This window comes from Silene latifolia, chromosome 3, assembly GCF_048544455.1.
Source record: "Silene latifolia isolate original U9 population chromosome 3, ASM4854445v1, whole genome shotgun sequence".
Taxonomy (NCBI): Eukaryota; Viridiplantae; Streptophyta; class Magnoliopsida; order Caryophyllales; family Caryophyllaceae; genus Silene; species Silene latifolia.
The window spans coordinates 49,358,876-49,430,964 of NC_133528.1; the positions used below are offsets into that span (position 1 = coordinate 49,358,876).

Below are 72,089 nucleotides of genomic sequence, written 5' to 3' on the forward strand. Positions count from 1 at the left end.
AATAAACGTAGTTTATTAAGTAAATTTAATGTGATACATGTCCAATACCAAAACTGTTAAAGAAAATACAACTGTTCCAAAAATGCCAAACCAACTAAGTAAATAAATATTTAACGACCCAGCGGAAGACTTCTAGACATCTCGTGATGACTCAACCTAGCTATCCATGCAAGTCCATCTCATACATGTTCAATAACTACTCACCACCCCCGAATGGATCACCATAGTTTTCAAAACATTTAAACGGGGTCAGTTACTGATTATACAAAAACAATACAACAGAAATAATACAACAGTCACCCAATCTCCATCATAACTCCACTCACCTGACTACACACTAAAGTGTATAATCCTGCCAGAATACCCATCCCAACAAGTATTCCACACCGCCAATAGGGGACCGCAGCCGTTCCCACCTAAGCCCCGCTCATCTCATCCGAGCGATAACCCATGTTCCTTAACGTGGACATCCCCTCTGTGGCGGGTTCCATAGAGGGCGAATCAAGGGCATGAAGCCACTCCCGCAAGTGACTCCACTCAGCCGAGAATGCACCTCGCGAACCACAGATAAACAATCACAACCAACCACATTATACAACAACAATTACCAATTACCAATTTCAATACGATACGAATCAACAACAATAATCAATCATCAACAACATTATGTAATCAATAACTGAGTAGAGAAACCCTACATGGAATAATCAATCACAAGATCGTCACAAGCAGCTAATCAATAATGCTCCTCTACGAAGCCTCCTTCTATAACCACATATAATCATACAATCATCCTCTAAACAACATTATACTCCCAAACCCCTAATCTACCCAATTAGAGCTTTCAACAAACTCAACGAAACAATATTAAAATTATACAAGAATCTTACCCTTGACACGACGAACTCAACCGCGTAAAGAACACGATGATCCGACAACCTTAACCTTTGGGATTTGCTAACAACGCGAAGAATGAAACAACGTACTCTTTTCTCTCTTTGAAAGGTTTTTTGAAAAGTGAAAAGTGATTAAGAAAGATGATGGAACCCATAAATATTAATCACGCGTTATTTACAAAACCCGGCTAAAACAGCCCGTAATACCAACTTACTCGATCGAGTAAGTGACTTACTCGATCGAGTAAGTGACTTACTCGATCGAATGCCCCTTACTCGATCGAGTGTCACACGTACTCGATCGAGTACCCATCAGGCAGCCTACTGTTTCGTATAAAAACATACTTACTCGACAGAGTTAGCCCCACTCGATAGAGTACCCATAGACATAGAAAACCGTAGTATTACAGCTATTTAATTTTGGACGAAAAAATACAGGAACTTTTCAGCCGGTTCTGGACTGACGGCCGGTTGAACGGCGCAGACTCCTATTTCCACACTTTCAATTTCTTTTAATTTTTGACCTAAATGGTTGTAAACTATAAATACCCCTCTCCTAATTTCGTTCGACACATTACCCTAGATCTAGAATTCTCTCTAGTTTTAAGCAAGTTTCCTAAGCAAAGTATTAATCTTTCCTTAATAAAACCTTAATTATCTACTTAATTAATATAGATCTACTTAGTTTCATTAGTTTACTCTTGAGTATTTGGGTTGTAGTTGAAGAAGTTTGAAAGATTTCTTCCATTATCAATACAAGACTCAACCTTTCTCCTTTGTTGGTACAATTTCTTCTCTTGTTAAGTTTGTTTATTAATTGTTTCAATTGTTTACATTTCTATTTCTCTCTTTGTTATTGTTATAATTTATACCATGTTTTCCATCATGTTTGCTTTTGTTTTATCATTTGTTTACCTTTGCTTAAGTATGATGTGTAAGTAGTGACCCCCTAGGGTTTAGGGGGACCCTAAGTGGAGTTAATGGTATAACTTGGGTAATTAATAATTGGGTTTTGGGTAGAATTGTTAGCTTACTTATTCATGCACACAAGGTGTTTGTGGAGTTGTGTGAGTGAAAGCTCTCACGTTTCTTCATTGTTTGGTTAAATGCTCTATAAATGAAAGTTGTAGGGTGTTTTGATAGCTTGATTAAATTGAGAATTGATACTTGATACTTGATGAAAGTTATGTGTCTTTCTTTAGGGAGGCCAAGATATTGGACCTCTTACCTAAGTTAACCTCTACCCTTACCCGGTGCTTCACCCTTGTTTACCTTTACCCACTTATAGGAACCCGACTACCCTAGCTTTAATATAAATTGTCCACACCTTATTTTTGTCATTGCTTTAGTTGCTTAATTGGTGTGGGCACTTTGATGTTGAAATCCTGCAGCAATCTCTGAAGCCATACAATCTCCCCTGATGTATAGGACATTGCTCTATATTCTGAATCAGTTGAAGACTTAGATACAGTCTTTTGCTTTTTGGTTTTCCAAGCAACTAATGCATCTCCCAAAAATATATATTGTCATATGACAGATCTACAACTGAAGCTACAGGCACCCCAATCTGCATCTGTGAATGCCCTGAGAGTGAAGTGATTATCTGCAGGGTAGAAAATGGCAGCATCTATAGTGTGTTTCAAATATCTCACCACATGTAGGGCTGCTTTCCAATGAGGTTGTCTTGGACAAGCAAGAAGCTGACTAAGATGTTGAACTACAAAGGAAAGATCAGGTCTGGTAAGGTTTAAATATATTAACCTCCCAATCAACCTACGATATACGTCTGGATCTAGTCGAGTCAATAATACTCCTTATTGACATGTTTATTAAAAAAAACAATGGTTAAGTAATTTCTTTTTTTTTGACAACAATAAACTTTCATATTTAAACTAGCAAGCAAGGTACAAGTAAGTTTAGCCTGTTGCAAGGCTTACAGACCATAACCGATGAAGGGAAAACAAAGTACGGATCTGAAAGAGAGAATTCCTCACAGCAATTGGTACTGGCATTAGTTTTGCCAGAACGGAAGATAGTTTTCGACATGGTACTGGCATTAGCAATTGGTACTGGCATTAGCAATTGGCTACTCCTTTCTATTTGACTTACGGCATGGAAGCCGTACAACCAGTCGAGCTAGAGATACCATCCTTGCGTATCCTACTCGAAAGTCAAATCCCAGAAGCCGATTGGAAGAGGGATAGATATGAAGAACTCATCCTCCTGGATGAACGTAGGCTACGCGCCTTGCATAATGTCCAAACATATCAAGCATGTATCAAACGAGCTTTCAACAAAAGGGTTAGGCCAAGGAACATCAAAGACGGAGACTTAGTACTTAAATCGGTTAGAGCTCTTCTACCTGTCGACCCACGGGGAAAATTCAAACCTAATTGGGCCGGACCATTTCTAGTCAAATCCATACTTCCAGGGGGTGCGGTTAGAATCACAGACCTAGACGGGAATGAGTTTTCAAACCCAACAAATCTTGACCAACTAAAGCGGTATTATGCCTAGAATAGGAACAAAAACGCGCCTCGCGTAACCCCACGTGTCGCTCTTGTGACACTAAATAAACGGCCCCTGGCCAAGCCGAAATAAGCTAATGTCACTATGCTCTTGCATTTTGACAAATTCGTCATCCTCATATCATCAAATAAACTAAATTTGCACCTTCAGAGTAAGCAAAGCTCATGCTTATTTTCTAAGTTCATTACAAGCTCTTGCTTAGAACAATTATTCTTTTACATTTACTTGAACTACGCGCAAGGGTTTGATTTCATTTTTTTAAGTGAATACGTAGGCAATCCTTCACAGGATACAACCCATTATATTTAAAATGTAAATAGAAGGACATTTGCATTGCATTTGGAATTCGACAAGGATAATAAATAGAAAACCACAACGGCTTCATAATCATTTAACCTTTTTATTTCATTTTCTATTAATAATAGTACGCTACATAATAAAAATAGAATAGGCTAGGATTCTAAAAACCCCACCTTTTTATTACAATAATAAAATAATAATAATAACAAATAATAAATAAAGACTCGGGCTATTCCTCCATCTTCCCTTTGCCCTTGTCATTCTTGTCATATTTCTTGTCACGACCTCGAGCCGGACGCTCTTGCGCCACTTCGGACCTAATCACCAAAGGTCTTTCTCGAGGCCTGGACTTTCCATTCTTGTCAACCACCATCTCTACGACAGGAGAGGTCTTCGGTTTCTTCGAAGGATGAACGACTCGAAACCCGGCTTCTTCCTCTCCCTCAGTCAAATGCTTCTCTTTTTCTTTCTCTACCTCGCGCACCTTGTAGTCAACGGGCTCGCGCTTCCTCAATATTTCGCGCTCTTCCGGAGTAGTAGCTTTCCTCCATCGCAGATAAGAATCCGATACCCACAAGGCATTTGCAAGAGAGTTCAAGAACCATACATTTCTTTGAGCCCATTTAATGGCCCACTCTCTTCGGCTTTCTGTAGTAAGCGCCACAGCAGTCTGCGGGACAGTATCAAGCTTCGGGATTGTCTGTTTCAGTCCCACCTGTCTCATCAGCCTCTCCGGGAAGATGCACACCATAAACTCCAAGCCAGGAATGCGCACGGACCGAGTAGGATCCAAAGAAGACACTCCAATGACAGATTTGAGATGCCACCACGGCACAATCCACCTAATTAAGGGACCATCATCGCTCTTCAGTTTGTTCTCCCAATAATTGCAGACTCGGGTGAAGTCCACCATGTAAAGCCTAGTCCTCATTGCAATGGAACGAGCATGATAGGAAGGAACATGAACTGGGGGCTCGATCAATCGGAGCCGTTCCATAAGCAAAACCTACCAAAAGCGGGTATTAGACATCGAAAAAAAAAGACGAAAAAAAAAGAAAAAAAAAAAAAAGAGACGAAAAACAAAAAAAAAGAGAGAAAGAAATGTCTTTTACGGGACTTCCCAAATACGGTAGGTCACGATTGGCTTTCCTATTATCCAAGCCCAACAGGATCTCTCCTAAGCATAAACAAGCTGGGCTTCTGCGCAGCTCCATTTGCTCAACAAGGCCCTGAAGACGGGGATCACCTCTCAAGTCTTCATCAACATGCCCTTGGAAGACATACACATGCAACAAGCAAAAACCAAATGCCCTCCGCCTAGCAACATAAGAAACGGTGGGGTCGGCCCTGTTGATGAATCGATCTATGAACCGCACTCCCTTCGAGGTCACTAGACGGTCCACCTCAAGTCTAGTCAATCCAAGCAAGTCTCTAAATTTGCCCTTGTACTCTTGCGAAATAGAAGGAATGGCAGGCAAGTGTTCAGGGTCCCACCCACCAATAGCGGCAATTTCTTCAGGAAATGGGCAAATATCGCCTCCAGGAAACGCAAAAACATGGTAATTCGGGTCCCAATAGTCAAGACAAGCATCCAAGAACGGTTTGACAACCTTAATGAGTTTTAAACTCAACAACGACCCAAGATTATAGGCACCCATATCATATTTCTCCATGTTCGAAAATTCGTTGGTCCATACCTTCAAGCGAGTCTCCAAAGTATTCATGATGAAGAGTTTATTTTGAGAATTTTATGTAATAAGACGAAGAAGAGACGGAAGAATTGTGTGAATAAAAGCTCCATCGACGTTTCTATTTATTCTAATTTCTGTTTCCAAAAATCTACCAAAACAGAACCACCTGGGAACAGGCGCAGCACATGCTGCGCCTTTTCAAAGGGACGCAGCTCATGTTGCGCCTCTTCCTCAGCTCAACTTCCGTGATTTTCCGCGTTGGATCTTTCCTAATTCCATGACGAATAATTTCCTATTCCTACGGGTTATTTTTTTTGTAAATACGCGAAAATTACCATGTTTCAGGTTTCCTAATCCCGCGGGCACGCATTTCGAGGCGACACCGCCATTTTTGTCATTTTACCACACTTGCACATTTTCATTTTAGGAAATAATTTTCATTTTCTTAATTCATTTTAGGAAATAATTCTCATTTCGATTTACATTTATTTCATTTCTTCTAACTTATAGATTTCTGTTTTTTCTTTTTTTAGGGGGTAACCCTCCCTACCGTCCGGTCATTTCCGGCAATTTTTTGCAAATTTTTGCATTTTTTTGAGTCTTTCGTTTTGCTCTAATTAAAGCCATATGTATATACAAATGTATGTTTTGCGTGATTTCTATGTAAATTTCGGCGGTATGACGGCATAAACCGTAATCTACCAAACCTGTTCAAAGCTAACCTACAGGCACAAGCAACGCAACCCAGCAGCAAAGGCACTCGGGCCATCGTATATACAACCAAAAAGGGAAATGTACAACAAACTGGGGGCTCGAGCCCCGAACAAAGTCCAACATGTTCAAAATAAAGGTCCAAATGTACAAATGTGCAAAATACGGCCAACAAACAAACAAAAACTGCACAAAACTACTGTTGGTCGCCCTCCAGCTCTGCAACCCTTGCCGCAAGAGCAGCAATCTCGGCGTCTCGAACCTGAAGCTCCCTCAACAAGCGAGCTGTCTCTTCCCGAGACTGGGTCAACTCTCGCTCCAGCTCGCGGTCACCCTGTAAACAACAAAATTGGCTCATGTCAATCGTTTCAAGAAAAATCGGAAAATCAAAATTCAAAAATAGAACAGTCACAAGGTTCATACCTGACGACCTCGACCGCCGATAAGTTCCTCGACGGCAGTAGCTCGCAGCCGGTTGGCCACCCTCCATAACGCCACGAACCTAGACGGTGCGACCTGCATTTTCAAAAAGAAGTTCTCAATAATTGAACAAACTCAATCAAATGTGTTCTTACACAAAAATCACAAAAAATTAGAGGCTCACCCTCCGAATCAGATGCTGCCAGTCGTCCAGGCCAGCATCCGTCACAGCCACGTCAAAGTCACGCAACTCGGAGATCGTCGTCCTCCCGGTCGCGTCAGTGTACTCGAGGGTCTCGGGGTACTATGGGGGCTCGATGCCCGCCGCCTCAACCTCCTGCAAAACCAAATGTTTCTCATTAACCGATGATCTTTCATCATAGTTCTCAAAAAAAAAAATCAAGTAAAGAGAAAGGGCAAAAAAGCTCACCACTACCGGCCAGTACGCTAGCCTCCCGTAGAGGAACGCCGAGTAGTCCTCGCCAGCAAGAAGGAGGGCGTCACCACTAGCGCCAGCCAAGTCCGCCTCCCTCTCTGCCTCAGAAAGCTCCCTGAACGTCGTCCTAGGAGGATCGATGGGAACCGTCAACACGTCCCGAGAGCACTGACGAGCTAAGCGCTCGCCCAAGTACCACACAGGACCCATCGACGTTCTCAACAACAGCCGGCTCAAGCTCCTAGGTCGAAGGACCTCAGCCACAAAAGGAGGCACGTCAGGTACTCCGCCCAAGGCCTGGGCACCCACTGGGACAAGATAAACAAAGAAATCATTCTTATGATCAATTTAAAAGTAATATAGAAGCAAATGAATATAAGTGAGATGCTTACGCTGTCTAGCTGAAGAGCGTTCACGTCCCACCGGTAGACACCGTGAGAAGAACGCTTGCTCTTCGTCCTGCACATCACCCAATCCCTCACCACGGGATAGGCCTTCTCCAGCGGCTCCGTCCTCTTGGGCGCGAGGCCCGGGAAGTAGGAGTACACCCACGCCTGCGAGGCAAGATAGTCAATGACGATCTTTCGTAATTGGGTAAGGAAAGGAATTGATTTTGATCTAAATAAAGGTTCATACCTCCAACAGTAGTCCAGGTCCGACAGCGCCAGGAGAAGTCCCCTTCTCCATCAACTCCGGACGAACCATGGCCCTCATGAAGCGGATGAGGACCGCAAAACCAAGAAGTGACCGGTCCCAACGCCCTAGGGAGCTCGGGTCGAAAGGAAGGGAAGAAGCTTCGTCGTGACCTATCGCCCTTGTCTCCGAGGTAAATCGAAGACAGAAACCACAAGAGCCACAAACGAGCCCTCTCGCTCAATCAGACAGGAGGAGGAGCCGTCTCCCTCCCGTCAATCGTCACCAGCGCCCGGATCTTTCCCGCAAAGTAGTCTCGAACGTAGGAGCTGGGCACCAAACCCGGCACTGTGACAGTCCTCGGCGACAAGTTCCAGCCGATCAACACCCTAGCCTCGGCCGAGTCCACCCTCATGGTAGTCTCCGGCCACTCCACAGCCTCAGTCCCACACGGCAGACCATAAATCATGCCGTAGTCCTCCAAAGTGACTCCCACCTCACCAAAAGGCATGTGAAACGTGGAAGTCGTATCCCAGAATCGGTCCAAGAAAGCGGGGACTAGGCTAAGGTTAGCCCGCAGCTTCCTCTTCGCGATACCCCTCCAGGCCTGCACCAAAGAACCGAACGCTCTGCGCTCGATCATGGCGCGCTCCTCCGCCGACAGCCGCTCGTAGTGCTCCATCGCTGTCGTGTAGCCCGAGAACGACCTGATGTTCCCGGCCTCCTATTATGATTTGAAACAAAAGTTATCTTTAGTTTTGAATGAAAATGGGGAGAGATATGAACAAATGAATGAAAGAAGATGGGTGATGAGTAGTGAATTCCCATTTACCAAACTCTTCACCGTCATGTAGGATAGGTGACCCTCTGCAGCCCACAGCAAGTGCCTACTCTCCCAGGTCTCAGCCCACGCAGGAGCTCCTCTCAGCTGACGACCTCCTCGCCCAACGTTGGCCCGTCTCGGGGCCTCCTCCTCCTCGACAGCCTCCTCCTCATGGACCTCGTCCCCAGCAGCCATCACCGCGGCGGTGAAGGCCTGCTCTAAAGCCTCCTCGACAGCAGCAACGTCTATCTCCATGGGAGTCCTCCCAGAAGTAGAAGCCTCATCACCTGCAACATTAAAGCAAATTTAGGCCGCGTCACGTGACGGCAAGCCTTAGTTAAGGGATTTTCGAGCCTTCGGAAGCCCTGAAATCGCTCTTGTCTCGCCATCTTTGGCCGTATTCTCACAAACCCGATCACTCATTTGGTAATTTGGGTCAAGTCAAGCCTAATTTAAAGCCTAGTTTTGGGTTCGAGTCGAAATTTCGGTAGCATTTCGTTATAACGGCGATTATGTCCTAGAAAAGTGTCCTGAAAAAGCTGTCGCAAACCAAAATTCCGAGATGGTAGGAAGTTTACCCATCATCCATGGATCCCAAATATCAAGTTTCATTGCAAATGGGCAATCCTAAGGCTATTTTCGAAGCAATTTACGGTTTAGCTGTGAAACCGTCTCAAATTTCACTCAAAGGCTCAAAACTCAACGAAAATTCGAGACAAATACATGGTTATGTTCCTTATATTACCAATTATCCATTTCTAATGTCAATTTCACAAGGCAAATGCATTTGGGGGAAAAGCACCAAATTTTCGATCAATTGGGTCATAAACCCTAATTTTTTCGATCCAAAATTGGACAAATACCGAAGATTAATGCAAGAATGAGACACATACCTCGATTAGTCATGATTAAAGCAAGCTTTTGGATCAAACCTTGACGGAAATGGTGAAGATTTGAGAGAGAAATGTGTGAATTATGTTTCGAAATAATGAACACAACCCCTTCTGATTATCGCGTTTTTACGCAGGAAAAACACTTTGGGGAATAGACGCAGTAGGCGCTGCGCCTCTTCCTTGTGTTCCCTCCATACGAATTTTCAAAAATTCGTTATGAGTTCGTTATTTGTGGGCCCATCTTTGGTGCGCCTCTTCCCCGATGCCATTTTATCCTTTTGGTCCGTTTGACGATTTTCTTTCGTTTCGGCCCGCATTTTCCAAGCCAGCAGCAGACTGTTGCACGTTATTTATTGCTTCCAAGACCTTTGCTTGTCGCAATGAACATTCATTCCTTCACAGGTGTTTCGACACGCCTTCGTTATAACGAGAGTAAGCGGATATACTTTCCCTCTCAAGACATGGAGATCAACATTGTTTTCTCTCAGCAGTTCCCGCCTGTGTCCTGCTATTCACAATTAGTTCTCGAAGACTACCCAAGCAGTCTTCTCTCAGCAGTTCCCGCCTCTGTCCTGTTATTCGCAATTATTTCTCGAAGACTACCCAAGCAGTCTTCTCTCGGCAGTTCCCATCTGTGTCCTGCTAGTCACCTTATTTAGCTCCCACGCTTGACCTTAGCTCAATAGCTCCCATGCACCTCCGGAAGCATCTCGAGAAGAAGTTTCAGGTATGGTTTCTTCTTATGGCTGGCAAGCCTCCTTACGTAGTCTAATGGACTTTAAACGACCCTCCCCGATAGTCGACAGACTCTAAAATGTTCCCGACGACAGGTCCTTGGCTCAGACCCCTTGAGCCTCCTCGCGTCGCCATAGTCCTCAGGTTGTAATCTTCTATTGACCTGAAGGCTATACTTTGACTTTCGCCTTGTCCAAGCCTCAGTCAAAGTGGGGGCTCTGTAGATAGCTCATTTCTGCACCTCTCGCAAACCACCCGGTGATGATTGGGCCGCATGTTTGCTACGCGGAACAATTTGTGACAATTCGTAAGTTTATCGTCAAGTGATTGCTCAAATATTAATATCTACCTCTTAGTTGTCATCTACGTGTCGATACGGTCGTTTTGACAGTAATTAGAGTACATTTGGAGTCCGGGCCTAAAACCGTCTTCATTTTCTGATAACCGTTAAATCCCGAGTCAGAATGTTCCATAATGTTCCGGATATTTCTATTCCATATTTTTACAAATATTTCACAATCTTTATCCTTTGGTAAACAATTTCCCGTAATATTCACATAAAATATTAAGGAAAACCAAATTATTCCGTCCTACCATAACTTAAACACGGAAATCTTTCTTCCGCAGGAGGAAATCACTTGGGAACAGACGCAGCAGGTGCTGCGCCTCTTCCAAGAGACGCAGTGGCTGCTGCGCCTCTTCCCAGGTCCTTCTCTACGTAAATTTCGTATCTTTTTCATATCTTTCCGAGATTCACTTCCAAAGAGTCTCCGAAACCCTAATTCCTTCACGTGATTAGTATAAATAAGAGCCTTCGCTCCTCATATTTCTCACGCGAGTGTCCGCCCTTCTCTTCTCCCTTTGCATTCTAGACCTTTGTTCTTACTTTTTGGCGTCTACGTGCTTGAACATTCGGCCACGTAAGCTCAGATCCTTCTGAGTACCAGCCTCGTTTGCATGACCGACCAATTTGACCAACTACACATCAATCAACTTAATTAAATCTAATCGTTTTCCTCTCACGAGGGCACTTTCGTTACATTCGCGTCGAGCATCACTAATCGATATCTTAGTCCTTCTCGTTTCGTCAACACGTAAGTCTGAGGGTGTATAATCTCTCTTTTATTATTGTTATTTATCTTTTTGTATCACTAATGTAAGATTTATGTCGAAAATACCAATTAAAACCGATTTCTAAAGCCTTGTTTAAAACCTCTTTTTACGGATTCCCAGTAGACAGACGTCGAGAAAAGACGCAGCAACTGTTGCGCCTCTTCGAAGGAGCGCAGTTCCTGCTGCGCCTCTTCGAAGGAGCGCAGTTCCTGTTGCGCCTCTTCGTGAGGCTGCCACAGTTCCTGCTTCCTTTCTTCTTCCTTCGTCCTCCGTAATTCGTTGTTTGTTTGTTTGTTTTCGTTTGTTTCTTGTCAATTCTTTGTTGCAAAACCATCATAATCTCACATGTATATTAATTATCATCTTTAACACGTTTTATTCACCATAAATCCGACTTAAATCCCTTATAATCTCATATTTGCGGGTTTTCGTCATTCAATTCAATCCGGGTTGTAGGAATTCGATTTGTTCATATTGAGTTTCTGGAATTCGATTCTTTGATATATTTTCATCTGTCTATTATGTTATTCGTCATTAATTTGTCATCAATCCATCTTGTTTAGCTTATTTCATTCACCCATGTCACTAATCAATCATTCTTTCATGTAAATAATTCGTTTAATTCCGTCTCATCCATGTTTTATTGTTTTATGACCCTTAATCACATGTAATTAATCCACTAATCACTTTCATCCGAGTAAATAATTTAATCAATCATTAAATTTACCAACGAGTATTAACAACACGCAATTCCGGCTTCACAGCCAGAATTCAGGTCAGGAACAGACGCAGCAACTGCTGCGCCTATTCCAAGAGACGCGGCTCTGCTGCGCCTGTTCCGGGTTGAATTCTGTCCCTGAACTCCATTTTTGCCTTGACTTAGTTATTTAGTTTACGTATAATTAACTAATAATCGTATTATCACCTTCTGTCTTGTTCGTTAATTCTTTTGATTCTTCTTTTATTCGTTTTCTCAAATTATCCGTTTTAAAAGGTATTTTCGACATAAATCGCCTAGTCCATTGTAATTATTTTAATTTTCGTTATCATAATTTTCTTTGTTGTATTTATCATTATTTCTTGTATCATTTGTATGTTTTCACATGTAATTGAACATTAAATCCTACTTCGACCCAATTGTTTGCTAACTAATTGTCCACCGACTTAGTATTAATTCTCACATGTTAGGATTAAAACTTGGATGTTGCATTGCATGCATACAATCGACGATATATCGAGTATAAATGATGTCCCTAATCATTAGTAGAGGCCGCTATCGAGGCGGACGGGATTAGGTGTTCGATCAAAAGAGCTTCCTAATACGTACCCTCACCCATTACTCCAGATCTCCGTGAACACCCGTGTTCATTGGCATCCACGAGAGTCATTCTAGACATAGAATGCTAAGGGTAACGATTGCTTAGTGTTCATGTCTTTACTTTGTGTCTTGACATGACACGAGGTATTCGAACGGTTCCAATTTCCCATAAAAATTGGTGGCGACTCTAACAAAAATGCAAACGCTTGTTCTCTTCCTCCCAAGCTCCCCCGTGGGCCCCCCGCTGTCCACAGTTTGTGAGGCGAAGATGGGTCCGAAAAGCAACGACGTTCCCGTCTGACGAAAAACTGGGCCACTATTTAGCGGGGCCAAAAAGCGACGACGTTCCCGCCTGACGAAACAGGTTCGAAAAACTACGGCGTTCCTGTCGATCGACCGAAAAAGAGACCTTACATGTGAGGGGTTGTGTGAAGAATCACATGTAGGTCTCCCACATCGGAGAAATAGAGAAGAGTGATCTAGTTTATAATCCAAGGGATACTCCTCCCATTGCCAAGCCCGTGTGCGATCTAACACGGCACATTAACACTTTGGACAGTTTTAGTTTCTTTAGTTCCCTATTTTGCCAAGTGAATTATTTCTCTTTAGGGTTTAGGATATTGTAATTAGGTCTTGATTTGGAGATCAAGTGTTGTAGTGTTGTTGTCGTTGATGGTTTTCTGGTAGTATTATTATTACTATTATTATTGTTGTTATTAGTATAGTGATTACTCTTCATATTTGTATAGCTTCTGTTCTGGGTTTGGTAGTTCGCCTACTGCGCAACGGCACTGCTGCTGTTTGTTATTCAGTCGTTCATAATGGTCTTTTCTTAGGTGCTTAGTATACCTCCTTCTCATTCCATAATATTCCAAAGCCAAAGAAGCTTTGTGTTATTTTGTCATCTAATCTCTTATTGTTGTTTGCTGGTTTCCTGCTATCATGGTCAGATAAAGTGCAACCTCCATCAATTTACATCATGCCTGCGATCAACTCAATGACCACTATACTCTACTCTCTGCTTTGATTATTCGATCAGGGGGTTTATGCCTGCTTAAAAAGCCTCAAGAGGCTTTCAATTGTTTTAACATGACGAAAGCTCAAGGTATGTTGCCCAAGATTGAAATTTGTAACCATATACTCCTTGTTTCTTAAATTTTATTCTACTCAGATGGCCTGGTTTTGGTAAGCCGACATGTTTAGATTGAACATTAATTCAAATACTTACACTTGTAATATCATGATTAATGTACTTTGTACGGAGGGTAAGTTAAAGAATGTTTTGGATTTTCTAGGCTTTATGGAATTGGCTGACTATAACCCTAATGTTGTCATTTTTAATACCATTGTTCATGGCTTTTGCTCTTGAGGTAAGATTGACTGTGCTCTTAAGATTCTCGCTGAGATGAAGCACAAGGGTATTTATCCTGATTCATATACTTATAGTTCTATTATTAGTGCCCTTTTAAAGGAGGGCATGCTTGATGATGCTCTCCTCGTTTTCGATAAAATGCTTGAAACTGGTTTGAAGCCTACCGCTGTCACTTACAATGCTTTTATTTCCGGCTTCTGTAATGACGGACACTTAGTCAAGGCCTTTATTAAAAGGGATGCGATAGTTGAGAGTGGTATTGTCCCCACATTGTCTGCATACAATATGTTGGTACACCAGCTGTTTATGGAGGGGAAGGATGATGATGCTGATACTTTGATCAAGAAGATGGGAGACAAGGGTATACAACCTGATTTCATTACGTACAATATTCTCATTAATGGCTAGAGACAAGGGTCCCTTTGAGTTAGTGAATATGATTGCGGTGTTTGTTGGACTGATTCTAGGAATTTATTGGAGTGGGTCTGTACTTGTTTAGGGTGGGATGCTGTTGTTTTTTGGTTGACTGAGTCATTGGTGTTTGTTTTGGGTCTTTCTTTTTTAGGTTGAATTGGGGTATGCTGGGATAATGTGTTTATTTAACACTTCTTTTACTTTGTATTTCTGGTAGTCGTTTTAGACAGCGATCAGGGGAATTCTTATTATTTATCGCCAAGTTTTTGTAGCCATCTTAGTGACGGGTTTATTGGTACTCCTTAAGTGTTCCGTGAGCCCATATACGCCATTATAGTTTGCTCTTTTCAAAATTGGATTGACCTGATCCTCCCGTGTCAAGGGTTCTAAAATTATAGGTGTGGCGAGATCTGTTGTTTTTTCGTGTAGAATGTTGTTTAATTGGTTTGCTTTTTTAACTCTGTTTTCCAGTGTTGTTGGTTTGCGTGGGGCGCTTTTGGTTCGGCAATCGATAGTGAGTTCACCGGCTTGGTTAGGGTTCCACTTTAATGGGTTTAGTTAGACTTGGTTACGCCCTAGAAGTGAACAGCGAGCATCTGACGATTCATCTGTGTACGCTCCATATCTCCTCGCTGTGAGCAATACTGTGTGATTATTCGGGCATCCATCATTTGGGCTGATGAGTTGTTACTACCTGGCCAGCAGCTTACCTGGTTGTTTGATTTGGGTGAGGTTATTGACTTGCTCCCTGTAATATATAAAGGTTCACTACTCTTGCCATGTGTTGCTCTTTCTATCTGCCTTCAATAGAGCTGTATGAAAATTGTTGTACACTACATGTGGAGTATTACCTAGGGTTCCTGTCATTTCTTTTTATTTTTCTGTTTGGGTTTGTTGGGATGGTTTCGGTTGTATTTATTATTCAGATGATTGCTAATTTGGATATTACTTTTGGGCAGGATGGTAACTATGTGCTTTAACAAAGGATGGATAGCGGAAATCTGGAATGGAAAGCATACTTGGATAATGAAAGTGGGCGATTGATGAATAAGTCATCGAGTAATATGATTATTTCAATCTACTGACAACGTAACACAAATTTATGGGTTCAATTCTCCTTACCAGTTGGAACCAACCTTAATCGTGCTCATGGTTTTGCTACTTTGTCTCAAGGTTTGTTTATTATATGCTTTTATTTTAATGGGGTGTTGTGTTTTTTGAATTGATTGTTGTTTGAATTGTTTGTTATCTTGAAAGTTTTGGTCTCTTTTATTTGTTTGCTTTTGGGTGTATTTTTTCGGTTGATTTTCCCTGTTTTTTAATAAAAACAAATTGCTACTATAGATCTATTGTTGCGAAAATGGTACACCTTTGTTTTTGTAGAAACTTGTCTTTCAATAGCAATTTTAACTTTCGTGTTCGAGTTTATACGATTTAATCACTTATATGACTTTATTTTATACGGATTCCACATGAGTGAAAAAAGTAGTTCCCTCTTTCTATTCGGGAATTTTGTCTATGTGAACCCTCGACTTATTAATTAAGGGAGTTTTGGTGGTTGATGTTTTTTGCGTTCATTATTTGGGCTAGGTATTGATGGATTAAGCTGTGGCAATGGAATTTGTGAAAAAATATGGATTATTTTGGAGTTAGTTAAGCCGAAATTTTGGTAATTTAGGAGCTGAGTGGACTGGGTAGGCACCTTGTAGAATTTTAGTGATTGAGGTCAGTTTGTGATGAGGAACTAATTTTCATCAATTTACGATTTCCGTACTGCTTACCTTTTGTGATTTTTGCTATCCGATTACAGTAGTTGTTCTTGAAGACAATGGATACCATCGAGAAGCAACATTACTCATTTCCCCTCTTTCATCTACTTTTGGTAGATCAATCACAGGTGAATTGCCCATGATTCCTCTGTTTTTATTGTTTTTTTCAGTAATTACCTTTGCTTGTGGAGGTGCCCAAATTATGAGTAGTTTGGTTAGATGGTTCGGGCTATATTCCAATTTAAATTTTTGGGTTATCTTGGTGCTTTGCTTTTATATTTGGTGATTTTGAGTAGTTTGGTTGCCTGGGAACATTTTCTTCTATCTTTCATCTTGTAGTTACTCTATCAATTACCAACGCTCAGCTAAATTTTAAACAATTCAGCCATAAGGGTAATGAACGAGTATGTCAGTATTCGATTGTCGGCTGGAGAGAGAGAGAAAGCAAGAATCTTTCTTTGTTGAACCAAAATGTCGTTTATCTTTTGGTTTTCTTCATCGCTAAAATGTATTTGCTTACACTTACCTTGTTTACCTGGATCAAAATGGGCTGTTGTCTGATGTTACCTTGTATTTTGATGTTATAGCCAGATGGGGTAAAAAGGTGGAGGACGTGGAAGGGGACGATTTGGAGGCGGGGGCTTCCGATTTGCAAAGCAGGAAACTTTTCTACCTTTTCCCGTGAGTAAGCTATACCAGCAGGGAACTCTTGTTTACTATCCAACTGCTTAATCGTTAGGCTAAAGTTGGTGACAGGTTGGTGTATATCGGTTTAGGTTGAAACCTCTCAACCAAAACCCAAATATCCTTTTAATTGGATTTAGATCTTACTCATCCTGTTATCGATGGTTGGAGTTTTTCTGATTTTCTTGGTTTACTTCAGTTGAAAAATTGGATGATTTGAAAGTCACGTGGTATATACCTGTCATTGTCAATGCCATTATCGAATGACAACTTGTTATTTATCTAACTGAACTGTTTTGTCATTTAACTTTTACTTAAGTTAACTTGGTGTATGAAGTTATGAACATTCTCAATGCCTTTTCCCATGGAATGGAGTGAGCTGTAAGGCCGGAAGCTGTGTTTCATTGACTTGGCTACAAGACGCAAAATGGTGTTGATGGGTGACACAGTTATTTTGTGAAAAGTTTCCATATTTATATTTGAATGAATCGAGTGTACTAAATGTCACGTCAGAATGTAGAATATGAGACATGCGAAACGTTGCCAGATTGAAGTGTAAAGTATTACATCCAAGAAGAAGAATGCCTATTTCTCACTGTTTTTTTTATACCCCTGTTTACATTGTCCTGCCGGAGGTCTTTGGTATTTGTTATTAATGTATGTTGTTTCTGAACTATAGGAGTTGGTAAGGATAAGGAATAAATTACAGCGGGGATTAAAGAATCTACCGTACTTCTGGAGGAGACATTTTCTTATGGTAAACAATCCGCCTTATAGCATGACTTCTTCCATGTTCTATCCTCTTTAGTCTCTTTGATCTTGTCCATATATTTGCCTTATATTTGGAGTTGGACAGAATCGATATTGATAGGAACAAATTGGAGCTTTATACAGTTAGTTATAGTCCAATCTTCAAGATGTTGTATATTATCGTGTTCTGAACTTTTATGATGTGAGCACTACCTAGATGTATTATGGACTTCACTATCGTTTAGACAGTCTGTGAATAGGTTGCAAAAAGTAGTTGGGTTTTAGGAATGCATTAGATTTTCAGAGAATCTTGTATAAGATAGTCTCACATTACATATGAGACCAACCTAAATCTGCATGTATTCCTCATTTACTTATAGACTTATAGTGTTAATGGCACGGTGAGACATATGAGACTGTGAGTTAGTTTAAGCGGTAAAGTCATTGACGGGTGATACTAATGACTTAGTTTCAGAACACGATGGCGATTCGTTTCTTGGCCCCTTTCACACTGAGAAAAATAGATCGTCTCTTATAAATTCGTGTAGATTTTTGATATTTCACTTTGCCAACACTCACTTTTAATAAATTTTGTTCCATGGTCACGTTTATTACTATTAGGGTTTTATTCGTGACAATACTATATTTGCACCCCATTATGTGTGCTGTATTATGGATTTTACACTTCAGTACTGATTATTCTTGAGTTTTATGGGCTGTCATCTTAGAAGAAGAAGCTGTTGATATTGAGAGGTATTCTCACACGAAAGAGAGAAGTTCAGCAGACCAAATATCTCTTGAAAACTCTGACTATATGCCACTCCTACTTGGATATTTTAGTACTTCGTTTTGGATTCCATACCACTTTCCTCCCACTCCTTCGCTTTGTGCCTAGCAAGTAAATTTTTGACATAGGCCCTGAACTGTATGTTTTTGACAGGAACGCTGGCTGCTGATCTGCCTTGTTTCTGCTGCCATGATGCATCACATTTGAGTCTCCATCTTGCTGTGCAACTAATGTTATATTTTTATGTATGTTCTTTTTTCTTCTGAAGATATCGTATTACTAAAGTCGTCAACCTTCCCTTCCGGGTATTGCCTACAATCAAGGAATTGAGTGGGACACAGATGGAAGTTAATGTCAAGGTTAGTAACGATTTTTCCCTGGAGTTGCTACCTTTTGTATTGTGTGAGTAAGTTGAGATTTTGGAATTGAGTGGGACTCATGTGTCTGATTGTGCCCTGGAGTTGCTACCTTTTGTATTGTGTGACCGGGATTTGGCAAGATTAACATTTAATTTTTGTGCTCTCGTATTCCTCCTCCCCATTTTACGTTGGTAATTTAAGTGTAATTACCGGTTCATTTTGCCATTCCTGAATGTATGGGTTTCATGTTGTATACCTTATTTCTTTGTGCCTGGGCTTTGCAAGCCCTTACCTTGCTTTCTGTATGTTTTCAGACTTTCATAGGAAAAAAAATTGGACATAGACAGACATAAATTGGCGGACGTGGGAATGCATTTTCTGGGAGCAGCCGGCATTCGGTCATAACTATGGTTAGAGCGCCAACAAGAGGATAGTATGTGTGCGCCTACACTTACCTGGTAAGTTAACCTTGTCTCCTGGTTTATTACAGCATAAGTGCTCATATGCATGTTCCTTTTTTCGGATTTTGTTTCGGCAAAGTTAATCGTTTGCATATTTAAAGGGAATACAGTGTTAGCTGTATCTAGAAAGTTTATTTTCAAACCGACTATTGCACCGTGCTATTTTCTTGATATTGGTTGGTATAACTTTCTATAGAAGATATCCTTAGTTTAGCTTACAGACATACACAAGGAAATAAAGACAACCCATTTAGATTGAACTGTTACGGTCTGAGAGAATGGGATTGACTGTTCATTTCAATAGTGACCCATGTGCTCCTCACATGCTTCTTAACTTGCTCTCAACTCTCAGCAATCACAAATTATACGGAGTACGTAGACTACATACAACTCTCCCCACTTTTACTCACCCCCACCCATTTTTTCTCTTTTCCCCCATTTTCCTCTCAAGAAACAATTTATCATCAATCATCAAATTGGGTGTTCATTTCAGCTCTTTCCCTTTCGTGCATGTTCACAGACCCATTTGTGATTCATTTGAGTAAGTTTAGACTTTTGACCATCATTGTATTTCTATTTTGATCAAGCTGGTTTTGTTCAATTTTTAGGCTTGTTTGTTTGAATGTTTCCTATTTTTGATTACTGCTTTTGGGGCTTTTGTTTATTCAATTTTCGCGATGTGTGGTCGTCCCTAGCTGTAAGTATTTACTTATTAATGATATGGTTTTCTGGTGGATTCCCTTCAGGTTTCAACCATGCATTTCTGCCCACTCTCTCATATGGTGAGTTGAACACCAATTAAATTACTCCGTACTTTTAATTCTTTTTCTATATCATTTCTGTTTCATTTTGTGTTTTTTTTTTTTCCTTTTTGGTTTCATCTTCTGATAAGGTGTACCTTGTTTTATCAGTTCACCAATTCATGCATCAAGTCACTAGATATGTGGTAGAAATTAGGAATGTTACTTTGTTATTATTTGTTGCAGATGAGATGAGTTGGATCCATCACAGCCTCACAGGGTATTGTTAACTTATTAAAGAGATGTTTCGGTTCTTCCTACCTAAAAGTTGAAAAATTGAATATTACGTTAAGATTACATGTAGTTCCTAATAAGGTAGTGTGAGCATTGGTTCCTTATATGGTAATGTGCTCAAATTGACCCTTCAGTTAATTTTAGGACTTTGGACCAGTTAGTTATGTTCAAACACTTTAAACAATTTTTCTGTCGTGCTACATGATACCCGTCGTTGTGAGTACCAAAAATAATAGTTATAATTCCTATTAAAACTAACCTAGGCTAGTGGTAATAAGGTCGAACCACAAGGAGGCGAATGTAATTAATAATTGTCTAATTCTAGTCTAAGGTAACGAATGTGGGGGTTGAGTTGATTTGGTCTACAGCTAAAGGCAATAAACTAAAAAGACGGATAAAACAGATAAAAGAAGGGGTACTAGGATGGTCGGTTCACTATAGTTTCGGCGGCAGCATACTAAGTAGGTCTAAATCAAACACATGAGGCGGGAAAACAAGAGGTCCTCTCGGTCGACTCTTTACAGATAGCATCTTTCGATCTCGCTATAAGTCCCTAATATCACTAATACTGACTCTCGTCCTGAAAAGTGACTAATAATCTAAACTTTACCTATCTTTCGATCTCAGCATAGTTTAGTCATTTTAATTGGTGATCTAACAACCTTCCCTATCTTTCGATCTAATGGGTCAGTCATATATTAAGCATTCAACTAGTCGCATGCATTCGATTTGTCAAATACAACATTTAAATCAATTAAAACGAAGGTAAACCTCACGTGGTCAGTCGATCGACCAGGTATGGCAGTCGATCGACTGACACGCGATTTCAGGCCATGTTAATTCTATTCCCGCCTACACTATAATTCCCCTACATCCTAGCACGAATAAATTAGCTACTCATACTAAGAATGATAACAACAATAAGATTGATTATTAAATATACTGAATTCATGATTAATACGGGAAGATAAATAAATAACATAAAGCGATAAAATTGGCTTTGGAATCTAGCTAGCAATTTCTATACTATCAATGCAATAAAGATGAACTGAAATAGAACAAAAGGAATACCGAAATTGCAGAAGAATTGTAACGGAATAATTAGAAGTACGAACGAAAATCCGATGCAAACCAATATTCCGAACCCTAATTACTGATATTCTAAAACTGATAAAACTGAATGTAAAACTTAGATAATAATTCGATCTCTATTCTTATGTTCTAGGTTACGTTATATAGCAAACTAACGTAACTTTTATTTCCAAAACCTAAAATACAATGAGCTTCAAGTTTCCTAATCTTTTAATTCTCGTCTGAAGTAACGTCTTGGTCGATCGACTGCTGGGACCGGTCGATCGACTGGGATGCAGTGTACAGTAGCTTCTGGATCCCGTGGGTTGGTCGATCGACTAAGGGTACTGGTCGATCGACTGCTTTAGCTGGTACTTGACTTCTATAGTCTCGTGGATTTGTCTTTTGGGCCTTGAAATGTGCACCAAGCTCGTTCCTTAAGTGAATACTTCACGTCAAATGAAATGCAGGATACTCGGGGACGGATTTAGCTCAATTTCCGCTGGATTCTTCACATTCCTGCAATAATGTACAAAATACGAAAGTAGACGGAAATAGGGGAAATGGTAGCTTAAACTACACAAATGAGCTCTGAAATGCGTGTAAAATGAGGTATAAAACATCATATAAATGATACGCATCAAACTTCCCCAAACCAAACCCTTGCTTGTCCCCAAGCAAGAACTAAACTCGATCTAATGACCTAATGGAACGAGTTCAATCTTAGAGCGAATTACAACATGTAAAGCCTAAACTATTTCAATGCAACTAACAATCAATTAGACACTATGAATCATGCAACCGAGTTATGAAGTCGTTAAAGACTGCTGAACCGTCAACTATAGAGACTTATCAAATTGGACTCCCACGGGTCGCTCATATCACACATAAGCAGAGGTGAATATATAAGATGATAGAAATAATTCATTTTGTAAGGACTCTTACCTAACTACGACCTACAAGAACATGCCTGCAATATAATATGAAAACAATCTCTACAACCGTACATATGCATTCCAACCAACAAAAGACCATGACACATGCCGAGGTATATATGTGGATATGTGAGGTATGGGTAAGAAGAGGCAAAACATTTATGGGAAAGTGGAGGTATAGGTGATCAAGCTAGTACCAAAACGGAACCATATGGCACCATCCTTCTTCTTGCTCATAATCAAACGAAACGGTGCTATAGAAAGCACAAATCTCACAATCTCCAGTATAAAAGTAATCAACTAACTTCCCATAAGATACTAATGCAACATGGGAGGAAAAATCGCCATAAGATAAGGATTTTGAATTTATGCGAATTGATTTCTTCTTTTCTTTCGAACCTCAGTCGATCGACCAGAATTGGCAGTCGATCGACTGCTTTGAACAGTACAGAACTCTTTTTTTTTCTTTTTCGAATCATTTTTCCTTTTTCTTTTCTTTGAACTTCTTTCCTCCTTCATTCTTTTTATCCAACAAAATCTCAATAAGAGCAAATGCTACCAAAAACTAAGTAACAATCCCAAGAACGTAGACTACTAGGTTGACAAGGGCAGGCTAAATGTAGGATGTAGTAATGGGACAAAAAGGCTATTTTTGGCAGAGTGAAGCTTATGGGCAAAACGAATAAAGGGAAACCTCTACCACATGTGTCAACAAACCACAAACCGAATGCACACAGGTATTAAGCAGATCAAGTTCATATTTATGCACATTTATGTAACATGTCTCATAAGGAGTACTACTCACATCCTAGATAAACTGGTCATGGGTGTCACCAGTTATAGGCTCTAACAACTCAGAAATATGATGTAGTTTGCCAAAATTCTAAGTCAAGTCTCAAGTTCAGCAAATAATTAACGAAAACTCGTAGATATGCACTTATACGATTCCACTAATAACATGTTAATTAGCACGGCTTAGGCGATAAAACAGATGCAAATGCAATGTCATAATTGAAATACTACCGTTCCGACTCGACCTATATGCTAAAATAAACGTGCATTTTTTTTGAAATTTTTGAAATTTTTCAATTTTTTTGGAATTTTTTGTATATATATGAAATGAAATAAACAATGCAAGGCAATAACGTAAACGTGAATGCAAGCAAATGAAATGCGACGCAAAACCCTTCCCCAAACCAAATCGCACAATGTCCCCATTGTGTAAAATCATGTAATGAAGAAAAATGGAAAACGGGAGTTTGCGAGAAAATAAAGAAATATGACATGAAGTGGAAATCGGGAACTCACAAGACTTTGAGCGCAGCAAAAAGGAAACCTCCCCAAACCAGCGTAAGCTAGGAGATTTCAGTAGCCAGCAGTGCTACCAAAAAGTACCTGAAAGACAAACAAAACCACGCATAATATCGAGAAGACAATAATGAAGCGGTAATTTTGTGCACAATTAAGAAAATAGAAGAAATAAATAATTTGAAGGAAGATAAAGTGGAGTAGAAAACTCACTCAAGTCCGCAAATCGACCAAACACAGCAGGGGAGAGGTCGTGAACAGGTACAGCAGTGCGGGGCGGTCGATCGACCATAGAAGGCAGTCGATCGACTAGGGTGAACAGGAACAGAAGCTCCTGGAAGTCGTGCCTCAGTCGATCGACCAGGGTAATAAGTCGATCGACTGGAAATACTGATGTAACCTTCTGATTTCTTCGTATTTGCTCAATAACTTGAGCTAATGAGATCTAAAAACCTGCAAGTGCACAATAATACGCGCCCAAAATCGCGCAAAACCCAAAGTATAGTCTAAAGTGCTTAAAAAATCCTAAACAAAACAATTAAAATGCGAAGTCTCGCGCACACAAAAGCAATAAAAAGTGTTTAAAAGCAATAAAATGAAAGTTTTTGATAAAGCGCGTGATCAACTAGTAGTTAATCAAGAATGCCCACGGTATGGCCCACTTCGTCGGCTTCTGGCTACAAAAGGTAGCCTCAACGATGCTCATCTTTTCAGCTGCACCTTCCTCAACTTCAGCATCCGTAGAGCTTGACGGATCAACAGCTTCGTCATCTCCCCAATCAATGACCTCTTCCGGCTCATCAAAGTCCAAGTCGGACTGTCTCACTTTGGCTGGCTCATCTTCAAGCTCCTCATCAGTGCCATAACTCAGGCATCCAAGACCGCCCCTCGAAACGATTTGCTCCTTCACAGCTGGAGCAACCTTCGGCTCTTCCTTCCCCAAACTAGCTCCTGCAATGTCTAAAACAATAGAATCTTCCTCCTTCTTGCTCCCAGTCTGGGGCGGAGGTGTTATAACAGGAATAGGAATAGAGACAGGCATATCAGGAAGCACAAAGTATGATTTCTTTTCAGAAACCGTATTACAGGTGACAGGCCACATGGGGTCTTTCTTCCTAGCTGTCTGGGCGAAGACAATAGAATGCTTCCCCACTTTGAAGGTCGGGTCCAGTAACCAACATCAATAATCGCACCGGCGGTGTGCGAAATGGCCTACCTAGAATGATAGGTATGTGGGCATCCTCAGGCATATCAAGGACCACAAAGTCTACAGGGAAGAAAAACTTCCCTATTTGCACAGGGATGTCCTCTAGGACTCCTATAGGCTGGACCACAGATCGGTCAGCCATCTGAACGGTCATGTTCGTGACTGCAAACCTATTCAATTTTAACTTTCTAGCAAGACTCAAGGGCATGACGCTAATGCTAGCTCCTAGGTCACATAGTGCCTTCTCAATAGAGAAGGTACCTATATTACAAGGAACGGAAAAGCTACCTGGGTCTTCTAGCTTATGGGGTGCAGTGTGAGTCAGATAAGAACAAGACTCTTTAGTGAGAGCGACAGTATGCACAGTTTCAAGTGACCTCTTTTTAGACAGTAATTGCTTCATGAACTTCATATAAGCAAGCACTTGGTTTACTAATTCAAGGAAAGGTACTTGTACGTTAAGACTATGAACAACATTTTCAAATTTATTGAAAGATACCTGTTCCTTTGTCGGCACTAGTCTCTCGGGATAAGGGGCTGAAAGAAGTAACTTAGCCCTCTTATCTAAGTCTTGCATGCCGGCATCTGTGGACTTAGGCTGGAAGTCCACGACCTTCTCCTTATTGAACCTTGACCCCTCTTCAGACCGTCTCAAATATGAACCATTGATTGACATTGGGTTGTACTTCGGAACCGGGACCGACCCATCAGCACTCGGGTCTTGCCCCAATACTTTCGGAGTTGTCGTACCCCGAAACAAATGGTCTCTCAAATTATTGGGCATTAGAGGACGAAATTTCTCAATATCAGCAGCGGCCTCAGTCGATCGACCACCTTGCTCAGTCGATCGACTGAGGTCTACAGTTCCAGAAGCTCCTGTAACCCGCACTTCAGTCGATCGACCGGGTACATCAGTCAATCGACTAATATACCTGGTAGACGCCTTTTTCTTGGTATTATTCGTTACAGCTTTATTCTGACTCGGTTTCGCCTCATCTTTTGCAGAGGCATCCTCGACCATAGCAGGCCCCTCCAGGGTAGACCCACTCCTCAAAGTAATGGCATTTAGGGTCTCTTTCTGGTCAGTTTGAGTCGGTAAGTGTCCCGGAGCTCGAGTGGTACTCTTGCTAGCCAATTGAGCAATTTGGCTTTCTAAAAGTTTCATTCCGGCCTCTCTAGCTTGGGACTCCTTTTGCAACATATTCTTCAACTCAAAGAAAGTCGAATTTTGAGATTATTTTCTTTGCGGCACATAGGGAGGTTTTTGATATTGTTGTTGCTTATGATGAGGGGGTACATAGGCTTGCTGCTGCTGCTGCTGCGGAGGTGGAGTTGGATTTAGGACATTTTGGCTACTCCACCTCAAGTTGGGATGAACATTAGGCTTATAGTAGGTGTTTGTCTGCCTATAATGTTGAAAGGCAGCACAAGACTCAAAGGGACTAGGATAATTTTCTGAACCATGTCCCTCAGCTCCACACCTTCTGCAGACGAAAGGACCGTCTGACACAGCATTCACTTGGTAAATACCTCCTTTTGAAGCTCCTCCCAGTTCATACTTGTCGAATCTCGCAGTGAGAGCTTCAAGTGCAGCTACAGAAGGAGATTCAGCACTCCTCCTTTGATTCCCCCTGGAATTCCCATACTCAGCTTTATGGGTGGCTAAGTCATCAACGATCTTCTACCCCTTAGTTTCACCCATATTCTCAGCAAATCGGCCATTGGCTGCAGCATCCAAAATAGCCCTCTGATTGTCATACAGCCCGTTATAGAACTGATTGCAAAGACTCCATTTTTCGAACCCATGGTGCGGAATAGTTCGCACCAGCTTCTTGAAACGGACCCATGCTTCATGAAAGTTCTCATCCGACCCTTGTTTAAAGCTCGTGATCTGAGCTCTAATGGCATTCGTCTTCGAGGCAGAGAAGTATTTTTTGTAAAATGCCAGGGCTAAGGAATTCCAATCGGTGATCCCATGAGCAGCTCGATCCAGATCTCTGTACCACTCCCTTGCAGCATCACGGAGTGAGAATATAAACATAGTCTCCTTTATCTGGTCCTGGGTCACGCCGGTCGGTGGGGGTATAGAGCAGCAGTAATCGATAAATATCTCCATATGCTTGGCTGCATCTTCATTTGCAGCTCCCCCGAACTGGTTCCTCTCAACTAAGTTGATATAGGAAGGCTTTGGTTTGAATTTCCTAACAGCTCCACGTAATTCGAACCCCTTGTAAAGATTTTCAGCTGTCGGCTCAGAATGACTTGCTATAGTTGCTTCTTCAGCCATGACTGGAATTTCTGGAGAAATGACTGTCTCAGCTGAAGAAGTAGAAGCAAGAGATGTAGGTGGATCTTCTTCGAACAGAGCGTTCTCGTAGTAACTTGACAGAGTACTCAGCTCTTCCTCTGTCGGCAACACCCTTGATGATCGTCTCAACTCGCGCAAGGATTTCTCAATCTCAGGATTGAACGGTACTAGTTCACCACCCTGTGACCTGCGCATAAGAAGAAACTACAAAAAGAATATAAGAAAAGTTTAAGGAACGGATGTCCCTTAAACTAAGAAACAAACTAAAAGAAAACAACAAAAAATTAGAACAATTGCCTCCTCGGCAACGGCGCCAAAATTTGATACCCGTCGTTGTGAGTACCAAAAATAATATTTATAATTCCTATTAAAACTAACCTAGGCTAGTGGTAACAGAGTCGAACCACAAGGAGGCGAATGTAATTAATAATTGTCTAATTCTAGTCTAAGGTAACGAATGTGGGGGTTGAGTTGATTTGGTCTACAGCTAAAGGCAATAAACTAAAAAGACGGATAAAACAGATAAAAGAAGGGGTACTAGGATGGTCGGTTCACTATAGTTTCGGCGGCAGCATACTAAGTAGGTCTAAATCAAACACATGAGGCGGGAAAGCAAGAGGTCCTCTCGGTCCACTCTTTACAGATAGCATCTTTCGATCTCGCTATAAGTCCCTAATATCACTAATAAAGACTCTCGTCCTGAAAAGTGACTAATAATCTAAAGTTTACCTATCTTTCGATCTCAGCATAGTTTAGTCATTTTAATTGGTGATCTAACAACCTTCCCTATCTTTCGATCAAATGGGTCAGTCATATATTAAGCATTCAACTAGTCGCATGCATTCGATTTGTCAAATACAACATTTAAATCAATTAAAACGAAGGTAAACCTCACGTGGTCAGTCGATCGACCAGGTATGGCAGTCGATCGACTGACACGCGATTTCAGGCCATGTTAATTCTATTGCCGCCTACACTATAATTCCCCTACATCCTAGCACGAATAAATTAGCTACTCATACTAAGAATGATAACAACAATAAGATTGATTATTAAATCTACTGAATTCATGATTAATACGGGAAGATAAATAAATAACATAAAGCGATAAAATTGGCTTTGGAATCTAGCTAGCAATTTCTATACTATCAATGCAATAAAGATAAACTGAAATAGAACAAAAGGAATACCGAAATTGCAGAAGAATTGTAACGGAATGATTAGAAGTACGAACGAAAATCCGATGCAAACCAATATTTCGAACCCTAATTACTGATATTCTAAAACTGATAAAACTGAATGTAAAACTTAGATAATAATTCGATCTCTATTCTGATGTTCTAGGTTACGTTATATAGCAAACTAACGTAACTTTTATTTCCAAAACCTAAAATACAATGGGCTTCAAGTTTCCCAATCTTTTAATTCTCGTCTAAAGTAACGTCTTGGTCGATCGACTGCTGGGACCGGTCGATCGACTGGGATGCAGTGTACAGTAGCTTCTGGATCCCGTGGGTTGGTCGATCGACTAAGGGTACTGGTCGATCGACTGCTTTAGCTGGTACTTGACTTCTATAGTCTCGTAGATTTGTCTTTTGGGCCTTGAAATGTGCACCAAGCTCGTTCCTTAAGTGAATACTTCACGTCAAATGAAATGCAGGATACTCGGGGACGGATTTAGCTCAATTTCCGCTGGATTCTTCACATTCCTGCAATAATGTACAAAAACACGAAAGTAGACGGAAATAGGGGAAATGGTAGCTTAAACTACACAAATGAGCTCTGAAATGCGTGTAAAATGAGGTATAAAACATCATATAAATGACACGCATCACTACACATTCATGGTGTAATAACAAGCTTTGTCTCTCTGGTTTTCATCTCACTTTGCAGTTCATAGACACTGAGCAATTCTAAAGGTACATGACATTTATCCATTCTGTTGCGCGTTTATGTCTGTGTTTGGTTTTGTTTGGCTTGAGAGGGAGTGAGGGAGATGGAGATGGTTAGACGGAGGGATAGAGAGGGAAAGGCGATAGTAAGGAAGAGATGTTGCCTGATTTTTGTTTTGATCAGTTTAGACTGACTTCATATGTGTGGTGTACCCGTAATTTATTCCTGATTATATGGGACAAACACATACCTTTAATATCATGACGAAATCATGAGGGAGGGGGGGAGGGAAAGAGAGGCTTTGCTTGGGTTTGCTCAGTTTGAGAGGGGGGAGGTTAGAGGGAGAGAATTTGAGGGAAGGAGACTATCTTCGTGGTTTTGTTCTGATTCAGAGGGGAGAAGAGGGTGGGTGGGATAGAGAACGTTTGTGTTTGTTATCATATTTGCTTACTCTCCTGCTATAATATCCACAAACTTATCCATTTGCTTTCCTCATTTCACTCCTAAAGCCTCAATCTCCTCCCCAACTTACTGTCCACACTTTCATTTCAATGTCAATCAATTATTCAATTATTTATCTCCTAAATTTCATATGTGCTGTGTTGTCTTCCTACAAGTGCAACTTCAACGTGATGCATTCCCCCATGTTTCAGTTCATCCACAGTATCAAGCGGAGACTTGGTAAAAAATTGGCTCCATAATATATCGCTAAGTTACTTGGAAAATAAACTGGGCCAGTTAACAAATTTAATGCTATTTCTGATATTCTTAACAGATCCTCCTGGTCTCAATGCTATAAGACGCTTTGATTTGACAGGTTAATTTTGCTGGCTATGGCTATCGAACTTAAGAGAGGTGATCCAAACATCAAGAGTAGAATTGGAATTTTATTTCACTTGGGGTCAAGCTGCATTGTTGTGTGCTTCGTAATATGCATTAATATGTCTTGCATCTGTAACAGTGACGGTCGCTTTAATGGATTTTGAAGACAGATTATGAAGAGTCCACCAAAAAAAGTAACTGGTAAGTCGAGGAAATCTAATCCCTAACGTTGTTTACTATGTTCAACATTTATATATGTGTGGTATTTTATGTTTCGATCCAATTGGATAAAGAAAAATATTGACTCTAATTATTAATATTATTCGCTAGAGAATTGTAAACAAGGCATACCACACATATGTTGCTCATACTACTCGGTCATAAGTATCTGACACGGGTACGTGTCCAAGTGTCGGATTCATCTATTTTATTAAAAAAAAATCATGTTTTTGGTTTAAATTGAAGTGTCCGAGTGTCCAGTGTCCAACACAGGTACGCGAGGTAATATTGAAGACTCTCAGCAACACAGTACTACGCTTTTCCCGTTGACTTATATTGTTAGGTTTTGGCCAATGTAAAATACTCCAAGAAGTATTTTCAGTGCCCTATCAACATTATCTCATGAGTACCATTTACCATATGTAAATCGTATACTCAATATATTTTGTCGTCTTTATTGTATGCTCTTGAACATCACATCTACGTTTCATCTATAATAGGTTCGTTTTGGTGGAACTTTTTTTTTTTGTTGGGTGAATGAATTTGAGCTACCATACTATAAATAATGATATATTTATAAATTGGTGAGGGTAAAAAGAATGTGCAATGAGTACAATGCCCTTTTAATGAGAACTCTAGGTTCTCGAGCAACTCCTGATTTGTATGAGGTCCAATTATAGTAAAAACAACCTGTGTGGGTATAATTATTAAAACGGTTTTTAGTCATGGAAAGAGAAAATCCTTCTTCTCCACGCAACCTCTGAAAAAACCAAAAACACGTTTGATTTCTTCTTTTTTTTCAGCTTGATCATGGCTAAAACTCGTCGGACTAAGCAATCTTGTGTTACTGATACTGGAATGGATACAACAACATCTGTGGAGGACTCTGGAGTTTCTATTCCTGAAGGGGAAACATTGGCAGCTGAGAATTCTGCGGTTAGGGAGACGGTGACGATTTCGGATGTTCCGATTGTTGAGGATGTTACATATGAGTATGACGATCCAGTTCCAAGTGTAACAGTGGGACAATTGCTCAATCTTACGGGACAACTGGAAAAATCGGTGACTCCGAGTAGGGCAGGTACTTCTTCTCCTATTGTACCACCCGCTACTGACTTAGGGATAGGAATTTCGAAAACCTGGAGTTCTATTACTAAACCATCCCCTGGAATGAGTTTGTATTATTGTGAAAAAAGTGCGGATGCTAAAATTGTGGAGGTTGAGGAAGAGGATGTTATAGATGGAATTCGATTTTGGAATAACACACTTATGGGGAATTTCCTGGGGTCTAAGCCAAAACTACAGCAGGTTGATGAATTTGTTGTTAAGAATTGGACCACTGGAACTCGCCCCATAGTCCAGTATTACAAAAAAGGCTGGTTCAATTTTCGTTTCTTCTCAGAGGAGGATATGAATGAGGTGCTGAAGGGTGGACCATGGACAATGGGTTCTAGTAACCTAATCCTTAAGCAATGGTCCCCAAATTTTTATAAGGAGATGGATTCTGTGTCTATTGTCCCAGTTTGGGTCTTATTTCCTGACTTAGATCCCTTCATGTGGTCTGAGAAGGTTTTAAGTAAAATGGCTAGCATTGTGGGTAAACCTCTCTTTGCTGATTTACCAACAACTCACAAGTCAAAGCTCCTGTTTGCTCGTGTCTTGGTGGAAGTGGATGTTTCAGATGACTTGCCTACAACCATTACTTTGAACTCCCCTTACCATGGGGAAACATCACAAAGAGTTATCTATGAGTGGATGCCCTATTACTGCCATTGCTGTAGGAAAATGTGACATACCAAAGAGCATTGCAAATTCACTAAGATTAATAAGAAATTGGATGAGAAGAGGAAAGCTAAGGAGGTGGTGCAGGAGTATAGGCCTATCACACAGAAGATATCTCAACAGGCTCCTGAAACAGATGCACATAGCTCAGAATGCCAGCTGCTAGGCCATATATCTCCTAAGTCAGTGACTGATAAATCTGCTGGGAAAGATGTTGGGAACTCTGAGATTGGTTCCTCATCTGCTGTTCCAGAGATTTTATCTATCACTGATGATAAAGAGATGGGTTCAGGATGCACTGTGCTAGGCAAAAAGTGCTCTGTCTCTGGGAGAGTGCCTGAGAAGGAAGGGATAGATATTGAGGATGCTAGCTATGGAGTCTCTGTGGCCAATCATTTCACACTTCTGCAGGACACTGGGATAGAGGAGGATGCTGATATAGTGGATACTTTGCAGACTGGGGACCCTCCTGATCCAGAGACATGTGAAGGAAAAGTAGAACTATATACTTACATATTCATATATGTTTTAATTTAATTTGTCATAAAATTAATGATTGATCTTATGCATGCAAACATTAGAACAAAATAAGGAAGAAACATTGTTCTTACATTGTGATTTTCGGTTTAATGGGCACAAGAGAGATCACCTTTCTCTCTTGTTCTTGAGCTTTCCCTTTTGGATGAACTAAGACCCAAGTGTAGGATCTCTCCCAAGGATTTATACCCAAAGCTTTCTCTTTATTAAAATTAATATTATAGATACTAGTACAATATTAATCTTGTAGAAAAATGACCCAAAACAATTTAGTTTTTAATCTCCCAAAAACCGGTTGGGAGAGAATAGGAGAGGAAGTATTTTTCTCTTTCTAAAATCTTAATTTTTGATAAGTTAGAATGAATGAATAATACACACTCATGCATGTAGTGTATATCATAAAATATAAGACAAAAACCCTTTGCCTTTTCTTTGGTAAACCGAGTAGGAGGGAAGAGGAGGGAAGAAAGGACACCCAATGCATGCTCTTGTTTGCCTTCACAAGGTAAACTAGGGTTGCATGGCTACTAAGGCAAGTAATCATTATGTTTACCACTTATAATATAAACACAATTTTTAGCCTAAACCCCTCTTAATTTCGGTACATTAGATAATATGGATTCCATATTATTTTTGTCAATTTGTCAATATGTCACATGTCATATGTTACATAAATTTGTTATGTATTTTTTAACATATTAAAATCAACGTATTAATAAAATACGTCATATACAAAAATCGACTTAGTAATTCATAATTACTTGTACCAAAATATTTCTTCAATTATAAATCACAATAAATTGTATTTATAATAATTCATTCAATTTCAATTGTTTCTTTAAACAATAATTTCATCTGAGTAATGATACAATTCAATTACTCAGACCGTATCTCATTTTAATCAATTTCAATACGTAAATTTTACTTCCAAAATCGTCCGTCAATTTTCAAGTAATTTAATTAACTCGTAACGCTATACGATTAATTAAATGATCAATTAAGAGTGTTGCCCTACAGGTATGACCTAGGGGGTCAACTGATCACCACCGTCGCACGACAGTAATGTCAAACTCTAGTCAGCCAATCATTACCGATATATGTTGACCAGTTGACAGTAAAAATTACTTCCCAATTGTATTCTTTATAATGAGATTTAAACATGTGATCATCATGATCAACAGTCGTGATCGCATTATTGTCGGAGGACACATATTCCAACAATCTCCCACTTGTCCTCGACAAGTGTGCGTCACCAATTCTCTTGTCCTATTACTATCTCCCACTCAATGCAAGGTGTCTTTCAGGTCGTACTTGCAAGTGATCATATCGAGAGTGGTTTCCTCGATCTGGAGAATAACTGATTGACCGGATTTATCTATCATAGATACCTTCCGAGCGTGGCCACGCATTTCCAGTTCATTACTCCTCGAGTGGCCCTGAGATATTGTTATAACCCTGACTAGGGATGGACAATTCCTATCGCACTCATTCCCTTCGACTAGCCACAGCCATCATAACCCAAAATATGCCCATTTGACCCCATTTACGAAGGTCGTAGTAACACAAATCAAAGTTAATCTGAAACTGTGTCATCTTAGGCGAATAGTCTTTAGTCAAAAGAATCGACTCATTTGAATACTATAGCAGCTCTCGCCACAACCAAGCTATATAAATTTGCCAGAACTCTATAAGAGGTCATTAGGCCCGACAAAATGTTCCTAACAGTCTGCCTATGTGATCGACTAGTCATCTCACATGACTCTATGGCACTTGAACTTGCCATCAATCGTATCACACTCTAGTCACTTCGAGACGTCACCTCATGTAAGTAACTATGGGCAAATACAATGTTAATCCATGTTCACTTTAACGGGGTTCAATTGTCTCCACAACCCGTTTAGATATAACAATGTACAAGGTGAGTTAATAATAACTCAAACGACAAATGTCCACATCACACTCGGGTAGTCAATATCATATTACAACCTTGTGATGTATATCGTAAGTGTAAACACTTATTGATTGCAATAGAAGTTTAACATGCCATGTGTCCATGTGTTCAAACTTCTTACACTTGCATTTTCCTTTACATTCATGTTCTCTCTCATAGCATGAACCTTACCAAGTACACATCAAGGTTCCCGACCTCAGTTTTGGTTCTTTATCTTGAAAGAACTTTCTTATCGATTATCACATAACGAACGAATTTGTGGTGAATGATATAACTTGTACTGATCAAGTACTCCATCCACACACAATGCACTAGGTATATGTTTTGCAGAGTCTTACAACAATTTGTCAAGACGATTGGTCTAGCACTTCTCACAAGTCCTAGCATAGTTAGGAAAGATTAGTTTTGAGTGACTTCTTATTCAACTAAGTATCTTTCCAAAACTTCTTATTTCTCTTTCTAGGCTTGAAAGATTTAGGATTCTCATAAGTCCTTACATGTGCTCGGATTTTCATTAATATGCGCAACCTCTTGACACATATAAGAGCATTCTGACAAACACCGAAATCGCTCATCGGATTCTACTCGAGAATTCATGACGTTTCTATTGTGGCTTACCAATGAATCATCATGCTCTTATGCATATGATTCACTATTGGACATGTGCATGATTATTCTAATGGCGGAAACATTAGTTACTAATAATCATGAGATCAACCGTTCATAGGTTCAATGAACGACCATGACTGCTAATGGCAATTCCATTTTCATCTATATGAATAACCTATGTGTATGTTGATATGATGTGCATCTCTTAATACTAATCCAATATTTCTTGTCGTAATTGGATTCATCATAGTCCAAATTCATCCAGAATTGAAAACTAAAATGCTTCTTTATGAAAGAAGGTGTTAGCTCGTCATTCTTTAATGAGTGGTGAGTTGTAAACATTCAAAGGATGATAGCTCCCACTAAATTCCATGTCTTCACATGATAATTTCCTAACTCCCACTCAATTCCACATATTTCGAAATTGACTTCTCAATCGAAACTTTTTAAGAATTGAAATATAAATTGCATTGCCAAGTTATTAAGATAAAACCATATATGTTCCCATCATATCCCTTCAAAATACCTATTTCGAAGAGGTCTCATTTTAACCTTACGGAAAGAGATTTTAAATCTCTAACACACTCATGTCATAATGATGTGTAGCAATGTCATTATTCAAATATAAATAATATCTAGAACACGTCCTTCAAAATACCCTTTCGGAAGGAGGTTTAACCATTTCATAATGAGGTTAAGCAATGACATTTGCGTGGTTAAAACTTGGCCATTGAAGATATCGGTATATCAATCTTTGCAACTCGATCATAACTAGTATGTTACTATGATTCATTTAGGCTCTTAAGTAAATCTCAAGGTTGAAACTATTGGTCAAAATTTATCATATAGAACTTAGTCAAAAACTTGTTAAGACTTTACATTAGTCATTTTTTCTTCCAAAACTTTCTTTTGGTCTCCTCGTGTAGTTATCATAAGAATATGTTCTTTCGATTACTTCACTTGGTCTCTTTTGTCATATAGAACTTACTTGAGACCATAGATCTCATCTATTTGGTATACTATGTAAATAGATATACCTTCATTCAAATCATTCTTTCTTGCATAGATCTTCATTTACACAAGTACACAATTTTTATCTTGTCTCGTGTGTTGTGTCCTCATTTTTCTCTCACTCTATCTTTAGAATAAATACACTATAGATTCAAAGATAGCATATGAGACATAAGTAATGATGTTGAAGTATAAGGAGAACTATCTCATAGATTGACTAATAGTTTTAGATTTCATATGTGTACTTGGTGATTGACATACCTTTAAGAGACTTCGTAGTCTCAAGGTTACTTTGTAAATGATCATACACAAGCCTTAAGCATGTGGACATATAATGAAACCCGTCATTATATTTGTCTATTAGATCACTTTAAGTTATATGTTTCTAAGAACAAGCATTTAAACATGAATTTTAGAACAAAAGGATAAAATGATAAAACGGGTGACTTGGGTTGCAAACCAAGTCACTATTATCCAAAATACAACCCATTATCCAAAATACCTTTCCATGACGAACACGGAAACTTAAGGTTCTAAAATCCAAAACATAATTTAAAATAAGACAATGAAAAGCAAAGCTCCATGAAAGCTATCCCTAGCTTCTTGATGGTTTTTCATGCTTGCTTTTCCTTTCCCTTGTCTTTGCTTGGTGGAGGCCCTATTTACAATAAAAGGGAGATACATTATCACAACTTTGCATCATAATACCATAGTTGAATTAGAAACATAAAAGAAGGATAGTCATTTACCTACTGGAGTAATCTTTCCAACCTTAATATCACCAAGGTATTTGGAATAATTTCTTTTCCAATGTCCCATACCATTACAATAATGACATTTATCAAGAGGACCCTTCTTTATTTTTGAAGTGCTAGCTTCACAAGTCCTAGCTTTGGTGAATGCGGGAGCTTGCTTCTTACCCTTCCTCCCATTCTTATTGAACTTCCCCTTACTCTTAGTGCTTATGTTAAGCACATCCTTGGGTGGGTTCACATTTAAACCCATGTCCCTTTCGGCTTGCACAAGTAACTTGTGCAATTCTTCAAGAGACACATCCTTGTCTTGTATGTTAAAATTCACCCGGAATTGAACATATGCTTTGACTTTGGACAAGGAGTGTAGAATCCTATCTACAACAAGTTCTTTGGGGATTTCAACCTTTTCAATTTTCAAGGTCTCGACAAGCTCCATAAGTTTGAGCACATGAGGGCTAACCTTTTGGCCCTCTTTGAAGTCGAGATCAAAGAATGCCGCGGCCGCCTCATATTGGACGATCTGCGGAGTTTGTGAAAACATTGTCACAAGCTTCGAGTAAATCTCATTAGCATTGCCCATTTTAAAGGCTCTCCTTTGGAGGTCCGCCTCCATCGCAAATATCAAGACATTTTTCATTGCGGCGGACTCCTTTTGGTAAGCCTCATATGCTTCCCTAGTGGCGGCTGTCGACCTAGTAGTAGGTTCGGGAGGAGAGGCCTCGGTAAGGTAACGAAGCTTGTCGTCACCTTGGGCGACCAATTTGAGTTGGGCATCCCAATCGGAGAAATTTGACCCATTCTTTTCAAGTTTACATCGATCCATGAAGGATAAGAGCCATGATGTACTAGCGAGAGGCGTTGCAATAGGGGTTGGTGTTGCCATTTGTTATGAGAAAAAGAAGTGGTCTACAAAACAAAGGAGTAAAACAAATGTCGTTTTAATAATAATACTCGTAAAAATTATAATTTAAACAAGTTTTATGCATTTTTCTAGTGACCTCTACCCAACTAGATAAATGATTCCAAGACCCAAATTCATATTAACTTGGGCACGGTGTGGCCGATACATCCCTTATTAATATAACTCGGTGGATTAACGTTTTAATCGATTCTACTTTTAGAACTCTTGGTCGATAATATTACATTAACAATTATCTTTAGCCCAAAACACATCCGACAAGGGCACGGTGTGGCCAATACATCCCTTATCAAAAACTTTTGTTGAGTTCAATCCAAATTTCGAATAAATGTGTCCATTATCCAAACCCATATTAACTTAGGCACGGTGTGGCCGATCCCTTATCAACATGAATTCGGTGGATAGACATTTATCACCCATTTCCCCTACGTAACAAGGTTTGTACCCCGGTGTGGCCGAGTGCACTCCCTCGCGAAATAGGTTTTCATGGTTTCTACTATTTGGTAAGGCTATGTCTCAATTAATTGTTTTAGCGAGAGGTCATGTCAATTTATTATCTATCACGTTTTAAGTGAACTAAAACGGTGAACTATGATAATTTTAATTGACACGGTCGATAAACTCGATGAAGATGATGATGCATGTTTTAGTTATGGCGATTTAGCGATGCATGTGACATAAAATAAAATGCAAGCATAAAATAAATAAATCCTAGTATGGCCTTTCCTAAAATAGAAAAACTATTTAACTATTACATATTCGGAAACCAACTCCATTGGTCCCTTGAACTTCGGTTGTGGCACGCATCTCGAGGTAACACCGTCTTTATGTATCGCCATCTTGAAGAAATCCGTCTTTGGGAAACTCCGAGATAAATAAATTACATAGCAAATTACATAATTTCCTATTATACATTTGTAACTAAAATAAAATAAATCTATTAAATTACAAAACGGTGATACGAGATCACAATAAAATTACAACCGAATCGATATTCCCATACATTTCGGGAAATACCAATTAAAAACTAAGGCCATACTAAGTAAAATTACATAATTCAAAAATTACATAAATTAAAATTATGACAATCATAAAGAAAATGCCGCATTATAATATGTATGAACATGCCCAATTTTATGCTAAATCGCCTTTAATTAGCCAATATCGTATATTACTCGGTTTTTACGGATTTGCGTGATTTCAACATTTTACAATCACAAAAATTACATAAATTCATATTTATGCATAAGTTAATTACCCTAACCTCTTAGGACTCAAAATTTAGTCTTCACTAATTATTTGACCATAATTAACTCATATTTATAAAATTTGTTCATTAATGGACTAAAAATTACAAAAATAAGCTATAAACTTCAAATAAATCACAAAATTTCAAATAAATTTGAAATTTGAAATTTAAACTCATGAACATTCTGGAAAAAATACCATGACACTCATAATGTCCAAAACCTTAGGTCAAAAATTTCGAAATTTTTCCGGAAAAAACAATGTTGCGGTTTATCGGTTTTAACTAAAATAATCATAAAAACATGTGAAAAATTATATTCATCAACTATTCAATTTTAGATCTGAAAAATATAATAAAATGCAACATTGGACGTTTTTTCTTAGTCATAGATTATGTTTTATTAATTTTTTTCACTAATAATGTCACTATTTATGCTATTTTTCTTCAAAAATCCATAAATCATGCAAAAAGACTTCACTATAGCCTATTATTTTACACACATCTTGTAAAATTGCATGTGAAAACATACTAAATTTCTATGACCAGATTCGAAATTTATCTCATATTAACCTATTTTTTACTTAAATCCGAATTTAATAATGAAAAATCCATTTTTCGAGCATAACAAGTCCAAAAATTATGAAAATTTACAGGTTATCTCAAAATAATATATGTGACAACATATCCAAAAATTACTGGAAAATTCGAAGTATAGCTAATTTTAGACCGAAAATGACATTTTTACTCATAAAATCACATTTAAATGCCATTATTGTATAATATGAACAATAAAAATCCGTAAATTTAAACAAAATATCCTAAAACATTTTAGGACCAGAAATTTTAAAATGCATGAATTAATTTCGTGATATCTCATAATAACACAAATTTTACAAGTTTTATATGTTAATCTTTATAACTCGGAAAACCTTTTAACCGATTTGCATGCAAACAACCATGGCTCTTGATACCGATTGAAGGAAAAGTAGATCTATATACTTACATATTCATATATGTTTTAATTTAATTTGTCATAAAATTAATGATTGATCTTATGCATGCAAACATTAGAACAAAATAAGGAAGAAACATTGTTCTTACATTGTGATTTTCGGTTTAATGGGCACAAGAGAGATCACCTTTCTCTCTCATTCTTGAGCTTTACCTTTTGGATGAACTAAGACCCAAGTGTAGGATCTCTCCCAAGGATTTATACCCAAAGCTTTCTCTTAATTAAAATTAATATTATAGATACTAGTACAATATTAATCTTGTAGGAAAAATGACCCAAAACAATTTGGTTTTTAATCTCCCAAAAACCGGTTGGGAGAGAATAGGAGAGGAAGTATTTTTCTCTTTCTAAAATCTTAATTTTTGATAAGTTAGAATGAATGAATACTACACACTCATGCATGTAGTGTATATCAAAAAATATAAGACAAAAATCCTTTGCCTTTTCTTTGGTAAAACCGGGTAGGAGGGAAGAAAGGAGACCCAATGCATGCTCTTGTTTGCCTTCACAAGGTAAACTAGGGTTGCATGGCTACTAAGGCAAGTAATCATTATGTTTACCACTTATAATATAAACACAATTTTTAGCCTAAACCCCTCTTAATTTCGGTACATTAGATAATATGGATTCCATATTATTTTTGTCAATTTGTCAATATGTCACATGTCATATGTTACATAAATTTGTTATGTATTTTTAACATATTAAAAATCAACGTATTAATAAAATACGTCATATACAAAAATCGACTTAGTAATTCATAATTACTTGTACCAAAATATTTCTCCAATTATAAATCACAATAAATTGTATTTATAATAATTCATTCAATTTCAATTATTTCTTTAAACAATAATTTCATCTGAGTAATGATACAATTCAATTACTCAAACCGTATCTCATTTTAATCAATTTCAATACGTAAATTTTACTTCCAAAATCGTCCGTCAATTTTCAAGTAATTTAATTAACTCGTAACGTTATACGATTAATTAAATGATCAATTAAGAGTGTTGCCCTACAGGTATGACCTAGGGGGTCAACTGATCACCACCGTCGCACGACAATAATGTCAAACTCTAGTCAGCCAATCATTACCGATATATGTTGACCAGTTGACAGTAAAAATTACTTCCCAATTGTATTCTTTATAATGAGATTTAAACATGTGATCATCATGATCAACAGTCGTGATCGCATTATTGTCGGAGGACACATATTCCAACAACATGATCATTTATTCTTGGAATATTAGGGGGTTTAATGACCCAATAAAACAGCTGGAAGTTAGGGGTTATCTTTACCAGAATAAAATAGAAGGGTTAGGGCTTCTGGAAACTAGGGTTCGTTTGAATAATTCAGCTGCTATTAGTAAGAAGTTTTCTACTTATACTATTATAAATAACTACTCCCACCATTACAATGGTAGGATTTGGGTTTTTTTGGATGTTAGGAGGGTCATTGTTATTTCTGCTCAGATTCATGATCAGTTCATTCATCTTGAGCTTTTGAATAATAGGACCAACAAAATTGTTTTCATCACTTTTGTTTATGCTAGTAATGATGTTGGGCATAGAGAACGATTATGGGATGATTTAAGAAGTTTGAAAGGTAAGGTTACTAGCTGGATTGTACTGGGAGATTTCAACATTGTTAGGGATGTGGAAGAAAGAATTGGCTCTAACCCACCATCTCTTACTGAGATGCTGGCTTTTAATCAATGTCTGATGGACTGTATTTTGGAGGATTTACATAGCTTTGGCTGTGACCACACTTAGACTAACAAAAGAGAAGCTACTGTTAGGGTCTGGTCTAGATTGGATAGGGTACTGAGTAATCCTTCTTGGTTACTTGAATGCCCAAATACTCAGGTTCATGTCCTGCCACCTGGGATATCTAATCACTCACCTCTCCTAGTTACTGTGGAGGATAAGTATAAGCCTAGGAAATAGTTTAGTTATCTTAATTGTTGGGCTGATCATAAGGAGTATGATGAGATGGTTTTGCAGGCTTGGGGATTACCTGTGAGGGGTAATGTCATGTTCAAATTCTTTGGGAAACTGAAACATGTAAGGAAGAATCTTATTAAGCTCCATAGTGATCACTACTCTGGGATAACTAAGAAAGTGCGGGAAGCTAAAAAGGAGCTTGAAACTTGCCAACTTCAGTTACAAAAGAGGCCTTTGGATTCTGTTCTGATTGAGCAGGAACAGCATTTGATTAATCAGTATGTGATTTTCAAGAAAACTGAGAGAAGCTCACTAGCTCAACGAGCTAAAATTCAGGATGTCAAATATAATGATGCACCCACTAGCTATTATTTTTCCAAAATTGCTGCTAGGAAGCATCAGGTTACTATTGGGAGGATCTTGGATAGACAGGGGATTGAAAAGGTTGGGGTTTAGGATGTGAATCAAGCTTTTGTTGACTACTACAGATGGCTTTTGGGTCAGAAGGTGGATGTCAATTGTGATTCCATGACTGAGTTGCAGGGGGATAAGATTCTTACTTCTGACTGGGAGGGGCTTTGCAGGGAGGTCACACAAACAGAAATTCAGTCTGTTGTGTTCTCTATTGACTCTAATAAAAGTCCTGGTCATGATGGGTTTTCTGCACATTTCTTCAAGAAATCCTGGGAGACAATTAAGAAGGATTTCTGCAAAGCCATCCAATCTTTCTTTAGAACTGGTAAAATGTCAAAGCAAGCTAATACCACATTACTTGCTTTAATTCCAAAGAAACCTGTAGTGGCTAATGTGATGGATTATAGACCTATTGCTTGCTGTACAGTGTTCTATAAAACTGTCATCAAGATATTGTGTGCTAGACTAAAACCTTATCTGTCTCATATTGTGGGTAAGGAGCAGGGTGCTTTTGTTCAGGGCAGGAATATTTTTGAGAATATCATGCTTACCCAGTCATTGGTGAAGGGTTATGGACAAAGAGGGATCTCTCCAAGATGCTTAATCAAAGTGGACATCAAGAAAGCTTTTGATTCCCTTCAATGGGAATTCATTGATAAGATGTTTCAGTATTACAATTTTCCCCCAAAGTTTAAGAACTGGATCCTAGGGTGCATCACTTCTACTTGGTTCAGCTTGAAGATAAATGGTGATAGAGTTGGTTTTTTTAAGGGTGAAGGTGGTCTGAGGCAAGGGGATCCTCTCTCCCCCTTCCTATTTGTTATGAGCATGGAGATCTTATCTCGTACTCTTAGGCACATTCACAAGCATCCTCAGGTTTCATACCACCCCAAGTGTGGACCTGTGAGACTAAACCATTTAATTTTTGCAGATGACCTAATGCTCTTTGTCAGGGGTGATATTCCTTCTGTAGTTGCTGTCACACAAGCATTAGATACTTTTGCAAGCATGTCTGGGTTGTATGCTAATCCTGAGAAGACCAATATCTATATGGGAGGTGTTCAGGATGAGATCAAACAGGAGATTCTTCAGGCTACAAGTTTCAAGGAGGGGGGATTTCCCTTTAGATACTTGGGTATACCTTTGAATGATGGGAAATTGAACAAAAGCATGTTTGCTGATCTTCTTAATAGAGTCCAAAAAGCTCTGCAACACTGGTCTACACACAAACTTTCATATGCAGGGAAGATTAGTTTGTTGAACTCTGTTATTTTGGGCATGGAGCAATACTGGTGCTCTACTTTGTTAATTCCTAAAGGAGTGATCAAGCTAATTACAAAGTTTTGCAGAAATTTCCTATGGAATTCTGAGGAAGGGTGTAGGAAAATGATAATGAAAAGTTGGGTGTCTTGTTGTGCACCTCACCAAGAAGGTGGGTTCAATATTAAGGAAGTGCTGGCCTGGAATAAATGCATTCTGGGTAAATGGATTTGGGAATTGGAACAGGGATCTGATAGCATCTGGTTTGAATGGCATTTCAAATATAACATTAAGTCAGGAAGCATTTGGACTGCAGTATCAAAGCCTACTCATTCGAAAGTGGCGCAAAGATTTTGAAGGTCAGGGATGAGTTGTTGATGCATACTGGGAACATTCAGAATGCAAAACAGTTCATGGCAAGTTGTGTTCACCAGGGGAAGTTGCAACTGAATCTGTTGTATGATAAGTTCAAGCAATGCCTGAATACTGTTAGCTGGGAAAAAGTGATTTGGCAACGTGCAGTTCTACCCAAGCACAGTGTGTTTCTAACACTAGCAATGCAGAAGAAACTCGCTACCATTGATCAACTAAACTGCAGAGGTATTCATTTGGTTAACCATTGTGTTTTATGCAAGAAGGACAATGAGAATCATAAACACTTATTTTTTAAGTGTTTGTTTTCTAAAGAAGTTTGGCATGGCATTCTCTCTTGGATGAAGATTTCTGGGCGTACGAATAGTCTCAATAATGAGCTACATTGGGGTGCTAATAGACGTACTTGTAAACATTGGAAAACCAAATGGTTTCTAGGGTGTCTTGGTGCCGTGGTGTATAGCATTTGGGAAGAAAGGAATGCTAGGATCTTTCAAGGATTGGAGCATACTGTGGATGGAATTATTAAGAAAGTTCAATTCCTTGTAATTATTAGATTATTGTATGCATCTAAATCACATAAGGAGGATGAAATAGTGGGGTACTTAGCTAGTTGAAACCTCATATTGGTTATGCTTTTGTAAGATTGCCTCTTTATTCCCTTTAATGGATGAATATATGGCTTGCCTTTCTTGAAAAAAAAAAAAAAAAAAAAAAAAAAAAAAAAAAAAAAAAAAAAAACATGTGTGTCTTAAGTACCAGGCGAGCAAGTTCTTGTCATACTTCTCAGAGTTAGTCATAAGATTTTTCATACGAAGCTTGTGAAGAGAAAGCAAGGGAGCCCCCTTTCAGGAAAGCACTTATATGATCATGGCCTATATCAACAAAATGTTACAAGCTTTGTATGTAGTCCTGCTCGTTTTAGTAACAACCTTTAGTTTTAGTAACAACCTTTCCGAGGACATATTTACATATGAGGGTTTCAGTTCTTAAGTGTGTGCTTGTAGCTATCTAAATACTTGAAATGTTTTGCTTTTCCCTATGAATCATCATGACTACTTGTGTGTTACATTCCCTCACACTATAATGCAAAATGTGTGGCATGAATTTGCACTTTTATTACGCATTATTAGCAATGTCATTTCTACACTGTTTGCTTTTAATTACAAGTATTCTATTAATTCAAAGCATCTTTATTTTCAACTACCTTGTGCCTAAGTCAGCCATACATTAATTGTTTACAATCAATACACGCTTAATATCGACTCAATTCTGCCTAGCATTTCACCAAATTAGGGTACCGCGCCCGATAGGGCGCGGTGCAACAACTAGTTTGTCTAAAAAAGATATCTTGGTGTTTATTTTGATTACCAAGTCTATTGATAAAGGCTTTTATGATAGGAACATTTGGGTTTACAATTAAGAATGAACAGTTATTTAAAATTAAATGTAAGTTTTTTCGGAAAGTTATTGTGCATATAATAAAAACTGTCTCATTTAAAAATAATTAAAATGATAAAATGGCATGATGATTCTGAGCAATTACTCTAACAACATTACATAAACACAAATGCTTTAATGGCTCCTGTAAATTGCGAGGTAAGAGGGTTAGATGACTATTTCCAAGACCATTAATCTTATGTTTTTACACATTAAACTTTTCTGAACATTTGTTTATACGGTATATTATGTATGCCCGTACAATTTTGCACGGGTGCTAAGCTAGTTTAACATATAAAGTAAAATTTATATACATATCAACATTATTGCACGAGTTTATATTACGGGTTTTTCTAACGTGTGCCCTTAGGGCACACATTAAGAGGCTAAATATAGAAAGAATTAAAGGAATATATCATGAGAAATGTAAGAATCAAATCATTTATTCCATATTTAGTGAATTATTCATTTGATTCTTTCTCTATTTAGCCTCGTTAGAAAAATCCTTATACTTATTTATGTCGAAAGGAAAAAGGGTACATAATAAAAAAAGGGTGGTACTCATTCATGTACATGATTAACTTAATCATGGACATGAATACCCAATTTACCCCTCACATTTTATCTCCCCTTTCTTTCCAGCATTCCACCCAATTCAATTTCTTTTCTTCCAATATACCCGTTCAACTCCCTCCCACCACATGCCACCTACTACCCCTGCCGCCAACTCCGTCGTTCTGCAACCCTACACCCACTCTACCTATGCCCAATTCAAAAGTCAGACTCTATTAGATTAATTAATTTTTCTGGTGCAATTTATTAGATTAATTAATACCACTATATAACTTACACGTTTGGCCTGGAGTTCTTAATTACTTATTGTTATTGATCATTCATCTTAAGAACAACAATTTGTCCGATGCAATTGCGCCTTATATTTGGGAAGTGGTCAACCGTGTATCCATGTATACAACTATTATCATAGAATCATAACTTTAACTTTTTAGAAATTCTAGATTTCTTATTGTTGAAGTATGTGACTTTTAGTGTATTCTAGAAGTTTCCGAAATGTTCTAGACTTATCTGGAATGTGCTAGAATAATGTAGAAACAGCTAGAAGAGTCTAGAAGAGTCTAGAAGGATCTAGAAGAGTCATGTATGTTCTAAGTTTATGTAGAACAACCTAGAACCATCTAGACATATGTATAAGTGGTAAGGAGCTCTAGAGAGTTCCATGTCTAGGCAACTCTAGAATGTCCTATTCTAGAGTGTTCTTGGGATGTAAAAGAAGGAGGAGAAACTCTATAAATAGAGGACCTCCCCTCCCATTTCTATGAACCCAAGTGTATCACAAAAATTTCAGAAACAAATAATACACAAACTAATTCCTTCAAACTAACCTTCAACTAATCAACTAAACTAACAACTAATCTCCACTCTACCTCCTATACTCCCTCATACACCAACAAGTGGTATCAAGAGCTCTAAAGATCTTAAGGGCAACAAAATTAAACTATGGCTTCCGCATCAAACACTCTATTACCCGCTCCTCTAAATTTTCTAGATTTATTTAGAGGAGAAAATTACGACCATTGGTGCATTAAAATGAAGCTCTTCTTAAGAGCAAATGCACTATGGGAGATAGTGGAAATGGTCCCCAAAAACAACAAGAACGTCTTCCAACCACCGAAGCAACCTTAAAGAAAATAAATGAGGATGAAATAAATGACGCCAAAGCCCTCTGTTTCATCTTTAATACCGTTTCGGAGATCATTTTTCCAAAAATAATGTGGGCTTCTACCGCAAAATAAGCGTGGGATTTACTCCAAAAAGAATTCTATGGTGATGAAAGGATAAGGGTGTTACGCCTTAATGCCTTAAGAAAAAATTTCGAAAATTTGAAAATGGGGGAGAATGAAGACATAAATACCTACACTTGGAGGGTAATGGAGACAGTCAACCAAATGAAAATATATGGTGAAGATGTCGCCGACACGAGGATTGTGCAGAAAATTCTCGTAACATTGACAAAAAAATTTGACATGATTGTCAATGTTATTAAAGAATTAAGGGATCTATCGAAACTCACTGTGACAGAGCTAATCGAATCCTTACACGCCCATGATCAGAAATTCAAGACTCAAGCATCTTCTTACGAAGATGCAATCTGGAATTGGAAAGAACAGAGGGTAGAAAGAAATGTGACCATAATCCCTGATCATCCACATCATTCACAAGGTGATGTTGACACAACCAACAACAATGATCCTCCTACACCTCCATCAACTCCTAATACACCTTCTCTATCCCCAAATGACAATTCAGAGAATGCTACGGGAGCACGAGGTAAGAAAGATCTATGTGAATTTTATGTAGAATGTCCTGCTACTCATTTGGATGCAGAAGAGACGAAGAGGTGCTACTTCGCTTTTGAGGAGCCAAAAGACTTTGATGAGGCTTCCAAACCTAAGGAGTGGCAAGAACCTATGGAGAAGGAGATAAACATGATAAAGAAAAACAACACTTGGAAGTTGGTTGACACGCCAAGAGATAGAGATCGAAAGGTGATTGGTGTAAAGTGGGTTTATAAAACTAAGTTGAATCCTAATGGCTCTATCAACAAGCACAAAGCAAGAATGATCGGCAAAGGATATTCCCAACAAGATGGAATTCACTACGAAGATACATTTGCTCCAGTTGTTCGTCATGCTACCAGCTCGAGGAGGAGACGTCCATCGAGCAACCTCCGAGTTTGGCGATACAAAAGAAAAAAGAAAAAGAAGTGGAATGTTCAAGCTAAGTGTTACACCAAAATTCTCAAGGAGGAGTGTTGAAGTATGAGACTTTTAGTGTATTCTAGAAGTTTCCGGAATGTTCTAGACTTATTCGGAATGTGCTAGAATAATGTAGAAACAACTAGAAGAGTCTAGAAGAGTCTAGAAGGATCTAGAAGAGTCATGTATGTTCTAGGTTTATGTAGAACAACCTAGAACCTTCTAGACATGTGTATAAGTGGTAAGGAGCTCTAGAGAGTTCCATGTCTAGGCCACTCTAGAATGTCTTATTCTAGAGTGTTCTTGGGATGTAAAAGAAGGAGGAGGAGCTCTATAAATAGAGGACCTCCCCTCCCATTTCTATGAACCCAAGTGTATCATAAAAATTTCACAAACAAATAATACACAAACTAATTCTTTCAAACTAACCTTCAACTAATCAACTAAACTAACAACTAGTCTCCACTCTACCTCCTATACTCCCCCATACACCAACACATATCGTTGTTGATTAGTTGTTGACAATTCTCGTATTATTACTTAATCGACAAGAGAATTAGTGTCGATAATTGAGTAATTTGACGAATTTGATTAATTTTGTGGGAATCGAATAAGAGAGTTTATTTATTTTGTTTTTTGGCGAAGGCTAAGATATGGAAAATTAATGACAAAAAATCCATAAAAGAGTAATCTTTGTCCATGAATGAGCAACTACTTAAAAAAAAAGAAAGACTTGCATTCATTATTCTTCCATAATCTAAATTCAAATAACTCGTTTTTATTCAATAACCTGAACATCAAACAGTTGGAGCATCCAAGCCACAAGGGCAAGGCTGCTTCCACAAAGCAAACAAGCACACAAACATAAAAGGAAGATCCAGTGTCTAATACAAGCACCACTTAGAAGATCTTCATACAACACAAATATAGGAAATAAGCTTATACAAGTTTAGAACCGCTGTTTATTCGCGTAAGTACCATTAGGATAGATTCTCGAGGCTTATATAGAAACACTGTTTGGGACACCCATACCAGTAACACCGGGTTTTGAGAACGGTTTAAGCAGTTCATATGGAATAACTCCTGCTCCAGTTCTGTTACTTAACTTCTGGTCTGCGTTCCTTGCATCAATTGTAGTCTCTATCTTCTTCAAATTCAAATGAAAATTTTCAAACGACTCTTTTGTGGCGGGATCATCAGCCCATGACGGCTCAAGTTGTTCACCTATATACTCCTCCTCAGGCGAATGGCTTGACAAAACATTCAAGATGGTCATGACTTTAATCCCTTGAGCTCTAGATGGTAATGTGTTTAGCAACACATTACATGGGTTTTTCACAAAGTAGTCCCACTCTTCTTCAGTTGAGTCTTCAGTAGGCATTTTGATTCGGGCAATTGTTGGTCGATTTGGGAAGTATCCTCCGAAACTGTATTGACCAAAGTTTACTGCAGCGTGGTGCCCAGACGCTACCCATATCATAGTTGTTAGAATCTGAATAAGGACCTGAGAAGTTGTAAGAACCGGCCACCATTGCTCATCTTTCTTATCTCCATGGCCTTTCTCACGGATTTCGGCCCACCACTGTTGGAGTTCTGTATCAGACTGAACCTCTTCTTCATTTTGGTAATATTGCATGACGTAGTCGGTGACCCATTGCTTCATAGCATCCCAAAGGAGAAGTCCATCGTTAGCATATGGATAATCCTCGATTGCAAGCTTAAGTCCGTGCGGTGATGATTCATCTTCAATAGCTATGCCTCTATTAAATCAAATTTAGAGACCAATGAGTATACTAAATTATGTAAAATTTGTATCAATGAATAGACAATATCTCGATAAACAATATACCTGCTGATTAGATCAGTTGGTAATGCTTGATGGTCGAACCTCCACTCCTTGTCATAAACCAAAGAGCCATATTCCATGGAATATTTGTCGAGTGAGAACGTACTCTCAATAAACCCACCAGCATTCACAAGAGCTACACGAGCTAGTGAATTGATCTCCATGGTGTATCGAAAATAAGGATTCAGGAGTCTATGAATTGGATGCACAGCACTTAGTTGTCGGTTTGTTGCAATTATGAAAGGCTCAATACAACAATGAGTCCTTAACCTATCGTCGAAACAACATGGATTAGTTCAAAAGCCGAACTACCAATCAAAACTACTGTAACTCAGCATACTGATTATTATTATTATTATTATTATTATTATTATTATTATTATTATTATTATTATTATTATATACAAGGAAATATACCAATGGCTAACAATTTGGTGATTAGCAGAATCATGAGCAAGAACATGAGCTTTAGCAAGCCTCCAAAGCCAAGTGCTTGTGCCATCATAGCCAGGCGTATATACTTGTTTCCACTGAGGCTTCCCATTCGCCGATGGCGGCCTTGTTAATTCGATAGCCAGAGGTCTCAAAGTTCCTTTCGGGGTTAGAAAGAACAATGTACGCGACCCATATAGGGTCGTGCCTTTGATCTCTCTTACTTTGTTCACAAAAGGTAGAAGCGTGTCATGATAGTCTAGTAAGAACAGTTTCTTTTGCTTCAAAGCCTGCGATTATTAATTTTTTTTTTAATATATATAAATCAGTGTTTTAAATTATGATTGAAACGGTAAAGAACGCAGGGAAAAAGAAGTCAGATATTCAGAGAAAATTAGCAATGACACTATTAATTCATTAGCTTAGGGTCGACTTCTGTTAAAAAGTTCAATTTGTTTGTAATTTCATACTAAACATTTTATATAGTCATATTACACCTATTGAATTGGGTGTTTGCGACTGAGCAATATGGGACTCGGGCCAGTGACGGTTCCACCAAATAGGGATTGGGCGAGGTCACTTTGATTTTAAAAAAGATATATCTCAAGGTTTCTTTATCTACGCTCATTAAGTTGATCATATTTGCTTAAGAAGAAGGTACGGAGAGACGTTCATACCTCACTCAAGGACATGGCACTTCTGATCTCTTGCTCAACTAGTTCAGTAGTAATTATTGATTCAGGGGAGCCGTAAATTTCAGAGTCAAGCTTGCTCATTAAAGGCCATTCCTACACAATGTATGTTGACTGTATTCTTAGAAATTATCTTCTAAGAAAATTGTATTTAAATGACAACAATGTAATTGCAGACCAACATAAAACAGTTAGCATTGTATTGTCTATATCATTATAATATAAGCTATGGATCATACCGTAACTAGTTTAATGCTACTTGGGTTTGGACCGGCAAGGGTCTCTCGAGCAAATTCTTCATCTCTAAACCATGAAAATTGATCTCCTACAGACACAAAACGGTATCATATCCACACGAATTAGAAGAGAATACAAGACTCTAACACCAACTACTCCATAATTAACAATAATAGACAAAACTGTTCTGAAATTTTACCCAGTAATAAAAAGGGAGTTTATTTTTTGATTACCCATAATAAAAAATATAGGTGGAGGCATCAATCGACTGCTAATTCGCAACATGAAAAGCTTTTATTGTGTTATATTTCGTCCATGAATAATATCGGGATAAATAAGTAATTAACCATAGAGTAAAACTTGAGAGGTACGTAATATTTGGACATTTAGCTACTTACTCTGTAAGACATGAGGGGTGGGAAAACGTAAAAGACGTTCAGTTGGATTTATTAAATTGGGCACAACTGTTAGCATGGACTTGATATCTTTAATGTCGGACATCTCAATTCCTCGATCGAATAAGTCATTAATCTCTCTGAAGTTAAAATGTCCAAGACTGGTATCAGTAACAGCGTCCTCCAGGGTCGGGACTACTGAATGCAAGACATTAGTTAGAACACTGGTCCCGAAGTCTAACGTCTTCAGATCTGCGAATACTTCATCCCTCGGTATGTAAAAGGTGCCGAGTATTCTTGTTTCTGATAACGGATCTACATGGAAAAGAGTAAGAGTAATTTTATTTATGTATTTGACAACGTAGAAGTTGTTATGCTATAAGTAAGAAATACAGTGACATTGAAACGATAAAAATGACTCCATACCAGATTTGCAGGGAGGCCGGCCAGACCGACAACGTCTTGGATATGGATGCTGGTTGCCTCCAAGAACAGATCGGACAACAGCCGGCTTACTGTCAGGGCTGCCAAGATCGTTGTAAACGTCGTAGTCATAAATACGGTCGAAGGACTTGCGTTTCCCTTGACCATTGCCTCTCATATTTTGAAGCTCCTTCTCACGCAAGCTTTTCAGTCCCGGTGGAGTGTTTGATGGAATGTAAGACTGCTTGTTTGGATATTCATCAGAAAGAATATACGGAGTAAAAGACAAATAAATAATTGGCATAAATGGAGTAATAGTCCATCAAACATAGATCAGACGCTTCCAACTTGAGCCAATATTTCTCGTAATTTGTACTCATCAAAATTGATCCACCTCATAGTGTCAAGAAATAAATTTTATTTGAAATTCATTTCAAGTACATATGATGATATGAAAAGGGAAATATAGAGTTATTTGAGTGGACTCAATAAGACTTGGCCAACAACATGGGCCAGCAGCTCGGACCGGCTAACCAGTATGTGCGATTGGGTCCATGATTTAGCAACATGCCTCGACCCGTCAGGGTTAGGGCAAAATTTGAGCTAGCCAGACCCAGCCAGCACTCTGGAACTGGATAGGCCGGTTTAGGGCCTGGCCAAAGGAGCCCGACTCGTCTCGGGCTGGCCCTGCCCAGCATGTGGCAAGGTCTAGACTCAATGTAAGAAGTATTTAAATCAATTGTCCCCTTTACCTCATTAGTGAAGAAAACTCTCTTTTCAGGATTGTCATGGGTCGAAGCGATCCATGAATTGCAAGTGACCTCGACAGTTCCTTGAGGCAAGCCCTTAATAACAATGGTTTTGACATACATTTCTTTTTGATGTTCATTTTTAAGCAGTACTGCTCCCAATTTACCAAAATTATCATTGACGTGAAATTTTGCTTCATATTTCAATTCATCTAACCCCTTTGGAATTAACACGTTGAGGTTTGCCTTTGCTTCAACTGGCTTTTGCCCTAAAACATAGCGACAACAATGTTAGAAGCTAAGAGTTTTGAGGGGCGTACAAAAGCACAATAGCGGATCTAAGCTTTTGGCGTCAAAGATGATAATTATAATAATAGTACATAAATTAACTCGTCCAATCATACTAATAACAACGCTTTCCTTGTCCTTAGAGATTTTTATGTCGAGAATTTGAGAATATGTCTTGATTGCTAATTTGGATCACTAATTTGAGTCACTATCGTAGTCACTAAGTGAGTAGTGAGATTTATTATCCATATAAATAACTTGATCCTATTGGGTCACACATAAAAGATACTCGAGATTAGTAAAATTATAAGTGGAACTTATAATAATAGAGACTTACGTTAATGGATTTGTAAAAGTAATCTCGGGAATGGAGTACCAATGTAAAATAGATTGAAAAGCGGAATTCATAATTGTTATTGATAGTTCGTGTCTCTAAGGATTACAACGATCCGCATTTATAGCACTGAGAATATCTAAACACAATAATAATATCTTCCTAATATCGGCAATATGATCATTTATTAAATCATTTGATATTTTTCTGATTACGTACGGTATATTACAATATACCGTAATCTTCTCTAACAATCAATTTACCAAAATTTAGTCTTAGGCTCCGTTCTTTTTGGACTTAACTTTAACTCGTTTTAGTTCTAATTAGTTCAACTCTTAGTTTAGTTTAGTTCAACTATATTAAGTTAGGTTCAGTTTAGTACAGCTCTATTAGGTTCAGTTTAGTTAAGCTTTTTTCCGCTAAAATAAAAAGAATCTAAGTCCTTCTTCCTTCATTTTAATCATTCATTTATTGTAAGTAAAATATTCTCACAAAAAGTAAAAAGACGCCGAGTAAAAAACAAATGATAACAAATATTTCGAAAACAAGAATTATTTGAAACGAAGAGTAATAACATACCATGTTCTGTACTAACAAGCTCTAGATGAAGTGTACCAACTGGCACAATATTAAGTGGAATGCCTGACACTATATTAGATACAACGTCGGTCACTTGACCAACCCCAACATTTTTTACAGACCCAGATACGGTTAACATTTCAGTAACCACAACGGAAACATTAGGATGTGAAAAAATATTCATTTTCGTTTGTAATGTAAGTAAAAATTAAGTGAGGATATGTTTTTAGTTCAACAATAAGGCCTCCTTTTATAGAGTTCTACAGTTCAAATAATACTATTGTCTATTGATTTCAAATAAAACATGAAAAACATGTTATTCAGCTCTACAGGCTACAGTGAAATCGTTGATAATTGATATAGGGCCTGTCCGGCCACGTCAGCCTGTCTCGTCTTCAATAATGGAACCTTATCACGGTTCTACTGTTCTACTCCATACGGACCCTACTTTACAGTACATACATAATACACGAGTTAAATAAGTGAGAAAAAAAAAGGGCGGTACTCATATCGCCAATTGAATTTCCATGGGACTGTTAAAGGTTTTGTTATTATTTTATAATCAAATGTAACTACAAAGGTCCAGCTATTTAGGTAGTATTACGGTTTACGGTAACTTTTTTTTTCCCAAAAGTGGCTTATATTTGACTGTAAAATCGTTTCAAAATCCCGTTTTATTGTTTCTGATTAAAATTACCCGTCTAAAGAGTGACCAACTCATTATTGTGAGCATTATTAACACGATCCCCTACGTTTATTTGGCATTTCAGATCTTTTTTCTTCTGGTTATATTTAAGGCCAGCAAGGTTGTTCATTGTTCCGGGACCGGACCAGACCAAACACCTTGGACCGAAGACCGAATAAGGCTGAAATGATGGACCGTGGACCGGACCATATTAATATCGGTCCGGGCCGGTTTGGACAGAAAAACGCATAGACCGGACCGAACCAAATGGACCATATTATCTTAAAAATATCCAAGATTAAAACTCATAATAATTAGTAACATTATTCTTAGATAATAATAAGTACGGAGTATATCCTTAATGGATACAACGCGTAAAACAATATTATAAACCAAATACAAAATTGAAATACGAATGTCTTGTTTTCAGCAAAAATAAATAACTAGAATTAAAGTTTTATTGAATAACTATGAAGAGTGAAGTATTGAGTTCATGAGGAGTTAGCTTCCACTTATGCATTCATAGGATCCACACCATTTACCACATTGTCGTCCAAGTTCATATCTTCCAAATCTGTAGAAGTAATTGGATAAAGTATCTTAAAAACTTAGAATGTGCTATAATACAATTAGTCATTATGAGAATTTTGAAGCTACTGCATCTTACCTTTCTCAAGATTTTCCAAGTCTTCCAAGAAGTCGTCTATATTAATTTTTTCTCCAGCCATGCAAAACCAGTCTTAAGCGCAAATAAGAGCTTGAACCATCTTTAAAATAAATACATATGAACCATCTTTAAAATACAAGATATATATATATATATATTATATAGAGTAAAGTTCTTATAAGTCCACCATATATTTCGAGTCCCTAAGTCCTATCTCTTACCATTAGATACTCAAATATGGATGGTTGAGATTGAAGACAACAAACACACTTAACACTAATGAGTTTTCTATACACTAATTAATCTCACTTTCTCTCTCTAGCTTTAGTTATACATTCATTAATTCATTATCATACACTTAACAAAAAAAAGTCTTCTTATGCTTCAAAGTTTTTACAAATTTTACGAGTGTAATTGTAACAAAAAAAAGTATAATTCTAACGAAAAAAAGCGGTTTTGACGTGTTTTATTTTGTTTTTTTGTAATTTTGAGACGAGTTTACGACATTTTTGCGTTTTCAAATTTTACGAGTGTAATTCTAACGAAAAAAGTGTAATTTTAACAAAAAGAAAGCGGTTTTGACGGATATTATTTTGAAATTTCAAATTTTGAAGCAAGTTTACGACAAATTTTGCGTTTTACGACAAATTTGAAATTTTGAAGCAGTTTACGTCAAATTTTGAGAAATATTTTCTTTTCAAACTTTAACACAACTCATTATAAATTGAGTGATTTATAAGTGTAATTTTAGTCATTTAAAAGTGTAACTTTAGTCCATTAAAGAGTAATTTTAGTCCAGAAGTGTAACTTTACTCCATCAAATTGTAGTTTTAGTCCAGAAGTGTAACTTTAGTCCATTAAAGTGTAATTTTAGTCCATTAAATTGTAATTTTAGTCCATTGAGAGTGTATCTCTAGTCCATATTCAAAGTGTAACTTTAATCCATTCAGAGTGTAACTTTAGTCTATTGAGAGTATAACTGTAGTCCTTGAGAGGGTACCCTTAATAGAGATAAGTATAATTTTAATAGATAAAAGTGTAACTTTAATAATAGAGAAAAATGTAACTTTAACAGAAAAAAGTGTAACTTTAATAGGAAAAAGTGTAATTTTAATAGATAAAAGTGTAATTTTAATGGAGAAAAGTGTAACTTTAACGGAGAAAAGTGTAATTTTAATAAGTGTAACTTTAATAGAGAAAAATGTAATTTTAATAGAGAAAACTGTAATTTTAATAAATGTAACTTTAATAGAGAAAAATGTAACTTTAATAGTAAAAAGTGTAACTGTTCCGGGTGTAATTCCGGAGCAGGATTTGTTACCACGTAAGCTCGATGAATGATGTCTTTGCTTGACTCTTCGTTTCGGCCTCTCCTGAAACAATGAACAAACTGAGGGCTCGGCTTGGTACCGAGCGAACTCACTCCGACGCTCAAGTCAGTAAACTTAAAGAGATTAAGTTGTGTGTTACTTGGCAAAGTATATTGTAGAGAGATAAGGGAGTTAATACCAGATGAATAGTGAGTTTATGGGTGAATTGTGGATTATTCGATCGTTTTCTCAATGAGGATTGAGGAGTATTTATAGACTTTCACCTTTTGTCACGTAGTGGCCAAGTGGCCAAGTGGCAGAGCAGGTGGAAAGACTGATCTACCCTCGGCCGAGGGACCCATGGCAGGCCGGCGGACCTGGTTGACTCCATGCCGAGGGGTCTTGGATATGAGTACGCGGATATGCCTCCTACGGTGGCTAGTTGCCCACCGAGACCCAGTGACCGCAGTCAAGGCTTGCGTCGATTATCTTTGTCTAATACGTTGACTTCCTGTCTTTTGGCTTTGACCTTGCTCAATATGTTGACTCGGTCAGCGGGTGCAGAATATGCCCCATCAGTAACTTTAATGGAGAAAAATATAACTTTAATAGAAAAAAATGTAATTTTAATAGAGAAAACTGTAATTTTAAGAAGTGTAACTTAAATAGAGAAAAGTGTAACTTTAATAATGAAAAGTGTAATATTAATAAAGATAAAGATAAGTGTAACCTTAACTTTACTAGAAAAAAAATTAACAAATAAAGAAAAAATATGAAAAAAAAAAATCTAGGTTTAACTTTTTAAAACTAACTTTTTCATTTTTTTTTTTTAAAAAAAAACTCAAATCTACACCATCACAACACCACCACCTCGGCTTGGTTCTGCTCAGGCCGTATCATATCCCCCCTCCACATGAATGTGTAATGGACATCAAATGTGGAAAAGAAAATGGCGCTGGCTGAGACCGAGGTTGAGAGTGCCGTGTGCTTTTGATTGCCCCCGGCCGGTGCTGCCAAGCTTGGTTGAACAGCGGGCCGTTGGCAAGTAGATACCAAGGAGCGTGTCGAAGAAGTTTGGTAACTGTATGTCAATTGACATTCCGTGGCTGCATGCTTGGCACGTGGCTCGGCATTGATTGGTTGACGTTTCATGGGCTTTGCCCTGATTGGTCCATTTCATGGGCTTTGCTCTATAAATAGAGCAGTGTGCCCCTTAATTTTCCGCACAAATTTCATTTTCTCAAAAAATTTCTTCTCTCTAGCTTTCTTCGAAGAAACTTCTCTCTAGTCTTCAAAGCGTTACTCGGCGTAACACTTTTCCAAGGTAAACAAACAAATTTTTCAACTTTTATTTGTTAAGTATTTGTTTTCATGTCTTACTGGCGTCTTTGGACCCAGTACTTGCCGCGCCGGGGCGAGCGTCGCGATCGATGAGCAGGAGCCACTTGCCGTTACCCCGCTAAGGTTCGGGGGCCCTAGGTCTCCTTCTCCTGAAATTGACGAGAGATATTTGGAGGGTATTGATGATGACGATGATGAGGCGACCCCTTATGCCGTAGAGAGGCCGCTTATTTCGTGGCACGGTGATGCCTGCTCGATCAGTCCTGACCGTGCCTGGACGAGCAAGTTCGCCAGTTGTTCCGGCTCTGAACTTTTTGAACACCATTACTCCTTCGGCAGGGAGTATAAAATTGTTATCCCTAAGGAGGGTCAGGCCGTCTGTTGCCCTCCCGAGGGTTGTGTGAAGTTTATTGATCGAATACGAAAGAGGGGGGGGGGGTGAATTGAGTATTAAAAACGATGACCACTTTTTCGAAATATATGATATAAATTAATTACTTGATTTTATTGATTAAAATCAACTAATTAAATTATTAACAATAAGTGCAAAATCGAAATAACAATAATAAAGAGAGAGAGAAAGAGAGACACACAGGATTTTGAAGTGGTTCAGTTTCACAAGTCGAAACCTACGTCCACTATTCTCGATTAATAATTTCTAGTACCTTTTTCCGGATTACAAAAATTACCAATCCACTCGTATAATCAACTATATGATTGATGCGTGTCTAATATATGATGTTTTGCACCTCATTTCACACGCATTTCAGAGCTCAATTAAGTAGTTTATGCTACTATTTCCCTTGTTTCGTGTATTTCTTCTTTTTCTTGTGATTTTGTAGGAATATGAAGATTTCAGCGGAAATGAGCCGAATCCGTCCCTAAGTACTTAGCATTGCATTTGATATGGAGTATTGACTCGAGGAATGAGCTTGGTGCGCGTTTCAAGGCCTAAAGATAGCAAAAGCAAGGGTGCGTACGAGTTTAAGAAGCAAAGAAGCACTTCTCGATATTGCAGCCTCATTCAGATGGCTATATCTCGAGTTCTGGAGCATATAATCGAGTGATTCCAATTGGAGGTGAAAGCTTATCCTCTTAGCTTTCCAACGCCGTGTAGAATGCCTGATTTGACCAAGTAACGAAGAAATGGCAGCTGTTTTAAGATCGGTGTGCTGCTGCAGAATCGTCGAATGCATTTCGACAAGACACCCTTGGTCGATCGATCGATGACCTTGGTCGATCGACTCGAGCACGATTATCGAAGCTACTGTACAGCGGAGGTTGGTCGATCGACTGACTGTGTGGTCTATCGACCGCTATTTTAATCGACGCACATTAAAGACGAGATTAGAAGCCCAATTGTAATTAGGTTTTCGAGTAGGGTTTTACGTGACTCTCTTATTTAACGTAACCCCTGCCTACCTTTTAAGGATCATTCATTAGCTTAGAATAGACAGTTCCTATTATACATTCATGGTTCGTAGTTTAGAATAAAGCTCGCATCTTATTTACTTTCGGATTCATCTTGTTCCCTTGCCTCGGTAATTCTACTCTTTAATTCCAGTATTGTTTTTATTCGTTTCAGTAGTATTAATTCTTGCTAGATAGAATCCCAAAGCCAATTTAACGTTTCATGTTAATTGTTTGTTTAGTTATTTTAATTATGAAATCATTTGCTTATTTCGTCAATTCTATTGTTGTTATTATCACTGTTATGAGTAGCTAAATCACCATTGCTAAGATGTAGGGGATCTATGGCGTAGATGGCATTAGAATAGGTGACCCCGCATTAGGGCTTGGTCGATCGACTGGCTTCTCTGGTCGACCGACTGAGTCGGTTAGTCGATCGACTGGGGTAGCTGGTCGATCGACTGACTTCGTGTTTGATTAGCATTGTTTGATTCGTTAAGTGCAATATTTAGCAATGAGACCGAGAGGAGACTTGTTAGATGCTTAGTTTTGACCGACCCATAGATCGAGAGATAGGGAAGGGCATTAATTAACGAATTAAGACGACTAAATTGCTGAGATCGAGAGATAATGTAATTTAGGCTTTAAGAATCACTTTTCAGGGCGAGAGCTAGTATTAGTGAGACTTAGGGACTGGTAGCATAGGCCGAAAGGAGCTACTAGTTAACTTGGACCGAAAGGACTTGTTTTACCCATCCTACACGACTGTATTTCGGACTTACCTAGGATTATGTGCCATCGCAGCTATAGTGAACCGACCGTCTTAGCATTCCTTTCATCGTTGTTTACATCCTTATTTACTTTTATTTATTTATTTATTTTATGTTATTAGTTCTAGAATCGACTCAAACCAAAACCCCCATAATCATACCGATAGATGAAACAAAAGCAACTATAACTCCCCGCCTCTCGTGGTTCGACCCTGTTACCACTAGCCTAGGTTAGTCTTAATAGGAAATTATAAATATTATTTTTGGTACTCACAACGACGGGTATCAAATTTTGGCGCCGTTCTTGGGGGAGGGCGCTAGTTGTAGTTGTTTTTCATTTTAGTCTATTTTTCGCCTCAAGGGAAGACTGGGTACCTTGAGGCGTTCTTACCATCTTCTTTAGTGTTGTTTTGTTAGGTCCTACAGGTCCTATCTCGTAGCACTTGAAGGATCCACACATGTTCCATTCTCAAGAGCAAGCGAGTTCCATTTTGTGGGAGATGCGGCGAGCGGGACACACATATTATGCATGCGGGCACCCTAAGGAGAAGATGTTTGCTTTTCATCAACTTCAGCTTGACAATTCGTATAATTACGCTCCTACTTCACCGCATCAACCATATGAGCCTCCAAATGAAGCCCCACCACCATCCACTCCGTCTCAAAGAAGAGTTGAAAAACGAAGTTGCGGAGTTGACGAGTCTAGTGCGACTTCTTATGGTGGAGGTACGAGAAAAGCAATGCGGCGAATCAGGCCTTAATCGCTTGAAGGCGATATCTCAAATTGCTACATTAGACAAGAATGCGGTGAGATACCGAGTCAATTTCACTCTCGAATCAGCGTATTGAGACCGTACATGCAATGACACCGAGGAGCGGGTCCGCTCTTGATGGACCCGAGAAAGTTCTTTGAAAAGGGGAAGAAGAAAAAGGGGAGAAAAAGATGATCGCAGATAAACACACGATCGATCGACATACCCATCGATCGATCGACCGTCCGCGCAAAGACACAACTTCATTCTGTAGATGTCGTCGATCGACCGATTCATTCATGGTCGATCGACTGACGACGTTGCTGTAGGTGAGTCTTTTCGTCCTCCGATGCCAGACAACTTGAGGGACCACTTGTTTCGGGATGAGACGACTCCGAAATTATTGAGGCAAGACCCGAGTACTGATGGGTCAGTCTCGGTTCCCAAGTATGACCCGATGTCGATTAATGGGTCATATCTGAGACGGTCTGAGGAAGGTTCGAGCTTCAACAAAGAGAAGGTGGTGGATTTTCAGCCTAAATCCACTAATGCCGGTATAAGAGACCTAGAGGAGAGGGCTAAGCTACTTCTGACAGCCCCATATCCAGAAAGGCTAGTACCAACGAAGGATGAGGTATATTTTGAAAAATTTAAAAATGTCATTCAGGGTCTTAATGTGGAGGTACCTTTTCTTTAGTTGGTAAATCAAGTTCCCGCTTACATGAAATTCATGAAGCAGCTTTTAAATAAGAAGCGGAAACTTGATAGGGTCGAGTCTGTAAATTTGACTGAAGAATCTAGCTCTTATTTGACTCACACTGCCCCACACAAGTTAGGCGGCCGGGTAGTTTTGGTCCTTGTAATATTGGTACCTTCTCAATTGAGAAGGCATTATGTGACCTTGGAGCTAGCATTAGCGTTATGCCTTTGAGTCTAGCTAGAAAGTTGAAATTGACTAGGTTTGCGATTACTAGCATGTGCACGGATGGTCGATCGTTCTGCGGTCCCGGCTATAGGAGTCTTAGAAGACATTCCTGTGCAAATAGGAAAGTTTTTCTTCCCTATTGACTTCGTTGTACTAGATATACCCGAGGATGCTCATATTCCTATCATTTTGGGTAGACCCTTTCTGCACACTGCTGGTGCAGTTATTGATGTTGGCTCAGGGACACTAACTTTTAAGGTGGGGAAGCGAGTCCATTAGTTTTGCCGGACTTATAGGAAGAAAGATGCTATGTGTCCTGTCACTTGTAATGCGATTTCTACTCGTAAGTCTTATGTTGTAATTCCGACACTCCTCCTTCATTACCTGTGCCTATTCCTGTTATGACACCTCCGCCCCAGATTGGGAGCAATATGGAGGACAATTCTCTTATTTTAGATATTGCAGGAACCGGTTTGGGGAAGGAAGAATCGCTGATCGCTCCAGCTGAGAAGGAGCCCATTGTTCAGAGAGGCGGTCTGGGATGTCTGAGCTATGCAACTGACGAGGAGCCTGACGAGGAGCCCAAGAAGAAGGAGTCAGTCAAAATTTCGGAGTCAGATCTCGAGTGTGAGAAGCTAGATGATGGCCATGCTTGGGAAGATGCTAGAGATGATCCATTGAGCATCCCAGTTGGAGTAGAGTGGAGCCCAGCTTCTGAGATGAGCACTGCGGAAGCTACTTCATGTAGACAGAAGCCTTGGTCGGAGATTTTCCGCAGTTTCCGTTGATCTATGCGTTTCTTAGACCTTTTTAAAGATTCTTTACTGCTTTTAGACTTTTTATTGCTTTTGTGTGCGCGAAACTTCGCATTTTAATTCCCTTGCTTAGGATTTTTATAGACTTTAGACTTTACAATTGGGTTGTGCGCAATTTTGGGCGCCATATTATGTGTTTTTACAGGTTTATAGACCGTATTAGCTCAAGTTATTGAGCTAATTCGAAGAAATCAGAAAGTTACAAGAGTTTTTGATCGATCAAGCGCGTATGGTCGATCGACTGAGCTGCGATATCCAGGAGCTTCTGTTCCTGTTCACTCTGGTCGATCGACTGAGTGATGTGGTCGATCGACCGCCCAGAGCTGATGTACCTGTTTTCGATCACTCCCCTGCTGTGTTTGGTCGATTTGCGGAGTCAAGGGAGTATTCCCTTCACTTTATTCTCCGCTTAATTTTCGATTTCTTTGTTTTTATTTTTGCACATAATTGCCGCTTCATTATTGTTTTCTCGGTTTTACACGCGGTATCTTTTGTTTGTCTTTTCAGGTACCTATTGGTAGCACTGCTGGCTACTGAAACCTCCTAGCTCACGCTGGTTTGGGGAGGTTTCCTTTTTGCTGCGCTTAAAGTCTTGTGAGTTCCTGATTTCTTTACTTCATGTCTTATTTACTTCATTTTCTCGCAAATTCCCATTTCTCTTTTCTTCATTACATGATTTTGCACAATGGGGACATTGTGTGATTTGGTTTGGGGAAGGGTTTTGCGTCGCATTTCATTTGTTTGCATTCACGTTTACATTTTTGTCTTACATTGTTGTTTAATTTTCTGCATATTTATACAAAACTCAAAAAAAAAAAAATGAAAATTTTCAAAAAAAATTCAAAAAAATGCACGTTTATTTTAGCGTATAGGTCGAGTCGGAACGGTAGTATTTCCATGATGAAATTGCATTTGCAGCTGTTTACGCCTAAGCCTTGCTAATTAACATCTTATTAGTAGAATCATATATGCATGGTCTACGAGTTTTCGTTAAATTATTTGCTGAGCTTGAGACTTGACTTTGAAAATTGGCAAGCTACATCATATTTTCTGAGTTTTAGAGCCTTATATAACTGGTGTCATTCATGACCAGTTCATTTAGGAATGTGAGTAGTTACTCCTTATGAGACATGTTACATAAATGTGCATAAATTTGAACTTAATCTGCTTAATACCTGTATGCATTCGGTTTGTGGTTTGTTGACACATGTGGTAGAGGTTTCCCTTTATTCATTTTACCCATGAGCCTCTCATAGCCAAATTTAGCCTTTTGTCCCTTAACTACATCCTATATTTAGCCTGCCTTTGTCAAGCTAGTAGTCTTAGTTTTTGGGAATTTGTTTATTGCGGTTTGGTTATATGCTCTCCTTGAGATGATGTTGGAAAACGAATGAAGGAGGAAAAAGAATTGAAAAATGGAAGAAAGAAAAAAAAAGAAAAAAAAAATGATTCGAAAAAGAAAAAAAGTGTGCTTACTGAAGAGGGTGGTCGATCGACTGCTTCCTTTGGTCGATCGACTGCAGCCCGAGAAAAATAAAGTTCGAAAAAATCACATGCTTCATTTGTTACGAGTTGGTGATTTATACTCCCATTTTATCATTTATATTCCTTGGGGAGTTAACTTTTATGGAGGTTGTGAGCTTTGTGCCTTGAATTGGCACCGTCTTGTATCACTTACATTGAGTTTGAAGTTGGGATTCGCTTATAGTTTGGATTGAAGTTACTAGCTTGGCTTATTACTCCTCATATCCAAATTCTTTTTAGCCCCTTCTTACCCATTACCTCACATATCCATATTTACCTCGGCATGTGTCATGGTCATTTGTTTGGTTGGAATGCATATGTACGGTTGTAGAGATTATTTTCATATTAGATTGCAGGCATGTTCTTATAGGTCGTAGTTAGGTGAGAGTCACTACAAAATTACTTCTTTCTATCTTATACACTATTCACCTGTGCTTTATTGAGTGATATGAGCGACCCGTGAGAGTCCGATTTGATAAGTCTCTACAGTTGATGGTTCAGCGAGTTTTTAACGACTACATAACTCGTTTGCATGATTCACATTGCTAATTGATTGTTAGTTGTTGCATTAAATTGGCTTAGGCTTGACAGGTTGCATTTCGCTCTGAGATTGAACTCGTTCCATTAGGTTTTAGGATCGAGTCTAGTTCTTGCTTGGGGACAAGCAAGGGTTTGGTTTGGGGAAGTTTGATGCGTGTCTAATATATGATGTTTTGCACCTCATTTCACACGCATTTCAGAGCTCAATTAAGTAGTTTATGCTACTATTTCCCTTGTTTCGTGTATTTCTTCTTTTTCTTGTGATTTTGTAGGAATATGAAGATTTCAGCGGAAAATGAGCCGAATCCGTCCCTAAGTACTTAGCATTGCATTTGATATGGAGTATTGACTCGAGGAATGAGCTTGGTGCGCGTTTCAAGGCCTAAAGATAGCAAAAGCAAGGGTGCGTACGAGTTTAAGAAGCAAAGAAGCACTTCTCGATATTGCAGCCTCATTCAGATGGCTATATCTCGAGTTCTAGAGCATATAATCGAGTGATTCCAATTGGAGGTGAAAGCTTATCCTCTTAGCTTTCCAACGCCGTGTAGAATGCCTGATTTGACCAAGTAACGAAGAAATGGCAGCTGTTTTAAGATCGGTGCGCGCTGCAGGAATCGTCAGAATGCAATTCTGTACAGCACCCTTGGTCGATCGACTGATGACCTTGGTCGATCGACTGGAGCACGATTATCAGAAGCTACTGTACAGCGGAGGTTGGTCGATCGACTGACCTGTGTGGTCTATCGACTGCTATTTTAATCTGACGCACATTAAAGACGAGATTAGAAGCCCAATTGTAATTAGGTTTTCGAGTAGGGTTTTACGTGACTCTCTTATTTAACGTAACCCCTGCCTACCTTTTAAGGATCATTCATTAGCTTAGAATAGACAGTTCCTATTATACATTCATGGTTCGTAGTTTAGAATAAAGCTCGCATCTTATTTACTTTCGGATTCATCTTGTTCCCTTGCCTCGGTAATTCTACTCTTTAATTCCAGTATTGTTTTTATTCGTTTCAGTAGTATTAATTCTTGCTAGATAGAATCCCAAAGCCAATTTAACGTTTCATGTTAATTGTTTGTTTAGTTATTTTAATTATGAAATCATTTGCTTATTTCGTCAATTCTATTGTTGTTATTATCACTGTTATGAGTAGCTAAATCACCATTGCTAAGATGTAGGGGATCTATGGCGTAGATGGCATTAGAATAGGTGACCCCGCATTAGGGCTTGGTCGATCGATGGCTTCTCTGGTCGACCGACTGAGTCGGTTAGTCGATCGACTGGGGTAGGCTGGTCGATCGACTGACTTCGTGTTTGATTAGCATTGTTTGATTCGTTAAGTGCAATATTTAGCAATGAGACCGAGAGGAGACTTGTTAGATGCTTAGTTTTGACCGACCCATAGATCGAGAGATAGGGAAGGGCATTAATTAACGAATTAAGACGACTAAATTGCTGAGATCGAGAGATAATGTAATTTAGGCTTTAAGAATCACTTTTCAGGGCGAGAGCTAGTATTAGTGAGACTTAGGGACTGGTAGCATAGGCCGAAAGGAGCTACTAGTTAACTTGGACCGAAAGGACTTGTTTTACCCATCCTACACGACTGTATTTCGGACTTACCTAGGATTATGTGCCATCGCAGCTATAGTGAACCGACCGTCTTAGCATTCCTTTCATCGTTGTTTACATCCTTATTTACTTTTATTTATTTATTTATTTTATGTTATTAGTTCTAGAATCGACTCAAACCAAAACCCCCATAACTGTTACCGATAGACTGAAACAAAAGCAACTATAACTCCCCCGCCTCTCTGTGGTTCGACCCTGTTACCACTAGCCTAGGTTAGTCTTAATAGGAAATTATAAATATTATTTTTGGTACTCACAACGACGGGTATCAATGATTATAACTCAGATTGAGTATCGCTAAATACTCTATGTTGCTCTTACGTTAATAAGAAAAATACAACGACAAATACTAATCTCACGTTATGCGAGTGAGTATACTATCCTTGTGTATTTAATATCCTATAACGATTTTTCTTCGAGTGATTGACAAATTTGATGCGTGATTTTTGTATAAGCAAATATGAAAATAAGAATTAAAGCTCAAATGATTTTTGCTTAAAAATATTTTTCTCTCTTTGAAATTTGTAGATGTGTGTGTCAACAATTAATGTTGAATGAATGAGAGTATTTATAGTAGAGTAAATTAGGGTTTGGAATATTCTGGAACTAGGGCATAGGAATGTTCTGGAAATATAAAACTTGAAGAACAAGTAAGAAGAGAAGGAGGAAGGATTTGGCCTCCTAGGATTTTCGGCCACCTAGGGTTTCGACCTCCCTAGGGTTCGGCCGGCCCAAGGCTTCCTTCGGTCCATCCTTGCTTCTCTAGCCCGCAACAAATCGAGATAGAATTTAGTTAAAGCCCTAGGTTGCATGACGATATAAATATCGTGTTACAAACCAATAGTTTATTTAACTTAAATTCTAATTAATTAATTCCAACCAAATAAATACTCTCTTATTTTTATAAACCATTAAAAATATATTTTCCAAAAATTAACGCATCATTTTTGTCTAGCAATGAAGTTATGTCTATTAGGTCATAACTTCATTAACCTTTAAATCAAACAAAGTAAAACCATTACCGGATGACGACCTATACTAACTAATCTTCAGTAGATCTTCAGTACACGAATCGTCTCTTCACAAGTCTCTCATCTTGAGTCTCGTGGTTGATTTCCAATCTTGATCTTGCTTGAATGCATCGATCAAATGTATTTGAAGTTGTACCTCCTTGGTCCAAACTTCAAGCTTGCGTCTTGTAATTGTTCCTTTCTAAATTAAAACTTAAGCACACAATTACACGCATATGTTTATATATTAAGTCCACATACAAATCATTACTGTCATTATCAAAACAATTAATTAGGACTAAAGGTCCAACAAATTCCCCCTTTTTGATGATGACAAGTCTCCTATGATTTGTGTCTAAGTCTAGTTCCCCCTCAACATAATACTTCCCAAATTATAGAACAGTTGAGCGCAGAAACTAAAGATCTCTTCAAAGTTATAACTATAGAATGCCATGAGAGAATTAACGTTGAGACGGTCGCAAATCATAAAAACAATTCCCCTTCTTGGCATCATTGAAAAGATAAGAACAAACATAAAACGACCAGAATAATATATTATGAAACAAGAATTAAATATGAAAAACATATTATATTAAACGCAATCTAGTTCTTAATTAGCATAATAATAATATAAACTGAAATCACACAAGGAATAATGCGGAATTGAAAAAGCTAATATCCATAAGAATGGAATTTTCTTGTGAGCATAGGAATTAAAAAGATAAGGGTAGGTTAAATGGATTAGGGCAAAAAGATCAAGGGTAGCGCGGGCTTGGCGGGTTGGATCTAGGACGAGTACGGTACTCCAAGTCCTCGAGTCGCGCATGACAATGGTCGAGAAGTGCAGCTTGAGCGGTTAATCGAGTATCGAAGTTACCAATCCTCAAAGTCATTGCTTTAACTGCTTCATATATAGTTTGCATCTCAGACCTCATCTCCTTCCCAGATTGCAAAAGATCATCACCAAACTTAACCAAACTAGCCATACCTTCCTTCATTTGAACAGACTCAGAGTGAGTTCGTACGGCGGCCTTAAAGACACTTTCGAGCCGAGTATCAAACCGTGACAACACGGTCTTTATGTGAGCGTGGCTAACTTCACTTGGTCCACTAGTATCAATTCTCCTTTGCTTTGTAATTAGGTCAAACAATTCTTCCAATTTCTTGTCTTGTTCATTAATTCGTCCAAGAATAGAAGTAAAGTTTGAATCCATCTTTGAATCCAACATTTCAAAACTCACATTGCTTTTTCCTTCTTTTTCTCCTTTTTCTCCTTTTGTCTCAAAACCTAATTCGTTGCCATTAATAACGAGCTTCATATAAGATAGATAAAGATCGCTCATCTCGTCATTAGTGATAACTCCATAACTTTGCTTCCCAATTACTCCTTTCTTCTCTAAAAGTCGAGATATCCAATTCCCATAAGGCAAACTTAAAGTAGAAGCAAAATCTTCCATCTTAGCCATTACACTAGCTTGTATAATTTTATGAAACACAAGCAAGGGTAGACTAACCTTTTCTCCTTCAAGCCAAGCCTTCATAATAATCATCTCATGTGCCCCGAATTTATCTCTACCTTCTTTTCGAGGAACAATGGTACTCCAAAGAAAGTTCAAAAAGAACCTTAATTTTGGCGGCAACTTTGCAGTCAAGATAGTCTCAGACGAAGTTGCATCTTGTTTGAAATACCGTTTCACTATCAACCTTTTTTCAGGTGACACACCTCCTCATTCTACGCTTGGATTGATCTCAGTTCCTCCTTCAGGAACTCGAGCCAAGTCGCAAAAATCACCAGGTGAGACTTTTATGGAAGTCTCATTGACCACAGCAAATAAATTTCCTTCCTTAAGATGAACAGAAGCATAAAATTGATATACCTCAATAGGAAAGACAGGACCACTTACAGCAACAATATTTTCCCATCCTTGATCCTTGAGAAAATTTCTGAAAAACCCAAGTGCTTTGTATTTCTTTAACCAATCAATCGAATATACTCGTCCTGCGTGAATGCGATATTGAGCAACTTGATTGACATCTCTTCTTTCTCCTTGAGTTAGTCTAAGATTATTTAGTCCATTGTTGGTGTAATCATCCATATGATGTGCGTAAAGGATACGTGAAGAACCATCTTGAAGTTTATAGTTCTCAGTCTTTGAACTTACCTCAATTTCCGAAACCATCTTTCCCTTACCCTTGAACAATTTTCTTCGCTTGGTGAGGTTGGAGGGTTGATCGGCAAAGGACCGTGGGGAGCGAGGGGGTTCGGCCGGTGAGGTGGAGCGAGTGCGAGGCGGTGATTGACTTACCTTCTTTCTAATAACAACATGTTTCTTTGATTGAAAGCGGGTTGTAGGTTGATTAGTCATTATGAAAATAAAAGATAGTAGTAAAGTGTGGACAAGGCCCTCGGGACCTGCGTCCGCGGGATCCACACTAGGCATAATCGACTCGAGGTTCTTTCGAATCGAATTAAGACATATTAGAGTCGCCACCAAGTTTTTTGGGAACTTGGAACCGTTCAAGTCAACTTTACACCTTTCATCGAAAAGCATAAAGCCAATCGACTACGAGTGATTAAAGATAAAGACTTGTACCCTATATCACTCGATTTGAATGACTCTCGTAATCCAATGGTATTTAGACGGATCCACAAACCATAGATCTTGAGTAAGGGGTGAGGGTACGTGTTGGGAAGCCCATAAGGACACCCAACCCCGCCCGTCGATAACGGCCTCTACTAAGTCAAGTGTCGAATTTCAAACAGGGTCATAGCTACTACGATATATGATATGCAAACATCGTTTTAAACCCTAACATGTGACACCAATTTCTATGTCGTTTTAGATGCAACTAAACTAACTTTGTCAAAGTTGTAATTTAGCATGTGGGTTGATTAGTCTTAACAACATACAAAGCAAACAAACAAGGCTTGATGGGAATGGGGGAGCCGTTGGGATCTACCTATTACAAACCAGGCATTTCATGCCGACACAACGATAAATTAAAGATACAACTCGATCTAAATACAATTGCTACATACGATACCATACACGACACATGGCCAATTCGGCCTAGGAAAACGTGCACAAAGGGGTGGCCCACGGCTTACATGACTCACGGCCTTGGGTCACTCCTCGTGGTATGTGCTTTCACTTAATCTTATCGAATTAGACATTGGGTCATGCACCAAAGCATGCATTAGCATAAATCGGGCCATGTTGCTTTAAACAACATGCGATTTACTACGCTCTTACTTGCATTGGGGCACAACCATCTAACCAAACAAGACTAAGGTTATTGAAAGAGGTTTTGACTCGATAAAAGAAAACTAACTTGAAAATTACAACTCGATGAACAAACGATAAATTACAAGCGACAAAACAAATAAAGAACGAATGATGCAACAACAAACGAAACCATAAAGGCCAAAGGCCACGGCCAAACCTAGGTCCTAGGTCAGGTGCATTAGGTTAGATAGATTGATTGCGAAACAAGTTCGAAAACGGGCTAGAAAACAAGTTAGAAACGACGTTGATCGATTGAAAGGATGTCACGCAAAGGTGTATTCTACACGGCCTAAAAGGGGTCAAATTAGGTCAAGTTTGCTAATTAATTTAACTCATCGAGTGTTAATAAGAAGGTGCTAATCACGCACTCTTATACTAACGAGAAATTATGTGAAAGAGAGATGCATTCGATTGAATTACAGAATTGTTAGTTGATTTTAAAGCTTATGTCGAAGCCACCTATCGTGTCTAATTAGGTTATTAAATTGATCTAATGTCATCTAAATAGGTTATATGTTAACAATCAGAAGTCATACTAACATGCAACGGGTCCTAAGGTGGGTCGAATTGGCCGAGACAAACAAAGGGTCAAAAACGAGGAGCGAAGTTAGAAATTCGTTTTATTTATGCCCTACCTTGAACACGAGGATATGTAAATGAGACGGGGTGTACGACCGACTGATGTAGCGGTTTCTTTTCCCATCTCAAGTCAACGCGGGTGTTCATGGTGGTACTTTAACTCATACTCGGACTAAACTAGTTTCATAGTTAATTAGAACAATCGATAATTAAAACGAAAAACAAACAAAAACAAGACAAATAAAAAAAGCATAAAGCAAACGAAATAAAAGGGAAAAGAAGAGGATTTGATGCACCCTCAACCTACATGTATCGTTGACACCGTCTTGGGTCATAATCGATGGTAGATTTTATCTCGAGAGGCCGTCGTCGACGAAGAGCAAAGCAAACACGCGTTTTGAAACTTTCGGACAGCGATTTTCAAACGATGATATCTCCCTCGTTTCACGACGAAAATTCGATTTAAAAGATGTTTTGAAAACTAGAAAGAAAGGAGAACAGGAATATTAAAGAAACCCCTGCTCGTTTTGGGTTATTGGGCACGAAAAACGAGCACAAACAGAACTGGACATACAAGAATAAATCCAAAAAAAACAGAGTGTATAACACTGTTTTTCGAGGGATTTCGTGTACTCTCAAGGGCAATTTGGCTCGTAAATATTTGTCTAATGTGTAGATGGATGTTATGTGGTTAATTAGGAACAAGAAAATCGAGTTTTGATGGAGGTTTGATGGAGGAACGAGTTGCTTTTCGAGGAGGACACACAAACAGTTCAGTTTGTGTGTCGGTTTTGTTTAGGGTTTTTGGGAGGCAATTAGGGTTTGTTTCTGAGTTTTAAAGCTTGTGGGTGATGGTAGGATGTATGGAGAACTTAGAGGAATGAATGTATGGTGAAGGGGTGGTATTTATAAGGAGTTAAAATAGGTTAAAAGAGAGG

General features: G+C 38.7%; 1 protein-coding gene, 1 long non-coding RNA gene and 1 other non-coding gene across 4 annotated transcripts; 2 read left to right on the top strand and 1 right to left on the bottom strand.

The window, feature by feature from the left end:
* The first annotated feature begins 18,432 nt into the window (after positions 1 to 18,432).
* LOC141646078 (uncharacterized) lies at positions 18,433 to 30,152 on the top strand. Of its 2 annotated transcripts, XR_012545325.1 has the most exons (5): positions 18,433 to 18,633; positions 18,948 to 19,091; positions 19,841 to 19,876; positions 29,812 to 29,873; positions 30,003 to 30,152. It is a non-coding gene; the product is annotated as an uncharacterized LOC141646078 (long non-coding RNA). The 2 variants fall into 2 exon arrangements; XR_012545324.1 differs by having other exon boundaries at positions 29,812 to 30,152.
* Positions 26,449 to 26,555, top strand: LOC141650363 (small nucleolar RNA R71). Its single transcript, XR_012546402.1, has one exon. It is a non-coding gene; the product is annotated as a small nucleolar RNA R71 (small nucleolar RNA).
* Positions 30,153 to 48,683: 18,531 nt separating the features above from the next.
* LOC141647626 (linoleate 13S-lipoxygenase 2-1, chloroplastic-like) lies at positions 48,684 to 54,143 on the bottom strand. Its single transcript, XM_074455900.1, has 9 exons — positions 53,901 to 54,143; positions 52,703 to 52,968; positions 51,954 to 52,191; positions 51,531 to 51,842; positions 51,135 to 51,220; positions 50,881 to 50,991; positions 50,189 to 50,493; positions 49,775 to 50,041; positions 48,684 to 49,685 (listed from the first exon to the last, which is right to left on the bottom strand). Exons 1-9 carry the CDS (start codon positions 54,082 to 54,084, stop codon positions 48,926 to 48,928), a joined length of 2,529 nt encoding a protein of 842 aa, XP_074312001.1. The 5' UTR covers positions 54,085 to 54,143; the 3' UTR covers positions 48,684 to 48,925.
* Positions 54,144 to 72,089: the final 17,946 nt, after the last annotated feature.

What these genes read in the sequence shown, in the direction of transcription:
- LOC141647626 (XM_074455900.1), bottom strand. Translation starts at nt 54,084, where the DNA reads ATGAATATTTTTTCACATCCTAATGTTTCCGTTGTGGTTACTGAAATG. An exon ending in CCGGCCTCCCTGCAAATCTG is followed by an intron (nt 51,843 to 51,953) that starts GTATGGAGTCAT and finishes TTTTCCATGTAG; the next exon opens with ATCCGTTATCAGAAACAAGA. An exon ending in CCAACTGATCTAATCAGCAG is followed by an intron (nt 49,686 to 49,774) that starts GTATATTGTTTA and finishes TTGATTTAATAG; the next exon opens with AGGCATAGCTATTGAAGATG.